General features: G+C 43.7%; 1 long non-coding RNA gene across 1 annotated transcript; it reads right to left on the bottom strand.

Moving 5' to 3' along the window:
- Positions 1-27,711: 27,711 nt before the first annotated feature.
- Positions 27,712-40,889, bottom strand: LOC307179567. The gene is made up of 4 exons (XR_013825430.1): positions 40,508-40,889; positions 37,399-37,528; positions 36,661-36,729; positions 27,712-28,266 (listed from the first exon to the last, which is right to left on the bottom strand). It is a non-coding gene; the product is annotated as an uncharacterized lncRNA (long non-coding RNA).
- Positions 40,890-59,264: the final 18,375 nt, after the last annotated feature.

Consider the following 59,264-nt stretch of genomic DNA (forward strand, 5'->3'; position numbering starts at 1 on the left):
AAACAATCTAACCTTACAGCTAAAGCAACTAGAAAAAGAATAACAAAGGAAACCCAACGTTAGTAGAAGGATAGAAATCATAAAGATTAGAGCAAAAATAAATGAAATGGAAACAGAAAACAATAGCAAAGATCAATAAAACTAAAAGCTGGTTCTTTGAAAAGATAAACAAAATAGATAAAACTTTAGCCAGACTCATCAAGAAAAAAAGGGAGAGAGCTCCAAGAAATAAAATTAGCAATAAAAAAGGAGATTACAACTGATACCACAAAAATACAAAAGATCATAAGAGACTACTACAAGCAACTCTATGCCAATCAAATGGACAACCTGGAAGAAATGGACAAGTTCTTGGAAAAGTACAACCTTCTAAGATTGAACCAGGAAGAATTAGAAAATATAAACAGACCCTTCACAGGTAATGAAATGGAAGATTTTAAACTACAGTTTCAAAGAAGCAAAAGTCCAGGATCAGATGGCTTCTCAGGCGAAATCTATAAAACATTTAGAGAAGAGTTAACACGTATCCTTCTCAAAATCTTCCAAAAACTTGCAGAGGAAGGAACACTCCCAAACTCGTTCTACGAGGCCACCATCACCCTGATGCCAAAACCAGACAAAGATATCAGAAAAAAAGAAAATTATAGACCAATGTCACTGATGAACATAGATGCAAAAATCCTCAACAAAATACTAGCAAGGAGAATCCAACAACATATTAAAAGGATCATGCACCATGATCAAGTGGGATTTATCCCAGGGATGCAAGGATTCTTCAATATATGTCAAACCATGTGATACACCATATTAACAAATTAAAGAATAAAACCCATATGATCATCTCAATAGATGTAGAAAAAGTTTTTGACAAAATTCAACACCGATTTATGATAAAAATTCTCCAGAAAGTGGACATAGAGGGAACCTACCTCAACATAATAAAGGCCATATATGACAAACCCACAGCCAACATCATCCTCAATGGTGAAAAACTGAAAGCATTTCCACTAAGATCAGGAACAAGACAAGGTTGCCCACTCTCACCACTCTTATTCAACATAGTTTTGGAAGTTTTAGCCACAGCAATCAGAGAAGAAAAGGAAATAAAAGGAATCCAAATCGGAAAAGAAGAAGTAAAGCTGTCACACTTTGCAGATGACATGATACTATACATAGAGAATCCTAAAGATGCCACTAGAAGATTACTAGAACTAATCAATGAACATGGTAAGGTTGTAGGATACAAAATTAATGCACAGAAATCTCTGGCACTCCTATACACTAACAACGAAATATGATAAAGAGAAATTAAGGGAACAATCCCATTTACCATCACAACAAAAAGAATAAAATACTGAAGAATAAATCTACCTAAGGAGGCAAAAGACCTGTACTCAGAAAACTATAAAACACTGATGAAACTAATCAAAGATAACATAGAAAACTTCCCAAACCAGGGACTTCCGGGAAGATGGCGGAAGAGTAAGACGCGGAGATCACCTTCCTCCCCACAGATACACCAGAAATACATCTACGTGTGGAACAACTCCTATGGAGCACCTACTGAACACTGGCAGAAGACCTCAGACCTCCCAAAAGGCAAGGAACCCCCCCCATGTACCTGGTTAGGGCAAAAGAAAAAACTAAACAGACACAAAAGGATAGGGATGGGTCCTGCACCAGCGGGAGAGAGCTGTGAAGGAGGGAAAGTGTCCACACACTAGGAAGCCCCTTCGCGGGTGGAGACTTTGGGTGGCGGAGTGGGGGAGCTTCGGAGGCGGAGACTGCGGGTGGCGGAGTGGGGGAGCTTGGGAGCCGCGGAGGAGAGCACAGCAACAGGGGTGCGGAGGGCAAAGCGGAGAGATTCCAGCGCAGAGGATCGGGCCGACCAGCACTCACCAGCCGAGAGGCTTGTCTGATTGCGCACCGGGGCAGGCGGGGCTGGGAGCTGAGGCTCCGGCTTCTGTCGGAGCGTCGGGAGAGGACTGAGGTTGGCGGCGTGAACACAGCCTGCAGGGCGTTAGTGCACCGCAGCTAGCCGGGAGGGAGTCCGGGGAAAAGTCTGGACCTGCCCAAGAGGCAAGAGACTTTTTCTTCCCTCTTTGTTTCCTGGTGCACGAGGAGAGGGGATTAAGAACGCTGCTTAAGAGAGCTCCAGAGACGGGCGCGAGCCGCGGCTAAAAGTGCGGAGCCCAGAGACAGACATGAGACACTAAGGCCACTGCTGCCGCCACCAAGAAGCCTGTGTGCAAACACAGGTCACTATCCACACCCCCTTCCAGGGAGCCTGTGCAGCCTGCCACTGCCAGGGTCCTGGGATCCAGGGACAACTCCCCCGGGAGAACACATGGCGTGCCTCAGGCTAGCAACGTCACGCCAGCTGGCCTCTGCTGCCGCAGATCCGCCCCACACTCCACGACCCTCCCTAACCCCCGGCCTGAGTGAGCCAGAGCCTCCGAATCAGCGGCTCCTTTAACCCCGTCCTGTCTGAGCAAAGAACAGACGCCCTCCGGTGACCTACACGCACAGGCAGGGCCAAATCCAAAGCTGAGACCCTGGAGCTGTGAGAACAAAGAAGAGAAAGGGAAATCTCTCCCAGCAGCCTCAGAAGCAGCAGATTAAAGCTCCGCAATCAACTTGATGTACCCTGCATCTGTGGAATACATGAATAGACAACGAATCATCCCAAATTAAGGAGCCCTGTGGATGAAAGGCTCTTGGTGCTGCAGCCAGGAGCTAGTGCTGTGCCTCTGAGGTGGGAGAGCCAACTTCAGGACACTGGTCCACAAGAGACCTCCCAGCTTCACGTAATATCAAATGGTGAAAATCTCCCAGAGATCTCCATCTCAACACCAACACCCAGCTTCACTCAACGACCAGCAAGCTACAGTGCTGGACATCCTATGCCAAACAACTAGTAAGACAGGAACACAACCCCACCCATTAGCAGAGAGGCTGCCCAAAATCATAATAAGTCTACAGACACCCCAAAACACACCACCAGACGTGGACCTGCCCACCAGAAAGACAAGATCCAGCCTCATCCACCAGAACACAGGCACTAGTATCTTCCACCAGGAAGCCTACACAACCCACTGAACCAACCTTAGCCACTGGGGACAGACACAAAAAACAACAGGAACTACGAACCTTCAGCCTGCAAAAAGGAGACCCCAAACACAGTAAGATAAGCAAAATGAAAAGACAGAAAAACACACAGCAGATGAAGGAGCAAGATAAAAACCCACCAGACCTAACAAATGAAGAGGAAATAGGCAGTCTGCCTGAAAAAGAATTCAGAATAATGATAGTAAAGATGATCCAAAATCTTGGAAATAGAATAGGCAAAATGCGAGAATCAGTTAACAAGGACCTAGAAGAACTAAAGATGAAACAAACAACGATGAACAACACAATAAATGAAATGAAAAATACTCTAGATGGGATCAATAGCAGAATAACTGAGGCAGAAGAACGGATAAGTGACCTGGAAGATAAAATAGTGGAAATAACTACTGCAGGGCAGAATAAAGAAAAAACAATGAAAAGAACTGAGGACAGTCTCAGAGACCTCTGGGACAACATTAAACGCACGAACATTCGAATTATAGGGGTTCCAGAAGAAGAAGAGAAAAAGAAAGGGATTGAGAAAATATTTGAAGAGATTATAGTTGAAAACTTCCCTAATATGGGAAAGGAAATAGTTAATCAAGTCCAGGAAGCACAGAGAGTCCCATACAGGATAAATCCAAGGAGAAATACGCCAAGACACATATTAATCAAACTGTCAAAAATTAAATACAAAGAAAACATATTAAAAGCAGCAAGGGAAAAACAAATAACACACAAGGGAATCCCCATAAGGTTAACAGCTGATCTTTCAGCAGAAACTCTGCAAGCCAGAAGGGAGTGGCAGGACATATTGAAAGCGTTGAAGGAGAAAAACCTGCAACCAAGATTACTCTACCCAGCAAGGATCTCATTCAGATTTGATGGAGAAATTAAAACCTTTACAGACAAGCAAAAGCTGAGAGAGTTCAGCACCACCAAACCAGCTCTACAACAACTGCTAAAGGAACTTCTCTAGGCAAGAAACACAAAAGAAGGCAAAGACCTACAATAATGAACCCAAAACAATTAAGAAAATGGGAATGGGAACACACATATCGATAATTACCCTAAATGTAAATGGACTAAATGCTCCCACCAAAAGACACAGATTGGCTGAATGGATACAAAAACAAGACGCATATATTTGCTGTCTACAAGAGACCCACTTCAGACCTAGAGACACATACAGACTGAAAGTAAGGGGATGGAAAAAGGTATTTCATGCAAATGGAAACCAAAAGAAAGCTGGAGTAGCAATTCTCATATCAGACAAAATAGACTTTAAAACAAAGACTATTAGAAGAGACAAAGAAGGACACTACATAATGATCAAGGGATCGATCCAAGAAAAAGATATAACAATTGTAAATATTTATGCACCCAACATGGGAGCACCTCAATACATAAGGCAAATACTGACAGCCATAAAAGGGGAAATCGACAGTAACACATTCATAGTAGGGGACTTTAACACCCCACTTTCACCAATGGACAGATCATCTAAAATGAAAATAAATAAGAAAACACAAGCTTTAAATGATACATTAAACGAGACGGAGTTAATTGATATTTATAGGACATTCCATCCAAAAACAAGAGAATACACATTTTTCTCAAGTGCTCATGGAACATTCTCCAGGATAGATCATATCTTGGGTCACAAATCAAGCCTTGGTAAATTTAAGAAAATTGAAATTGTATCAAGTATCTTTTCCAACCACAACGCTATGAGACTAGATATCAATTACAGGAAAAGATCTGTAAAAAATACAAACACATGGAGGCTAAACAATACACTACTTAATAATGAAGTGATCACTGAAGAAATCAAAGAGGAAATCAAAAAATACCTAGAAACAAATGACAATGGAGACACGATGACTCAAAATCTATGGGATGCAGCAAAAGCAGTTCTAAGAGGGAAGCTTATAGCAATACAATCCTACCTTAAGAAACAGGAAACATCTCGAATAAACAACCTAACCTTGCACCTAAAGCAATTAGAGAAAGAAGAACAAAAAAACGCCAAAGTTAGCAGAAGGAAAGAAATCATAAAAATCAGATCAGAAATAAATGAAAAAGAAATGAAGGAAACGATAGCAAAGATCAATAAAACTAAAAGCTGGTTCTTTGAAAGGATAAACAAAATTGATAAACCATTAGCCAGACTTATCAAGAAAAAAAAGGGAGAAGACTCAATAGAATTAGAAATGAAAAAGGAGAAGTAACAACTGACACTGCAGAAATAGAAAAGATCGTGAGAGATTACTACAAGCAACTCTATGCCAATAAAATGGACAACCTGGAAGAAATGGACAAATTCTTAGAAAGGCACAACCTGCCAAGACTGAATCAGGAAGAAATAGAAAATATGAACAGACCAATCACAAGCACAGAAATTGAAACTGTGATTAAAAATCTTCCAACAAGCAAAACCCCAGGACCAGATGGCTTCACAGGCGAATTCTATCAAACATTTAGAGAAGAGCTATCACCTATCCTTCTCAAACTCTTCCAAAATATAGCAGAGGGAGGAACACTCCTCAACTCATTCTACGAGGCCACCATCACCCTGATACCAAAACCAGACAAGGATGTCACAAAGAAAGAAAACTACAGGCCAATATCACTGATGAACATAGATGCAAAAATCCTCAACAAAATACTAGCAAACAGAATCCGACAGCACATTAAACGGATCATACACCATGATCAAGTGGGGTTTATTCCAGGAATGCAAGGATTCTTCAATATACGCAAATCAATCAACATGATACACCATATTAACAAATTGAAGGAGAAAAACCATATGATCATCTCAATAGATGCAGAGAAAGCTTTTGACAAGATTGAACACCCATTTATGATAAAAACCCTGCAGAAAGTAGGCATAGAGGGAACTTTCCTCAACATAATAAAGGCCATATATGACAAACCCACAGCCAACATCATCCTCAATGGTGAAAAACTGAAAGCATTTCCACTAAGATCAGGAACAAGACAAGGTTGCCCACTCTCACTACTCTTATTCAACATAGTTTTGGAAGTTTTAGCCACAGCAATCAGAGAAGAAAAGGAAATAAAAGGAATCCAAATCGGAAAAGAAGAAGTAAAGCTGTCACTCTTTGCAGATGACATGATACTATACATAGAGAATCCTAAAGATGCTACCAGAAAACTACTAGAGCTAATCAATGAATTTGGTAAAGTAGCAGGATACAAAATTAATGCACAGAAATCTCTGGCATTCCTATACACTAAGGATGAAAAATCTGAAAGTGAAATCAAGAAAACACTCCCATTTACCACTGCAACAAAAAGAATAAAATATCTAGGAATAAACCTACCTAAGGAGACAAAAGACCTGTATGCAGAAAATTATAAGACACTGATGAAAGAAATTAAAGATGATACAAATAGATGGAGAGATATACCATGTTCTTGGATTGGAAGAATCAACATTGTGAAAATGACTCTACTACCCAAAGCAATCTACAGATTCAATGCAATCCCTATCAAGCTACCACTGGCATTTTTCACAGAACTAGAACAAAAAATTTCACAATTTGTATGGAAACACAAAAGACCCCGAATAGCCAAAGCAATCTTGAGAACGAAAAACGGAGCTGGAGGAATCAGGCTTCCTGACTACAGACTATACTACAAAGCTACAGTAATCAAGACAGTATGGTACTGGCACAAAAACAGAAATATAGATCAATGGAACAGGATCGAAAGCCCAGAGATAATCGCACGCACATATGGTCACCTTATCTTTGACAAAGGAGGCAGGAATGTACAGTGGAGAAAGGACAGCCTCTTCAATAAGTGGTGCTGGGAAAACTGGACAGCTACATGTAAAAGTATGAGATTAGATCACTCCCTAACACCATACACAAAAGTAAGCTCAAAATGGCTTAAAGACCTAAATGTAAGGCCAGAAACTATCAAACTCTTAGAGGAAAACATAGGCAGGACACTCTATGACATAAATCACAGCAAGGTCCTTTTTGACCCACCTCCTAGAGAAATGGAAATAAAAACAAAAGTAAACAAATGGGACCTAATGAAACTTAAAAGCTTTTGCACAGCAAAGGAAACCATAGAGAAGACCAAAAGACAACCCTCAGAATGGGAGAAAGTATTTGCAAATGAAGCAACTGACAAAGGATTAATCTCCAAAATTTATAAGCAGCTCATGCAGCTTAATAACAAAAAAACAAACAACCCAATCCCAAAATGGGCAGAAGACCTAAATAGACATTTCTCCAAAGAAGATATACAGAGTGCCAACAAACACATGAAAGAATGCTCAACATCACTAATCATTAGAGAAATGCAAATCAAAACTACAATGAGATATCATCTCACACCAGTCAGAATGGCCATCATCAAAAAATCTAGAAACAATAAATGCTGGAGAGGGTGTGGAGAAAAGGGAACCCTCTTACACTGTTGGTGGGAATGTAAATTGATACAGCCACTGTGGAGAACAGTATGGAGGTTCCTTAAAAAACTACAAATAGAACTACCATATGACCCAGCAATCCCACTACTGGGCATATACCCTGAGAAAACCATAATTCAAAAAGAGTCATGTACCAAAATGTTCATTGCAGCTGTATTTACAATAGCCCAGAGATGGAAACAACCTAAGTGTCCATCATCGGATGAATGGATAAAGATGTGGCACATATATACAATGGAATATTACTCAGCCATAAAAAGAGACGAAATTGAGCTCTTTGTAATGAGGTGGATAGACCTAGAGTCTGTCATACAGAGTGAAGTAAGTCAGAAAGAGAGAGACAAATACCATATGCTAACACATATATATGGAATTTAAGGGAAAAAATGTCATGAAAAACCTAGTGATGAAACAGGAATAAAGACACAGACTTACTAGAGAATGGACTTGAGGCTATGGGGAGGGGGAAGGGTAAACAGTGACAAAGCAAGAGAGAGGCATGGACATATATACACTACCAAACGTAAGGTAGATAGCTAGTGGGAGGCAGCCGCATAGCACAGGGAGATCAGCTCGGTGATTTGTGACCGCCTGGAGGGGTGGGATAGGGAGGGTGGGAGGGAGGGAGACGCAAGCGGGAAGAGATATGGGAACATATGTATATATATAACTGATTCATTTTGTTGTGAAGCTGAAACGAACATACCATTGTAAAGCAATTATACTCCAATAAAGATGTTAAAATGAAAAAAAAAAAAGATAACATAAACAGATGGAGAGATATACCGTGCTCCTGGATTGGAAGAATCAATATTTTGAAAGTGACTGTACTGCTGAAAGCAATCTACAGGTTCAATGCAATACCTATCAAATTACCAATGGCATTTTTCACAGAACTAGAACAAAAAATTTCACAGTTTGTATGGAACCATGGAAGACCCCAAATAGCCAAAGCAATCTTGAGAAAGAAAAACGAAGCTGGAGGAATCAGGCTTCTGGACTTCAGACTATACTACAAACCTATAGTAATCAACACAGTATGGTACTGGCACAAAAACAGAAATATAGATCAATGGAACGGTATAGAAAGCCCAGAGTTAAACCCATGTACATATGGTCAACTTATCTTTGACAAATGAGGCAAGAATATATAATAGAGAAAAGACAACCTGTTCAATAATTGGTGCTGGGAAAACTGGACAGCTACATGTAAAAGAATGAAATTAGAACACTTCCTAACACCATACACAAAAATAAACTCAAAATGGATTAAAGACCTAAATGTAAGGCCAGACACTATAAAACTCTTAGAGGAAAACAGAAGAAGAACACTCTTTAACATAAATCATAGCAATATCCTTTTTCACCCACCTCCTAGAGTAAGGGAAATAAAAACAAACAAATGGGACCTAATGAAACTTAAAAGGTTTTGCACAACAAAGGAAACCATAGACGATGAAAAGACAATGCTCAGAATGGGAGAAAATATTTGCAAATGAAGGAACTGACAAAGGATTCATCTCTAAAATATACAAGCAGCTCATTCAGCTCAATATCTCAAAAACAATCCAATCCAAAAATGGGCGGAAGACCTAAAAAGACATTTCTCCAAAGAGGACATACAGATGGCCAACAAATACATGAAAAGATGCTCAACATCACTAATCATTAGAAAAATGCAAATCAAAACCACAATGAGATATCACCTCACACTGGTCAGAATCGCCATCATCAAAAACTCTACAAACAATAAATGCTGGAGAGGGTGTGGAGGAAAGGGAACCATCCTGTACAGTTGGTGGGAATGTAATTGATACAGCCACTGTGGAAAACAGTGTGGAGATTCCTTAAAAAACTAAAAATAGAATTACCATATGACCCAGCAATCCCAATACTGGGCATATACCCTGAGAAAACCATAATTCAAAAAGAGTCATGCACTCCAATGTTCATTGCAGCACTACTTACAATAGCCAGGACATGGAAGCAATCTAAATGTCCATCAACAAATGAATGGATAAAGAAAATGTGGCAATACAATGGAATATTACTCGTCCATAAAAAGGAATGAAATTGAATTATTTGTAGTGAGGTAGATGGACCTAGAATCTCCTTCCTTGCTGATGGAACACATTGAAGCCCCCTCGAGACATCCTTTGGAAATATATTCCAAAGCCAATCAAATCCAACACTGAAGACCATCTTTCAAGCTTCCAAGGAGTCATGGAATTGTTTTCAGAAACTGTATCTAGACAAAAGCAAGGATCCTTTTTTGCATGGAAGCTCTGTTCATACTGTTGACACCTTAAAACAATCAGGAGGTCATAAGGACATGAGGTCATAAGCAAAGAGGGAGGGGGTACATTCAGGTAATGGGGAAACAGAAATGGAACCTGCAAAAAATATATAATATTCAGACACCCCCACAGGTCTAAAAAATTTTTCACAAGAAAAATCTAATTTGAAGGCTCACACTTCCCAGTTGCATATGTACTTACACAGCCACAACGAGGGAAACACTGTGATACTGGCTTGAAGATATACAATGAGATGACTGGAATTGAATGGAGATCTCAGAAATAAACTCATCAGTCTGTGAGGAAGAGTCAAGAGAGCTTATGAAGAGACACACACATATGAGGTTTGTTAGTGTGAGACAAAGCTGCCAGGACCCTACATCAGTGCAAGCACAATCAGATGAATCAGTGACCTGGAAAACTGATCAGGACCCCCTAAAAGGATGCAGGACTCCTCCTGCACCACACAAATGACTAAGTAAAATATTCTTCCCCAAGATTTTCCTCTGATGGGTCTTCTCAAAACGGACCCCCCCATCCTCAGCCCTCAGCCCTCAGCCCCCAGCAGGAAGCATCCCCACACATCTTCCTCACCTGTCTCTCCGAGGGTGGAACCTCCCAAGAAGTCTTGAGGAAAACTGCTCCTCTAGTGTGGATGCAGCTCCACATATTCACGAAGCCAGATCTGGCTGGTCCTGTGTAGACCTAATGCCTGTCAACTGTGCACAGGGCCAAGCCTGTGGGCAGAAGAGACAGGGTCTGCACTGGCATGAGAGTCAGGTTGATCGCCCTCTGCTGGCCACCTGGGAAAATACAGGTTGAACCCACTCACACTTCAGTGGAGGCTGAGTTCCATGGGGGCAGTCCTGCTGAATTCACAACACTGTGGAAACTCAAACTCATGGAGGTAAATATCCCAAGACTTCTGGAACGCTAGTTGTTTCAGGACAATGAGGAAACACATGCCCCAAAATGAGTGTGGCCACAGACTTTACAACTCACACCAAAAGTCACTCCAAGTTCTCCACAGGCAAATTTAATATATAAAATATTATAAAACCACTTAAACTATAAGAATTATTAAAACCAGTTACATTGAGAGGTAATAGGCCCTTATACTTTTAAATTTTTTTGTGTGTTTTAGACAGATGTAGAAAACAAAATAATGAATAATTTTTAAAAACCTGGGAAAGGAGATGAATTTTTTTGTTGGGTAGGTGATTATATAACTGGAAAATTTAGGCAATTTGTTTAAAAACAGATTTGGTACATTGCACTGATAAATCTACAATGAGTTTCTGGGGGAAAATTATTCACAGTAATGATCAAGAACTAGAAAATACTCAGTAGTAAATTTAACAAGAAAAGCATATGACCTTAATGAGAAAACTGCACAATTTCACTGATGGGCATAGAATAAGACCTGCAGAAATAGAAAATATAGATAAGCATGTTCTCTAGGCGGGAAGGCATAATACCATAAAGAGAAAATCATTTCTCTCCTAATAATATATAATTCAATTTTATATCATACCTCATATGCTGTTTTACATTTAAAAGCTCAAAGCTTATATAAAAGGAAAAATGCCCAAGAGAAGTTAGAAAAAGAGGTGTCACAATGTATGACAAAAGCACTATTAAAAAATTAATATGCAGATTTCCCTGGTGGCACAGTGGTTAAGAATCCACCTGCCAATGCAGGGGACATGGGTTCGAGCCCTGGTCTGGGAAGATCCCACATGCCGCGGAGCAACTAAGCCCGTGTGCCACAACTACTGAGCCTGCACACTAGAGCCTGCGAGCGACAACTACTGAGCCCACATGCCACAACTATGGAAGCCTGTATGCCTAGAGCCCACATATTGCAACGAAGAGTAGCACCTGCTTGCTGCAACTAGAGAAAGCCTGCACGCAGCAATGAAGACCCAACGCAACCAAAAATTAAAAAATCATACATTCCTCTATGGAAAAAAATTCGATATGGAATCTGGGGAAGAAGATTGATTAAAATGAGGCATTTTCAAAGAAACAGACTGATGCAGGGGGAGACAGAAGAGACCACATGTAAAAGTGACACCGACAACACCCAAAGGATGTAAAGAACATAGCAAATACTGAAGTGAGCCAGTCGTCATTGTTGTCACCACTCTACCTGCTGTTCATTCAGGCTCTGGGCTTTAGAATAAACTGCTGCTGTCGTTGGTGTGTTTGAAGTACTAATTGACATAACAACAGTCCTTCAGTTGTTTCTTAAATCACTAGAGACTTGGCTATAAATAGGACAGTCACAGGACTCCTGGGGAGAAATTATTCTCTAAACACAGCGTGAGTCATGATTTCCTCAAGTTGCCAAGTTACCCACAAAGCCCAGGGCAAGACTCTGTTCATGGACTGGAGACTCTATCATTTCTGAGACAGGCAGTGCCTGTCAGCCAATTCAGGGGATATGGGTTCAAGCCCTGGTCCGGGAAGATCCCACATGCCACAGAGCAACTAAGCCTGTGTACCACAACTACTGAGCCTGTGATCTAGATCCCACGAGCCACAACTACTGAGCCCATGTGTTTCAACTACTGAAACCCACACACCTAGGTCCCATGCTTCACAACAAGGGAAACCACCTTAATGAGGGGCCTGCGCACCACCATGAAGAGTAGCTCCCACTTGCCACAACTAAGAAGAAAGCCCATGCGCAGCAACGAAGACCCAACACAGCCAAAAATAAATAAATAAATTTATTTTGAAAAATAGTAAAATAAAAATGCTCCTTAAAATCCACTACATACATATTATCATCCACAGTTTGAATAACACCAAGGTTTTAACCTTGTGTGCTTCATAAGATTTAAATACACAAGAGTAAACTTTTATCTAGTGACAACTGAGATATATTTATATACACTGCTGCATAAACTATGAAAACTTTTTTAAATTCTCAAATTTTGGTTTAAATATGTATCACTTATTTGAAAATGATATTAAACTTTGGAATTTTGGGAGGTATATATTGAGGCAGACTGTTTTCTAATTCTTTTTATTATCTTTGTTATTGGCATGGCCAATACACTTCTCTACAGACATTTATTTTTATCTTTTAAAAGAAAAAAATATACAAGGAATTTGATAAATATATACAAATGACAAACATGTGAAAAGATATTCAACCTTATTAGTAATCAGAGAATACAAATTTAAACCACAATGATACTGGCAGATCAGTCTGATGTATTCCTGGTAGTAATATGGAAAAAAAGAATTATGTGTTTTTTTAGGAATATGTATTCAAACAAGCACTGGGTAAACATTTTGGCATTTTCTAGGAAACCTGAATATTTATATAATCTAGTAAGCAGCAATTCTGCTTCCAGATTTATATTGTAGAAAAGAATTTTATATAAAAATAGACTTTGAAACGTAAATAATACTTATGATAGCAACATTCATAATAGCATAGACAGGGAAAAGTCCAAATGTTCATTGACAGTAGAACAGATAAATAAACTATGGTTCATTCATACAAAGTTATTTTACACAATGGTGAGAAAGAATGAATTCCATCCACATGTAACAACATGGATGAATCCTGAAAACAATATTGTGAGTTGAAAACAAGCAACAGAAGAATTTATACTGTAAGATACTATTGGGGACTTCCCTGGTGGCTCAGTGGTTAAGAATCCACCTGCCAATACACGGGACACGGGTTCAAGCCTTCACCCGGGAAGATCCCACATCCTGTGGGACAACTAAGACCATGAGCCACAACTACTGAGCCTGTGCCCTAGAGCCTGCGAGCCAAAACTAGTGAAGCCTGTGCACCTAGAGTCCATACTACACAAGAAGCCACAGCAATGAGAAGTCCATGCACCACAGCGAAGAGTAGCCCCCGTTCACCGCAACTAAAGAAAGCTTGTGCACAGAAACAAAGACCCAACACAGCCAAAAATAAATAAATACACTTAAAACAAATATACTATTGATTTCATGTTCAAAAATATACAGTCTAGAAATTATATTAGGTAGGGATTCATACATATGAAACCATATAGAAAAGTCAGGAAAGACTGAACTAGAAACTCATGTTAGTACATGAGTTTCCCCTCTTGGGGGGAAAGTGGAAGTAGTGTTTGCAGTGGGATACACAAGGTACAGACATTTGTTTCATTTTTCTTCTTTTTTTTTTTTTTTTTGCATTTTCCATTCAATTAGGACCTTTAATAATATCACAAAGGGCTTCCCTGGTGGCACAGTGGTTGAGAGTCCACCTGCTGATGCAGGGGACACAGGTTCGTGCCCTGGTCCGGGAAGATCCCACATGCTGTGGAGAAGCTGGACCCGTGAGCAATGGCCACTGGGCCTGTGCATCCGGAGCCTGTGCTCCACAACGGGAGAGGCTGAAACAGTGAGAGGCCCGTGTACTGCAAAAATAATAATAATAATAATATCACACAGATAAAGCTTAATATGAAAAGATTTTAACATCTTTATTGGAGTATATTTGCTTTACAATGGTGTGTTAGTTTCTGCTGTATAATAAAGTGAATCAGCTATATGGATACATATATCCCCACCATCTGGTGTCTCCCTCCCACCCTCCCTATCCTACCCCTCTAGGTGGTCAGAAAGCACCGAACTGATCTCCCTGTGTGATGCAGCTGCTTTCCACTAGCTATCTATTTTACATTTGGTAGTGTATATATCTCAATGCTACTCTCTTCGTCCTAGCTTACCCTTCCCCCTCCCCGTGTCCTCAAGTCCATTCTCTACGTCTGCATCTTTATTCCTGTCCTGCCCCTAGGTTCATCAAAACCATTTGGTTTTTTTTAGATTCAATATATATGTGTTAGCATACGGTATTTGTTTTCCTCTTTCTGATACTTCACTCTGTATGACAGACTCTAGGTCCATCCACCTCACTACAAATAACTCAATTTCATTTACTTTTATGGCTGAGTAATATTCCATTGTATATATGTGCCACATCTTCTTTATCCATTCATCTGTCAATGAACACCTAGGTTGCTTCCATGTGTTGGCTATTGTAAATAGAGCTGCAATGAACAAAGGGATCCATGTATCTTTTTGATACATGCAACGAAGCAACGAAGACCCAACACAGCCAAAAATAAATAAGTTTTAAAAAAATTACTGTATGACCTGACAAATCTACTCCTAGGTCTATACCCAAAAGAACTGTAAACAGGGATTTCAACAGATACTTGTACATGAATGTTCACAGCAGCGTTATTCACAACAGCCAAAAGGTAGAAACAGCCCAACTGTTCATCGGCAGATGAATGGATACATGATCGTGTTAGACAGTTGACCCTCAAACATCACGGGTTTGAACAGCAGGGGTCCACTTATACTCAGATTTTTTCCAATAAATATATATTACTACACTATCCATGGTTGTTGCATCCACGGATGTGAAACTGAGGATACAGAGAGCTGACTGTAAAGTGTACACAGATTTCTGACTGCATGGACGGTCAGCACTTCTCACCCCTGTATTGTTCAAAGGTCAACAGTACATACAGTGGAATGTCTTTCAGCCATAAAATGTAATGAAGTTATGATACATGCTACAACATGCATAAACCTTAGAAACATTATGCTCATTGAAAGAAGTTGGATGTAAAAGGACAAATATCTAGAAAAGACTAATTCTGAGAGACAGAAAGGATTGTGGTTACAAGGAACTAGGAGGAGGGAAGAAATGGAATGATTGGGTACAGAGTTTTGTTTGGGGTGATGAAAAAATTTTGGAAATGGGGTGATGGTTGCAAACATTCTGAATGTAATTAATGCCACAGAATTATACACTTAAAATTATACACTTTAAAAAGTGTAAAATTATACACTTAAATTACCAATTCTCAAAGAAATAAAAAGAAACAGTAATGGCAGTTTTTAATTTCAGCAAAAGAATTGAAAGCAAAAAAGCATAAAGATTGGGACTTCCCTCACAGACCAATGGTTAAAACTTCGCCTTCCAATGCAGGGGGTGAGGGTTCGATCCCTGGTCAGGGAGCTAAGAACCCACATGCCTCACGGCCAAAAAACAAAACATAAAAAGGAAACAACACTGTAACAAATTTAATAAAAACTTTAAAAATGGTCCACATCAAAAAAATCTTTTAAAAAAAGTATTAAGATTTAAATTTTATAAAGGTAATTGTTCTCAGAGATGTAATTTGATAGTTTCATCTCCACCTGCCTATCCTACATCTTCACTTTAATGTCTAAGAACTGCCTCAACCTCACCCACATCCAAAGCTATGACTTTCCATCCCCACTCTGTTCCTCCGGGTGCCTCCCCCATATCTGACACCTCTTCTTGTTTCTCAGGCCCAACCAACCGGGTCATTCTTGGCTCCTTCCTCTTCCACAAACTCCAGATCTGAATTGAAAAATAAAGCTGATTCTGATTTTGAAATACATCTATATCTACCCATATATGAGCACTTGCTTTATTACGATATGAGTACTGGTGAGCAGTGAAGCAGATTCTCAGTAAATGGTGCTTCATCAACTGACCATCTAGATAGAATAAAATTCATCAAGAGTCAATTCCAGGGGCTTCCCTGGTGGCACAGTGGTTGAGAGTCCGCCTGCCGATGGGCTCAAACACGGGTTCGTGCCCCGGTCCGGGAAGATCGCACATGCCGCGGAGCGGCTGGGCCCGTGAGCCATGACCGCTGAGCCTGCGCGTCCGGAGCCTGTACTCCGCAGCGGGAGAGGCCACAACAGTGAGAGGCCTGCGTACCGCAAAAAAAAAAAAAAAAAAAAAAGAGTCAATTCCAAGTGAATAGTGGATCTAAATGGGAAAGGTAAGAAAAACCAGAAGATGACGTAGGAGAATGTCTTCATGATCTCATGTAGGCAAAAATCTGAGGGCAGGAATTTGTGTCTGCGATGTCTAATGCTGCATCTCCAATGTAAACGCCCAGTATTTACAGAATGAACGTAAAGGAAACTTCCACACTCTCTGGAGGGATATACACACATACAAGTACTTGGGTCATTGTGAAGACACATAATGTTCTTAGTGGTCAGGCTGAATGTCATATAAATGTCACTTATTAGTTTATCATCTAATATAATCCTAATTGAAAACCATTCAGATTTATTTTCAGAATAATCTGATTCTAAATTTCATACAGAAAAATGAGCAAGAATACCTAGGAAAACGCTGAGGGGGAAAAAAGTGGGCCCAAGTAGTGAGGTGTGATAAGGCCTACCAGGAGGTAAAACATATTTTACAGCCACAATTATTACCGTCTTGTTGAATCGAGTACACTGTATTAAAAGGTGCATCACTGGTTCGTGTGCCACTAAGAAAAACACTGGCTATTAGGCTATGACTTGCTAGATGCCTCCTGATTCAAAGACCTCACAAGTGTGAAAAGATATCTGCCTTGGAATGGCATTGATGCATGGATTCTCAGATGAACAAAACAATAAAAATGCCAGACATAGACCCAAAATCATACGTGACTTTAGTAGAAGATAAATATTGCAGATAGTTGGGAAAAGAGGGGCCTTTCATTGACTGGTATTGAGAAAATTAGGTAGTCATTTAGGAAAAAAGCCTCCTATTTCACACCTGATAGACACACACACATACACACACACTCCAGCTGGATCAAAGATGTGAAACCAGAAACCAAAAAACAGAAGGACAGTAGTGGAAGAACTCGAGTGATAATAATTTTTATATTATCAGAATAGGGAAGGTCTTTCCAAATATGTCATAAGTGGAGAAGCCACGTAGAAAGTCCGATTATCTGACTGCTTCAAAACAAACAAAACCCAGTGGTGAGGCCAACGCTGCCCCAACATCGAAGTGAAAACCCGAAAGGCAAGCTGGGAGGTAGCCTGGCCACTCACCCTACCCCATCCAGGGTGTTTCCAGGGTCCTCATTCTCCTCAGACCCCCACCCACATGGCTGCTGCCAGTGCCAGTCTATATGGGACCTCAGTCACCTCCTAAAACAAGAGGGTTATTTTACACAAAGATAATGGGTTGAATGGTGACCCCAAAAGATGTGTCCCTCAGAACGTGTGAAGGGACCCTGTCTGGGAAAAAGGTCTTTGCAGGATTAGTGAAGGATCTGAGATGAGGACATCATAGATGAGGGTGGCTCTAAATCCAATAACAGTGTCTTTATATGAGACGGAAGAGGAAAGGCACAGAGAAGCCACGTGAACACAGAGGCAGAGATGGGAGAGAGGTGGCCACAAACCCAGGGACGCCTGGAGCCCCCAGAATCCAGTAGAAGCAGGAAGAACACTCCCCTGGAGCCTCCAGAGGTAACATGGCCCGGCCCACACTTTGATTCATACATCTGGTCTCCAGGACTGGGGGAGGATGAATTACTGTTGTTTTAAACCACCCCACACAGCTTGTGGTCATTTGTTACAGAAGCCACAGAACAGTCACACAGACCCTGCTCTGTAGGATCCTGGAAGTGCGGGTCTCACTAAAGACAGATAGAGGTTGGATTACAGAACCCTTAGAGTCAGCATTGGGCCCCAGAAATCCTAAAGCAGTGGCTGGACACCGGAACGTTGAGGAGTCAACTTGGAAGCCCATCCCTAAGGGTGCCGGCTGCATACGGCCTCCCCAGGTTTTTACGCATGTACATGCTGGGGATAAGTATTTCCATCCTGATTCAGGACCTCTGATGTCACCGTTCACGTTGTTAATTAAGAACCCACCAGTTGGGGCTCCCCTGTTGGCACAGTGGTTGAGAGTCCGCCTGCCGATGCAGGCCACACGGGTTCGTGCCCCGGTCCGGGAAGATCCCACATGCCGCGGAGCGGCTGGGCCAGTGAGCCATGGCCGCTGAGCCTGCGCGTCCGGAGCCTGTGCTCCGCAACGGGAGAGGCCACAACAGCGAGAGGCCCGCGTACCAAAAAAAAAAAAAAAAAAAAAAAAAAGAACCCACCAGTTATACAGATGAAAACCCTGTCAGAACACTTGCTCCAGTGGTAAACAATTCTGAAGTTGGTCAAGGTGGGGAATCGTCTCCCATGCAGCCAGCAGCCCCCCCACAAGGAGTGTCCTCATTGCAAAGCTGGGGGACCGTGCGGAGGCGTCTGTGAGTAAACGTGAGCTGAGCCCCAGGCCAGCTGCTGCTGAACTGCTCCCACCCTTCCCAGGTAAAACACCCGAATGTGTACAAGGAATTGAAAGCCTACAGGAAGGGCCGTTGAGCCACACCAGCGACAGCACGCAGGCCGACTTGGTGCCTGCAGGCCAGCCAGGATGGTCCTGGCCGCGGGCGCTCTTCTGGAAGCTTTCCATTTCCCTGCCTGAGATACCCCTCCTGTCCCGGCCCCCAGTGCTTTTTTCCTTCCTCACCTCTGCCCAGGGAGAAATTCCAGCGGCAGGTATGGGTGACACATCCTCTTCGTTAGCAGGTGGCAGCCCAGCAACTCCTGCAGAAAGTCCAGCAGAGCCCCACTAACACCAGGACACCCACAGAGCCGTGGGCCCTACTCCCTCCCACCAGCCCAACCCGAGACTGCTGACGGGGCAGAGAATATGGCGTCAGGCACAGCTGCAGGTACTCTTGCCTGGAAGGGATATCTATATTGACCTCAACCCAGGCACACCTGGGGAGGGCTGGCCGGCTGGGTCAGGCTGCCCAGGTCAGCCATTCCTCGCCCATCAGGGGCTCAGAGTTGCACAAATTGGGCCTTGCTGCACGGGCCAGGTCCAAGGAACTGGTGTGGGGTCCTGAGGGTCAGGATAGACAAGGGGCTGCAGCCCTGGCTTGTTTTCTAATCATTTTATCTGGTCCATGAGTGGGAGACAACTTCAAGAAGACCCTCTCCTAATGAGAGGAACCCAGGAGTCAGGGAGAGGAGGGGTGGTGGGTGGAGACAGAGGCCTGGTGCCCCGGCTGCAGTGTAAGTCTCTGGAAGACCCGGTGGAGGGAGACGAGATAAGCCCCATGGGCTGCCCAGGTGAGTCCCATGTTCTGGAAGGTGCCTGCCCACCTTAGCCCCGTGGGCTGCTGGGTGCCTGCTCAGGTGAGCTCCATATCCTGGGAAGGGCCTGTGTAAAAGAGCCCTTGCAGTGGGAGGGGCTGTGGAACAAGCATCCTCTTTGCCACCAGCACAAAGTTGCTTCCTCACCCTTGGACAATGCTGGGGTGAGATGAGAAGCAGCAGACACTGTGGGCTCCTGAAACCCTGCGCGGGTTCACGTAGAGCAAGGAGGTCAGCAGGTGGGCGCTGGCTGCTGTGCTGCAGACTCGCTTTGAATGTAGCTATTTCTTTTATAGCACTTCATATTATGTGAATATAAATTATTTATCACATATGTATTTTGCAAATATTTTTCTCCCAGTTTCTGGCTTGTCTCTTGGCTTTCAGAATAAGGTATTTAACCAAGTACAATTTTCAGTTTTATTAAGTTTTTCCCTTTTGTGTGAGGGCTTTTCACGTGGTGTTAGAAATCAAAGCTCGTGATCTATGTGACCAAACCCATGGCCATGTCAATTTTCTTCTATATGATCTTCTATAATTTTTAAAGTTTTATATTTTAAATTTGCCTGTGGACAATTTGGAGTAACTTTTGGTGCGAGTTGTAAAGTCTGTGCCTACATTCGTTTCATGGCATGTGTTTCCTAATTCTCCTGTAATTAGCTTCCAGAAGTCCTGGGATGTTGGCCTCTGTCCCTTGGAACCTGCAGAGTGTAGTGCATTGAGCGGGGCTGCCCACAGGGAACTCAGCCTCCCCTGAAGTGGGAGTGGGTGCTGCTTGCATTTTCCCAGGTGGCCAGCGGAGGTCGACAAGCCGGCATCTCTCACTAATGCGGGACCTGCCTCTTCTGCCCACAGGCTTGGCCCTGTGCACAGCTGACTGGGGTTAGGTCTCCGCAGGACCCGCCAGGGCTTTGGCTTTGGAAAATGCAGACCTGCATCCACATGAAGGGTAGCTCGGTTTCCCCAAGAACTGCCGGGAGGTTCCACCCTGGGAGGGAAAGGTGAAGAAAATGTGGTGGGATGCTTCCTGCTCGGGGGGTGGGACAACCGGAGTTGCAGAGCTGCCTGCAGACGCTGCTACAGAAACCCCTGATTTTTTCTCTTTTTTATTTTGTGGTACGCGGGCCTCTCACTGTTGTGGCCTCTCCCGTTGCGGAGCACAGGCTCCGGAAGCGCAGGCTCAGCGACCATGGCTCACGGGCCTAGCCGCTCCGCGGCATGTGGGATATTCACAGACCGGGGCACGAACCTGTGTACCCTGCATCGGCAGGCGGACTCTCAACCACTGCGCCACCAGGGAAGCCCCCAGAAACCCGATTCTTTCCTGAGAATATTGGTGGAGGGGGGCATTCAGGCAACAGGGCAAACAGCTTTCTCTGGAGGCTCTTGTGGGGAAGTGGGGGTATAGCAACAGGGGCTCAGCCCGCAAAACCCCAGAACAGCTCCCAGATCAGCTCTAGAACTGATCCCAGAATGGCAAGAAGTGGGTCTTCCACCTACTAGACGTGAAGGAAAGGGGTGGGGTCTGCAGGGCCTCCCTCACCTTCGGGGACTTGCTGGGAGGTCACGGGGCTCAGTACATTGTGTGCTCAAGGCTAAGATGGGTCAGGATGTGCAGTAGGGATGAAAAGGGGGATCCCTGCGCCAGCATCTTCGTGACCCTTCCTCTCCTCAAGGGTCTCGAGAACGTCTCTTACCCCAGTGACGAAGGATGAAACCATGACATTTCCCCCAGGGAAGCTCATTATAGACTTGGCACTCAGCTGGGGCTGGTCACGTGATTTCCACCCTCACCCTCCCAAATGCCTGGGCCCAGAAGGGGAGCCTTGTTCAGCGCGAACCACATGGTTTGTGCAAACAGTGTAGGCGCAGGGGGCTGTCCCTAAGGGGAGGGAAGTTTAGATAAGGGCGGGGTGATTTTCCAACTCTCCCCCACCCCCTCGGCCCCCAGGGCATTTTACAAAAGCCAGAGACTCAGCCGAGGAGGAGAGGCAGCGGGCCCCTTCCTGATCCACGGGCCTAGGATGCCCCATATGCCGAGGGCACTAGACTCAGGTGTCTTCTACACCGTGCCTGGTAGAGGGGCCCTGCATGTTCTAGGGCTCTGAGACCACCCCACTTCTGACCCCAACTGCAAGACTGGGAGCCCCTAGACCACCCCAGGTTTTTTCTTAGAGGTTCCCAGGACTCACTGAAGATTTATACTCAGGCTCAGGATTTGTTATGCTAAAAGAAATCAGATAACATCAGCTGAGAGCAGAGGTCAGGAGGAGAGTTGGGGGGTCCATCAGGTATGACCACCTAGGGAAGCGACCTGAGCCCTGGGGTGCAGGGTGTCACTGAGGTCCACCACGTTGACGTGGGGAACCCTGTGTGGCTGGAGTTTCACTCCAGCGCCTGTGAGGGGCTCAGGAAACCCCACCATGCGTCACGCCGTCAGCACAGACCAGCCCAGTGTGAAGACCACGGAGCACGGACACACCCATCTGATGCAAGGTGACAACCCGGAGCCAGGAACAGAGGCCTGGCCTCTCTGTGGGCAGGTTTGCGGGTCTTTCACTTCTTGGGTTACATTTATTCCTAGGAGTTATGTCCTTCTGATGCTATTATAAATGGGATGGTTTTCTTCTTTTCTCTCCCTGATGTTTCATTATTAGTGTATAGGAACACAGCTGACTTTTGTGTATTTGTGATTTTGTATCATGCAACTTCCCTGAATTCATGCACTACTGTTAACCGTGTTTTGGTGTTTGGATGTGGAAAGCTGCAATTAGAAATACCACTGTTTCTAAAACATCCAGGTCATCCAGAACACCAAGACATGGTGGCTACTGACATAATCTTCCCGCCGTGCCCCTCAAATCTCTGCCATCCTACAGCGGTGAACTGAACCATCACTTTGGGGAGCAGGAGCTGGGTAGGGCTTGGCCTCCATAACAAACTATGACATCTTCTCTGCTTTCCTGTCCCTTCACTGACATGCTTGTTTTGAAAAGTAATTGACTCTGCAGTCATTTCCAAAGTCTAGAAAATTGTCCCTAGCAGTAGAAAAGACTCACATTTGCCATTTCACACAGAATTCTATATTGTGTTTTATGCAAAGCAGAAATCCTCTTCCAGGGAAGCAGCATGTGACCTCCAAGTGAGGACATTTTTATGGTTTCCACATTATAATCCAATCCACAGGCCCACGTCCACTTTCACCAGGTGCCCCAACGCTAGGGAAATGTCTTTTTCCATTCTGATCCAGGTTTCTTTTTCTGAAACACTAACAGATCCTTTCCCTCCTTTTCACAACCTTGATGGATTGAGAGCACACAACACAAGTATGATCTGGGTGGCCTTTTCTGTGTGGTTACACAGATCAGTACTTCATTCATTGTTTGTTGTGACTAAATGGGCATCACATTTAGCATCTGAACCATTTAAAGTACACAGTCCTATGGCATTAACCACAGGCACGTTGTTGTACAAATAACCTCACCGTCCACGTCCAGATCTTTTCCAATTTCACCAGTGAAACACTGTACTTTGATTGAACACTAATTCCCTTCAGTCCCTGGCACCCACATTCTACTTTCTGCCTTTGAATTGTACTTCTCTGGATACCTCCTATATGTAGTAACTCATCATGTGTGTCCTTTTAAAGTGACAGGGCTATTTCACTGATCATAATGCCTTTGAGGTTCATAAATGCTGTAGGAATTGTCAGAATTTCCTTTGTTGTTAAGGCTGAATGACATTCCTTTGTGTGGATATCACATGTAGTTTACCCATTCATCCGTCGATGGACACTTGGGTGGCATCTGCCTCTTGGTATTGTGATTCACGCTGCTTGGAATGTGGGTGTACCCATTTCTGTCCCAGGTCCTGCTTTTAATCTTTTGGGTATAATCCTCTCTGATGAGGTGTTTTAAAACTTTTGAAAACTTTGAACAAACTTTCCAAATATCAGATTCTTTGAACTCCAGCTAACTTTGGGGTGCTTCAAAGGGCCCCTGGAGCATCCTAAACTAGTTGGGTTCACTTGGTGTGTTAAATTACATGGAAAACATTGTCCAAGCTCGCTGTTGCCTGTGGCAGATGGAATCATTAGGCTCTCCCCAGTTTTTTCATAGCCACAAAACAGACAGGGGAAAGGATTTGGGGTTCTTCTGCTCTCTAGTCTCTCACCTCACCCAACTTACAAAAATCTAAAGAATTTCTGTTTCCCGGCCTCGGGTCTTGAACCCCTTGCCCAGCTCCACTTTCTCCAAGGATTCCTCTTTGAATCTATCGGACCCCCTTCACTCCAGGCCTTGGCAGCCCATGCACTGCTATGGACAGCCTATCGGGCTGGCCGCTGCCCAGAAGCCCATATTATAAACTCTGTAGATGTTCAAGCATGAGGAATACACCCCAGTGTAGGGAAACTTGTTATAGGACATAGGCTTTATACACAACAGATGCCCCTCAGGGAGAGTCCTGGCAACACACTGGCACTGGTTCAAACGTCCCCACCCCCAACCCCTGGGGACCCTCATGAAAGGGACTGAGCTGGCCACAGGCATCTGGTTGGGCGATGGGAGAGCAGAAGACACTGAAAACCCCATTAGGTTCAAAAGGAATTCGGAGGATGCTCTGACCCCTTCAAGTTAAAGCCTCCTGGCAAATGTTTCCGGGAAGCCGGATTCCATTTCTAGGAATGCTTGGTTGTAGGTTGCTCAACATGGGAGGATCCCCTTCTAAACCAGAAGAAACACCTCTGGAGTGTATCCTTAAGAACTGGAAATTTTTAGGGACTTCTCTGGTGGCACAGTGGTAAAGAATCCGCCTGCCAATGCACGGGACACGGGTTCGAGCCCTGGTCTGGGAAGATCCCACATGCCGCGGAGCAACTAAGCCCGTGCACCACAACTACTGAGCCTGCACTCTAGACCCCACAGGCCACAACTACTGAAGCCCGTGCGCTACAACTACTGAAGCCTGCACGCCTACAGCCCATGCTCTGCAACAAGAGAAGCCACGGCAATGAGAAGCCTGTGCACCGCAACGAAGAGTAGCCCCCACTCACCACAACTAGAGAAAGCCCACGCGCAGCAACGAAGACCCAAAGCAGCCAAGAATAAATAAATAAATAAAATAAAATATTTTTTAAAAGTCCACAAATAACAAATGCTGGAGAGGGTGCAGATAAAAGGGAGCCCTCCTACACTGCTGGTGGGAATGTAAATTGGTGTAGCCACCATGGAAAACCGTATGGAGGTTCCTCAAAAAACCTAAAAATTGAGCTACCATATGATCTAGCAATCCCACTCCTGGGCATATATCTGGAGAACAACATAATTCGAAAAGACACATATACCCCAGTGTTCATAGCAGCACTATTTACAATAGCCAGGACATGGAAGTAACTTAAGTGTCCATTAGCAGATGAATGGATAAAGGAGATGTGATGCACACACACACATATCCACAACACATACTCACTATAGAATATTACTCAGCCATAAAAAAATGAAATAATGCCATTTGCAGCAAAATGGATGGACCTAGAGAATATCATACTAAATGAAATCAGAGAAAGACAAATATTATGTATCACTTACATGTGGAATCTAACAAATAATAAAAATGAATCAGAGACTCACAGACTTAGAAAAAATAACTTATGGTTGACAAATGGGAAGTGGGGGAAGGGTGAACTAGAAGTATGGGATTAACAGATACACAACACTATATATAAAATAGATAAGCAACAGGACCTACTGTAGAGCACAGGGAACTATATTCAATATCTTGTAATAACCTACAATGGAAAATAATCTGAGAAAAACAAACAAAAAATATATATATAAATAAATCACTTTGCTGTACACCTAAAACTAACACAATATTGTAAATCAACTACACTTCGATAAAATTAACATTACATTTAAAATTTAAAAAAGAGGGACTTCCCTGTGGCACAGTGGTTAAGAATCTGCCTGCCAATGCAGGGGACATGGGTTCGAGCCCTGGCCCGGGAAGATCCCATATGCCATGGAGCAACTAAGCCCGTGTGCCACAGCTACTGAGCCTGTGCTCTAGAGCATGCAAGCAACAACTACTGAAGCCTGCGCGCCTAGAGCCTGTGCTCTGCAAGAAGAGAAGCCACCGCAATGAGAAGCCCACACACAGCAACAAAGAGTAGCCCCCGCTCGCCACAACTAGAGGAGGCCTGCGCACAGCAACGAAGACCCAACGCAACCAAATAAATAAATTAATAAAATAAAATAAAATAAAATAAAAAGAGAATTTCAGAGGCGGGTCTTCAAGAACAGACCACGGTCCACATGAGTAGTGACCATGTCAGCGATGACAATTCCTGGCACAGGCAGGCATGAGGAAATGTCAGCTAGAGGAAAAAATTAGAACCTGGTGTACACAGGTGCCTTGCATCTGGACAGTTACCTGGCCAGGGCAAGGCCAAACAAAGGGGGGTCCACTAAGGTGACTGAAAAACCTCTGCCTCTGACACCTTCCACGTGACACCACAGGAAGCAGGTGTTGGGGTTGCTCAAGGAGAGCAGAAGGCAGTGCTCACACATCATCTCAACCAACCACAGCACCAACCGAGGGAAATGGAAAAGGAAGCAGTATCTGTGGTCCTGATGAGAGGACAGAGCTGTCACTGGGGAAAGAGGAAGGACACAGGGGTGGATCTGAGGTTCTTACCCAGGGAGGCTGTAAGTGCCAAGTTCTCCAGCTTCACATCACAATACAGGCATCTCCAAGACTCATCAAGGAGACCCCATTCCTCCCCGGAAAATGTCACAGCCACATCTTCAAAGGTCACGCCATCCTGCTATGATGGGGACAGATGAAACCACAAACAGCCCCACTCTCAAGGAGCCACAATCCATTCTCCACCAACCCACCCACCCCCACATCTACCACATGCCCATCCTCCTCCCAACCTCCCCAACTCAGAGAAGAAACCAGGCCCTGGTGCCATTGGTGCCTCTGTCTCCTCAGGGGTCCATTGATCACTGGGCAAAGCCATCAGTGGCAGGAGGCACATGGGCAATCAACAGCTAAGCTCTGGGACAAGCACAGAAGGATGTACCACCTCCACAGGCTATTACCCGGGTGTGGCCACAGTCATGTGGTTTCCAGTGCAGTGCCCTAGACCATCAGATGTGCCCCCTGTCTGAATGCACATCTCTCAGAGCCCCATACCCACGGCCACCAGCATCAGTGCCCCTTACTGTAGGCGTCTTGTTACTCGTGTTTCAGTCACCTCCTCATAACCCCCCTGGTGAGGGTATAATTCCCACCTTAAGGGTGTGGCCAAACACACGACCCCTGACACTGGCCAGACGCAATCAACAGCCATTTATTAACCACATGTTAACATGTGGGAGACAACACACAAGGCCATGGGAAGGCCACACACTGGCGGAGTGAACAACAAAGGGCTGTGGGATGCAGTCTCTGTGGGATCGAGAGGGTACGGTGCCCTGCTTCCCACAAGAGGACATGACTGGCTTGTTTAAATGACTCTGCAGGCTGGTAGGGAACTGAAACTAACTACAAAGGGATAAGCAGGAACTGTGCCTGCTCCGTTTGATAAAAAGGGTTGTAAGGTTAGGAGACATTACCTGTGAGAAGCATGTGAAGGGAAACTTGCACCATGGCCATTTGAGGGCATACTTGTTTCACCAGATGTCAAGGCAGCATACCTATTGGCCTTAATTTTAGAACTTACAACACAACTTGGCAGACAGCATCCAGAATATCCTTGACAAATTCAGAGAGGATCCAGTATGACTACAGACTTCCCATGGTTCCTGTTAGCAACCACAGCCCCAAATCACTCCATGCAGGTCTCATTCAACTCCTTGGCTCAGACGCAGTCACAGAGAACCATGTGTGGATCTCAGCTACCCATGGTCCTATCTGCTTTTCCTGCACTTGCTGTGCCCTCAGAAATCACACCCTTCCTCTGTCCATCCAACCATCATTCAAAGCCCAGCCCCACTGATAACCCACCCCAGATCTTGTGACTCACAGATGACTGAATTTGCCCCTGATCATATGCACCTGGCTGAATGAAACATCCCAGACTCCACCAAAGTCCTCACAAAATCTTGGTTAGTCTATAAAATGGTAAAAAAGCACAAGTTTCAGCCTGAGTATATCTTTAATTATGCACAATTTATGGCAAGACAATCAGTCAATCCTCATTTTTCATGGATTCTGTGTTCAACCAAGTGCAAACTCTCTCTCAACATGGGTCCACACATCTCACAGAGGTGGGCCTTCTGGGGAGACAGACCTGCTTTAAGAGTCCTATCCTGTGGCATTACTTTGCAGAAATGCTGTGCTCAGAAGATGCCTCCTTATTCTCCACTCCACACCAACAACCTGAAAGAAAGAAATGCTGGTGAAGTGCATGTTGATTCCGGTGAGAAGGGTAACCTGTAGAAAAGTGTGTGTGGGACAAACCCAGGAACAATCAGTGGGATTGTTCTGGGGACCAAAGAGTTGGGTACAGGTTGAGAATGGGTTGATTAGCAGAACTGGGCCTCTAAAGACCACAGAACAGGGGAGGACTCACGAGGTTAAATACAGCACCACTGGGTGCAGCACAGGGAGGAAAGGGTCTACAACTCCCTCCTTTGGAAACAACTCTCTCTGGAGATCTGGTCTTCTGCTGACATTGGTGTGTTACGTAGAAGAGTGTGTTCAGGCCCAAGAAAATGCAACTACAACAGAGTAGCTGGTGTTCAATGACTGTTTAAGAATATGTGTGTGGGACTTCCCTGGCGGTCCAGTGGTTGGGACTCTGCATTCCAGTGCGGGGGATGTGGGGTCGATCCTTGATCGAGGAGCTGGGATCCCACATGCCTTGGGGCCACAGGGCCAGAACATAAAACAGAAGCAATACTGTAGCAAATTCAATAAAGACTCTGAAAATGGTCCACATCAAAAAAGTCTTAAAAAAAAATAAAGAAAGAAAGAATATGTGTGCATGTTACAATGCACATGTAGAGGAGAGGCCAATGTCAGAGAGTACTACAGGTGGAGCAATGAGAACAGCGAGTGAGATGTGTAGCCCACAGATGTGGTGAACAGCCCTGAGCTGGAAGAGCAGAAGTGACAAATAGCAGACCTGACAAGTTGGCAGTGTCAAGAATGGGAAAGGAAAGGCATTAGGCTGCCTTTGTCAACAGCACCAAAATACTACACAAACAGAATAGGTTTCTGTATGATCTGAGCACAGATCAGACATCGTGCCTCCCCCAGGCCTAGGCTCCCATGGAATCCATACTGCTGTAGCTGGATTTATGTTGCAAACTCAAATGTTTATGTTCCTGCAAACACCATATGTTGAAATCTTAACCCTCAATGTGATGGTAGTAAGAGGTGGGGGACTCTGGCAGGTGATTAGATCATGAGGGTGAAGCCCTCACCAATGGGATTAGTGCCCTTGTACAAGTGACCCCAGAAAGCCTTCTCATTCCCCTTCTGCCATGTGAGGACACAGCAACAAGGAGACCATTTATGAACAAGGAAGTGGGCCTCACCAGACACTGAAACTGCCAGTGCCTTGATCGAGGACTGCCCAGCCTCCAGACCTGTGACATAAATGTTTGTTGTGTAAGTACCAGCCTATGGTAGTTTGTTATAGAAACCTGACTGGACTAAAACAGAAATTGGTTTGAGAAGTGGGATGCTGCTTGCAAGAAAAACCTGAAAAATTAGAAGTGGCTTTGGATCTGGGTAATGGTCAGAGGCTACCAAGAGTTTTGAGGTGCATATTTGCAAAAGCCAATATTGTCAAGAATGCTAAGTAATTCTGGTAAGAGCTTAGGAACAAAAGAGGGGAGTTATAGAGAAAGCTTCCATCTTCTTAGATGATAATGAATCATGAACAAAATGTGCATAGAAATATGGACGGTAAATGCTATTCTATTCTGATGAAGTCTGAGAAAGAAATGAGGAACATGTTATTAGACAAGGAACACTGAAGATCCTTTTTATAAAGTGGAAAAGAACTTGGCTGAATTTTGTTCATGTTCTAGTGTTTTATAGAAGGTAAAATGTGTGAGCAATGAAATTTGATATTTAGCTGAGAAAATTCTAAACCATGCTGCAGAGCAGCTTGGTTCCTCCTAACTGCTTAGAGTAAGATACAATTAGAGAGATGACTTGAGGACGGGATTGTTAAGCAAAAAGGAACCAGAACTTAAAAGATCTGAAAAATTCTCAGCCTATCCATTTCGAAAAGAATGAGAAGGTGTTTTCAGAAGGGAACACTAAGACTTTGATAAGATTAGCATGCATATGACCCAGAAACCTCATCTGCCATCTCAAAAATGATCCCCCTTAAGGTGATCAGGGGCCCTCATGGCTGCCACCTCCACCACAGGCCCAGAGAGCAAGGGCCAAGGGAGAGCAACATGACTCCAATGGGTGGGGCCACCTATCTGGGTCAGGCACACCACGATGTTCCCACTCCATGCCTCACGGCGGGGCCCCGGCAGAGAGCTGTGTCGTGCTCGGCAGACACATGGGGCCAGGGATTCCCAGAGCCATAGCACCTGGACACAACACCAACAGAGCCACCAGCTAACACTGCCAGTCTGAGAGCCACCGTCATGAGATCCCAATCCAGGAGAGCAGCAGAGACAAGACTGCTCCCCAGTGGGCCTGGAGGGCAGAGCACTGAACCACAGAGGATTATACTTGAGGCTTAAGGTCCAAAGACATTTGCCCCAGTAAGCTTTGGACTTACTCGGTACCTATCACTCCTTTCTCCCTTCCCTTAAGAATGGGAATTGTTTCATTCTGGGATGGGAATGTCTACCTCATGCCTGTTCCACCACTATATTTTGGAAACACATAACTTGTTTGGTTATATAGGTTCTCAGCTGGAGAGAGATCTGTTGCAGGGTAAACTGTATTTCAAGTCTCACCAATATCTGATATAAATGATATTTAGATGAGACTTTGGAATTTAGAGTTAATGCTAGAACTAGTTAAGATTTGGGGGGCACATTTGCTGGCCCTGCAAGGTGGAAATGGTGGTGTAGTAGGTTTTTGGGGGTTTTTTTTGTTTTTTCCTTTCCACCTACAGGGTTTGGGTTTCTGGCTGAGAGTCAGGTTTCTGGAAATCTATGTGGAAAATTAACGGTATATGTGGTATCTGTCTTCAATAGGGCTAAAAGGAGCCCAAGCCCATTAACCAGCTGAACAGTCTATGATGCAATAGACCCTTGCTGAGATTTACACTGGAGAGGTTGTGGAAGTGGGGCTGGGCCAGGATACAAAGAGAAATATGGGGGAAGAGAGAAGTTACTGAGAAGAATCAAGAGATCCTAGCATTCTTATTTGCTGTGTGATCCTAGTCAAGCAACTTATTCTCTTTAGGAATTCTTTTATAAAATTTGACCAACAGGACCAACCTCACAGAATTACTGAGAAGAAAAAAATGAGATTTCTAAAAACCTGAAGAGTAAGCTTTTAGAAAAATCATCAGAAGGAAGGAAATTGGAGAAATAAAACTGGAAACATTCAGAATCTTGATGGTGTGCCAAACCAAATGTCAACTGGAGCTCGACCAAAAACTAAAATGAGCAAATCAAAGCCCAGGAAAGCCATGTGGCAGACAGGGTCTTGGTGCTCTGGCCTGAGCCTCTGAGGTGGGAGAGCTGAGTTCAGGACATTGGACCACCAGAGACTTCCTGGTCCCACGTAATATCAATTGGCGAGAGCTCTCCCAGAGATCTCTGTCTCAACACTAAGACCCAGCTCCACCCAGTGGCCAGCAAACTCCAGTGCTAGATGCCCCATGCCAAACAACTAGCAAGACAGGAACACAACCCCACCCATTAGCAGAGAGGCTGCCTAAAATCATACTAAGTTCACAGACACCCCAAAAAACACCACCAGACGTGGTTCTGCCCATCAGAAAGACAAGATCCAGCCTCACTCACCAGATCACAGACACCAGCCTCCTCCACCAGGAAGCCTACACAAACCACTGAACCAATCTCACCCACTGGGGGCAGACACCAAAAACAATGGAAACTACAAACCTGCAGCCTGCAAAAAGGAGACCCCAAACATAGTAAGTTAAATAAAATGAGAAATCAGAGAAACATGCAGCAGATGAGGAGCAAGGTAAAAATCCACCAGCCCAAACAAATGAAGAGGAAATAAGCAGTCTACCTGAAAAAGAGTAATCAGAGTAATGATAGTAAAGATGATCCAAAATCTTGGAAATAGAATGGAGAAAATACAAGAAACGTTTAATAAGGACCTAGAAGAACTAAAGAGTAAGCAAATGATGAACAACACGATAATTGAAATTAAAAATTCTCTAGAAGGAATCATTAGCAGAATAACTGAGGCAGAAGAACGGATAGGTGACCTGGAAGATAAAACAGTGGAAATAACTACTGCACAGCAGAATAAAGAAAAAAGAATGAAAAGAATTGAGAACAGTCTCAAAGACCTCTGGGACAACATTAAATGCACCAACATTCAAATTATAGGGGTCTCAGAAGAAGAGAAAAAGAAAGGGTCTGGGGCTTCCCTGGTGGCTCAGTGGTTGAGAGTCCACCTGCCGATGCAGGGGACACGGGTTCATGCCCCAGTCCGGGAAGTTCCAACATGCCACGGAGCAGCTAGGCCCGTGAGCCATGGCCGCTGAGCCTATGCGTCCAGAGCCTGTGCTCCACAATGGGAGAGACCACAACAGTGAGAGGCCCACATACCACAAAAAAAAGAGAAAAGAAAGAAAGGGTCTGAGAAAATATTTGAGGAGACTATAGTTGAAAACTTCCCTAACATGGGAAAGGAAATAGTCAATCAAGTCTAGGAAGCGCAGAGATTCCCATACAGGAGAAACACTCCGAGACATATATTAATCAAACGATCAAAAATTAAATACAAAGAAAAAATATTAAAAGCATCAAGGGAAAAGCAACAAATAACTTACAAGGGAATCCCCATAAGGTTAACAGCTGATCTTTCAGCTGAAATTCTGCAAGCCAGAAGGGAGTGGCAGGACATATTTAAAGTGATGAAAGGGAAAAATCTACAACTCAGACCACTCTACCCAGCAAGGATCTCATTCAGATTTGATGGAGAAATTAAAACCTTTACAGACAAGCAAAAGTTAAGAGAATTCAGCACCACCAAACCAGCTTTACAACAAATGCTAAAGGAATGTCTCTAGGCAGGAAACACAAGAGAAGGAAAAGACCTACAAAAACAAACCCAAAACAATTAAGAAAATAGTAATAGGAACATACATATTGATAATTACATTAAATGTAAATGGATTAAATGCTCCAACCAAAAGACATAGACTGGCTGAATGGATACAAAAACAAGACCTGTATATATGCTGTCTACAAGAGACCCACTTCAGACCTAGGGAAACATACAGACTGAAAGTGAGGGTATGGAAAAAGATATTCCATGCAAATGGAAATCAAAAGAAAGCTGGAGTAGCAATTCTCATATTAGACAAAATAGACTTTAAAATAAAGACTATTACAAGAGACAAAAGAAGGACACTACATAATGATCAAGGGATCAATCCAAGAAGAAGATATAACAATTGTAAATATTTATGCACCCAACACAGGAGAACCTCAATACATAAGGCAACTGCTAAGGGCCATAAAAGGGGAAATTGAAAGTTAACACAATAATAGTAGGGGACTTTAACACCCCACTTTCACCAATGGACAGATCATCCAAAATGAAAATAAATAAGGTAACACAAGCTTTAAATGACACATTAAACAAGATGGATTTAATTGATATTTATAGGACATTCCATATTTATAGGACATTCCATCAAAAAAGAATAAAATACCAAGAAATAAACCTACCTAAGAAGACAAAAGAACTGTATGCAGAAAACTATTAAGACACTGATGAAAGAAATTAAAGATGATACAAACAGATGGAGAGATACACCATGTTCTTGGATTAGAAGAATCAACATTGTGAAAATGACTATACTATCCAAAGCAATATACAGATTCAGTGCAATCCCTATGAAACTACCAATGGCATTTTTCACAGAACTAGGACAAAAAATTTCACAATTTGTATGGAAACACAAAAGACCCTGAATAGCCAAAGCAATCTTGAGGAAGAAAAACGGAGCTGGAGGAAACAGGTTCCCTGACTTCAGACTATACTACAAAGCTACAGTAATCAAGACAGTATGGTACTGGCACAAAAACAGAAATATAGATCAGTGGAACAGGATAGAAAGCCCAGAGATAAACCCACACACATATGGACACCTTATCTTTGATAAAGGAGGCAAGAATATACAATAGAGAAAAGACAACCTCTTCAATAAGTGGTACTAGGAAAACTGGACAGTTACATGTAAAAGAATAAAATCAGAACACTTCCTAACACCATACACAAAAATAAACTCAAAATGGATTAAAGACCTAAATGTAAGGCCAGACACTATAAAACTCTTAGAGAAAAACATAGGCAGAACACTCTATGACATAAATCACAGCAAGATCCTTTTGGACCCACCTCCTAGAGAAATGGAAATAAAAACAAAAATAAAAAAATGGGACCTAATGAAACTTAAAAGCTTTTGCACAGCAAAGGAAACCATATACAAGGTGAAAAGACAACCCTCAGAATAGGAGAAAATATTTGCAAATGAAGCAATTGACAAAGGATTAATCTCCAAAATATACAAGCAGCTCATGCAGCTCATAGCAAAAAAACAAACAACCCAACCCAAAAATGGGCAGAAGAGCTAAATAGACATTTCTCCAAAGGAGATATACAGATTGCCAACAAATACATGAAAGGATGCTCAACATCACTAATCATTAGAGAAATGCAAATCAAAACTACAATGAGGTATCACTGCACACTGGTCAGAATGGCCATCATCAAAAAATCTACAAACAATAAATGCTGGAGAGGGTGTGGAGAAAAGGGAACCCTCCTGAACTGTTGGTGGGAATGTAAACTGATACAGCCATTATGGGGAATAGTATGGAGGTTCCTTAAAAAACTAAAAATAGAACTACCATATGACCCAGCAATCCCACTACTGGGCATATACCCTGAGAAAACCATAATTCAAAAAGAGTCATGTACCACAATGTTCATTGCAGCTCTATTTACAATAGCCAGGACATAGATGCAACCTAAGTGTCCATCAACAGATGAATGGATAAAGAAGATGTGGCACATATATACAATGGAATATTACTCAGTCATAAAAAGAAACGAAATTGAGTTATTTGTAGTGAGGTGGATGGACCTAGAGTCTGTCACACAGAGGGAAATAAGTTAGAAAGAGAGAAACAAATACCATATGCTAACACATATATATGAAATCTAAAAAAAAAAAAACAAAAAAGTTTCTGAAGAACCTAGGGGCAGGACAGGAATAAAGATACAAACGTAGAGAATGGACTTGAGGACACATGGATGGGGTAGGGTAAGCTGGGACAATGTGAGAGAGTGGTTTTGACATATATACACTACCAAACGTAAAACAGATAGCTAGTGGGATGCAGCCGTATAGCACAGGGAGATCAACTTGGTGCTTTGTGACCACCTAGAGGGGTGGGATATGGAGGGTGGGAGGGAGATGCAAGAAGGAGGGCATATGGGGATATATGTATACATATAGCCGATTCACTTTGGTGTACAGTAGAAACTAACACAACATTGTAAAGCAATTATACTTCAATAAAGATGTTTAAAAAAAAGATTTTGGGGGCTGTTGGAATGGATAAATTTATTTTGTATGTGAGAGAACATGAATTTTGGGAGCCAAGGGTAGAATGCTATAGATTGAATGCTTGTGTCCCCGCAAAATTCATATGTTGAAATCCTAATCCTCAATGTGATGGTATTAGGAAGTGGGGGTCTTTGGCAGGTGATTAGGTCATGAAGGTGGGGCCATAATAAATGGGATTAGTGCCCTTATAAATGAGACCCCAGAATGCTCTCTAGCCCCTTCCAACATATAAGGACATAAAGAGAAGGTGGCAGCTATGAACAAGTAATAGGGCCCTCACCAGAACCTCATGCTGGTGCCTTGATCTTGGACTTTCCAGCCCACAGAACTGTGAGAAATCAATTTCTGTTGTTTATAAGCTACCCAGTCTGTGGTATTTTGTTACAGCAGCCTGAATGTACTAAGACAGACAGGGATAAACATGTGGGTAAAAGGGTTTGGTAAGCTACTGAGCAACACACTAATGTAATGTATTATGCAATCATAATTTCTGCCCTTTAGCTCCCTTTCTACCTTTTAAACTGTCTCCTAAACTGCAGGTTTAAAAATTTACAGTGTCAGGATATAGTTCCTAGAATGTGAAAATCACTGTGCTCTACAGATCTAAAGGAGAATGAGGTTTGTTACTCATTTAAGCACTCCAAGTTGCAAGTGCTAAGGCAGGATTTGGAACCCTGAAGTCCCTAATGGGATTTGTGGGTGTTGAGGCCATAGTTCCTTGGACAAGCTGCTTCTCCTCAGTGAGACCCAGTTTCCTGGTTATTAACAATTTTTCCCATAATCTATGCTTGGCTTCTTTGCTGAGAGAGGCCATGTTTAGAAGTAGGATTGGGTGGAGGATGGAGGCTGTGAATGGAACCACACTGTAAAGCAAGACACAACTGTTCACCAGAGGCTCCAGGAGAGGACTTTTTTGTTTTATGTCCTCATGGAATGTTGTCCAAATCCTGACAAGTTGTCAAAGAGAGGCAAACCATCCTAGGGCAGTAGACAGTACATACCTATTCTTTTCGTAGAAAAAGAGAAGGCTCTTTCCACAAGGCCAGTGCCTTGATCTTCAACTTCCCAGACTGCAGAAGAGTGAGAAATAAATGTTTGTTTAAACACAACCATGTTAGTTTGTTATAGCAGCACGAACTGACTACGACAATTTATTTCCATTCTGTGAACCACCCAGGGCTCTCCACCCCACCCCCAAGATGAGCAACTACATGGGACCTGGGTGATGGAAGTGTTAAGGGAAAGATAGGACAGAAGGCATTCAGGATTGGCCCAGAATACTGATAGCCCACAGGAAAGAAAACTATTACAAAGAGAACTTTGGGGGAGGCTCTTACAAGAACAGAACATGATCCACATAAGTAGTGACTATGTCAGTGATGGTAATTGCTGGCACAGGCAGGCAGGAGGAAATGTCAACTAGAGGAAGTAAGTTAGACCTGGGTCACACACGTTCCTTGGATCTGGACAGTCACTTGGCCCGGGAGAAGGCAAGTAAGGTAGGACTCAGGATGAGTACAAGACTCTGGACCCTGCATCCTTCCCTGGGAGTCTGCAGGAAAGCAGGTGTAGGACCTGCTCAAAGAGAGGAGAGGGCAGTCCTACCAACCACAGCACCTACTCAGGAAACTGAGGAAGCAGTGCCCACAGTCCTGATTTGAGAATGACATAGCTGGTCCTGGGGAAAGAGAAAGGGCAGAGGCTATCTCTGGGCACAGGGGTAGGTTTGAGGGTCTTACCCAGGGAGGGTACAAGTGCCAAATTCTCCAGTATCACATCTTGGTACAGGCATCTGTGAGGCTCGTCAAGGAGATTCCGTTCCTCCAAAGAGAAGTACATGGCCACATCCTCAAAGGTCACATTGCCCTGCTAAGATGATGACAGAAGAACCAAAAGCAGTCCACTTCTGAGTCACAATCCCTTCCCCCAACATCTATTCCATGCCCACCCTCCTCCCAAGCTCCTTAACTCAGCATTTTGAGAAACTAGGCCTTGGCACCACTGATGCCATTGTGTCTTCATGTGCCCATTAATCCCTGGGTCCAGGAGGCAGGTGGAGAAACATACAGTTGACCCTTGAACAACACAGGTTTGAACCACAAGAGTCCACTCATACTTGGATTTTTTTCAATAAATAAATACTACAGTACTCATGATCTGTGTATAGGTAGGATGAATCAGCAGTTGTGGAACTACAGATACAGAGGGCCTACCTGTAAACTTTTATGCAGATTTTCGAGTGTGCAGAGGGTTGGTGCTCCTAACCACTTGTTGTTGAAGGGTCAACAATATCTAAGCCATGGGCCTGGCATAGAGGATCCAGAGGCTCATATTACCCTGGTATTACCAAAGTCTCAATACCAGATCCTGGAACCTTCAGGTATACTCCCTAAGTTCACACCACTCTTTAGAATGCACATCCCTCACATCCCTAGATTCCACAGCCACATGCCCATGGCCACCACCACCTTAGGGCCCACACCATAGGCATGTCTTTGGTCTCCCTACATTACTCGTGTCTTAATCAACACCTCTTCAACCCACTGTTGAGGGTGGAATTCCCAGTGTATAGTTATGGAGACAGCCAAACATGTGACATTTGACACTGAACATATGAGACAGCAGTTTATAAATCACATATACTCACAGCCTGAGAGAGGAGGACACACCACACTACACAGGGCCACATGGAGGTTGTACTCCAGAAGAGAGGCTGTACACTGGGGGCTGTGGGACATAAGCTTTGTAGTATCAAGAGGGAGAAGTGTTCCTTGGTTCCCATGGGAGGGTGTGATTGGCTTTGTGCAAAATTCCATGGATTGGTAGGAACTGAAACCTGCTACAAAGGGATGAACAGGAACTGCTCTGGTCTCCTTGCTAAAAAGGGGGTATCTGGTAGGAGCAGAGTGGGGAGGGCAACTTGCACTGAGGACATTTGAGCCATCCCATTTTCTACCACCCATGTTAAGGCTACCCATAACGGGCTTATGCTGCAATTTGACAGATTACATAAAGATTATGCTTGACATAGTTAAACACAATCCAGTATGATGCCAGACATCCCATGGCTTCCACTAGCAGTCACAGCCCCAAAACTTTCTATGAAGATCTCCCTGCCTGGCTCAGTTCCTTGCCTCTGACTTAGTCACACAGAATCACACGTGTATCTCAGACACACATGGCTCTCCTCTACTTGTGTGCTTCACTTGCTGCCCCCTACCACTACAACCTTCCTCTGTCCACCTACCCCTCGTTCAAAGAACAGCCCACAGGTGGCCTACCCCAAGCCTAGTGACTCTCACAGATGACTACATTTGCTCTTGACCTTATCCTCTAGGCTGAATGATAAACAAGCTACATGGGCTTCCCTGGTGGCACAGTGGTTAAGAATCTGCCTGCCAAAGCAGGGGACACGGGTTCGATCCCTGGTCCAGAAAGATCCCACATGCCGCGGAGCAACTAAGCCCGTGTGCCACAAGTACTGAGCCCGCATGCTGCAACTACTGAAACCCGCGCGCCTAGAGCCCATGCTCCGCAACAAGAGAAGCCACCGTAATCAGAAGCCCGCGCACTGCAACGAACAGTAGCCCCCGCTCAGCGCCTGCTTGCCCCAACTAGAGAAAGCCTGCGCGCAGCAACAAAGACCCTACTCAGCCAATAAACACATAAATAAATTAATTTTTTTAAAAAAGAGAGAAACAAGCTCCACCAAAGTCCTCACAAAATCCTGGTGTGTACAGAGTGGTAAATAAGCACCAGTTCTGGCTTGACTGTCATCTCACTTCAATTGCTACTATGACTGTGCATCCATCTCATGTCGTCTTTTCTTGGGAGCCTTGGCCACCTGCCAGACAACACTGTCTCTGAGAGCCTCCCCAATTCCTTTTCCACCACCCCAGGTGGGACTCAAGGACTGGGGAAATAGCACTTAAGAGTCCCAAGACACCACAATCCAGACATGTGATTCAGTGTCAGGCCCAGCGAGGGAACGGGACATCTTCCACTTGACTGTGTTGGTTCCATAAGCAGCCATGGAAATGTGGAACAAGTGATGAGTCTATGGAGGGGTTTGATGGGCTCAGGCTTCCATGTACCCCTGCCTGGCCCTGAAGTCTGGGATAGCTACTTAATCTCTGAGCCTCAGTGATCAGTTCCCCTTTTACAAGGTGTCCCTGTGCCTGTCACCCTCCCCCACTTGCCACCACACTGTCAGAAACAGGGCCCCACCAGAAACCTAGCAGGACCCTGAGGGGCTCCTGGGTACGGAAGCCTTTCTGTGTCTTGCTTTTCTTGTTTGTAGGTCAAGGGATATTCATAACAATATCCTTGAGCTCTACTGAACTAAAACCCCCAACAAATAGAAGATGCTAACTACTTGATGAAGCACTCTTCAGAGATCAGGACACCACCTGAGGCCAGATTAAAGGAATGCAAACCCTGCTCACACCCTGATCCTAATCAACAACCGCGTTCTTCAACTGTTGCTGTAAAACTCCTCGCCAAATTCCCCCGGTGTTGGGACAACAGGTTTTCGGGGCACGAGCCTACTGTGTCCCCCCTCGCCTGGCAAAGCAATAAAACTATTATTTTCTTCTTCACCGAAAACTGTCTCTGAGATTCGATTCGGCACCTGTGCACAGAGGCCAAGCTTTTGGCATCACACCCACGGCCGCCTCACCATCCTGGACAGAGGGTCCTGGGCTGGGAGCACGAGAGCAGAAGCCCCACACTGGGAGCTTTATTGTCTGCTGGGGTGAGGGCTGCGAGCACAAGAGCAGGCGCCCCGCACTGGGGGCTTTAGTGTCTGCTGGAGTGAGCGCGGTGAGGGTCCGGAGGACAGGCATCTACCTGAGGCGGGTCCCTCAGCACCACCGCTGCCATTGGGGTCTGTGGGCAGAGCGGGACCCAGATCGGTAGTCCCTCTCCCAGGCCTGGCGCGGGGCATCGGGGCGGCGTCGCCGAGCCTCAGACCCGCTTTTGTCCTGGGGGAACAAGGCCTCTTCTCGGACCTTGTTGGCCGTCACGTCGGTCCAGACCCAGCAGTCCGGAGCCAGAACAGACCCAGAGTAGTTAAAATGGCCGCCACGAGAAGGAAACCAGAAGTCTCTCCCTTATGAATTGCACCTGATACGGAAACGCCCCTTTTATGAGACTTTGATTGGCTGAGTGGCGCTGCCGCCTGTCGTGGAGCATTCTGGGTAATGTAGTTCCCGCAGAACCACAGGCCGCGTGTGAGGATACTCCCCGCCGACCTCTAGTAAAGAAGGCAGAAAAAAAAAAAAAAGGCAGAGCTCCGCTGCCAGGGGCGCTGGGAAATTGTGCGTCTGGGTTCTCGGGCAGAGGAGGGACTTCGCTCCTTCTTGAAAAGGCCATACTCAGATTTCTGGGGAGCCCTTTCTGCAACTGATGGCGCAGGTGTTTGGAGACGTATTAGTTTGGACTCCCGGGAAGCTCAGCGTGCTCTGAGAGGCTAAACAAATTCTTTCAGACACCCCTAAAGGCTACAGATATAAATGAACCTGTCATTCCATAGAGTCACAAAAGTTGTGTCCCCGGGTATAGGAAACTCATAAAAATTATCATAAGCAATTCAAGCGTCAAAATTATAAAAATTAAACCATGTTTAGGAACTCAATAAATTATCTTTAACAATCATACGGCAATGATCATAGACAAAAATAAATTAACTATGTACGTTTGAAGTAATTGCTCTGAAACAAATTGAGATGTAAATATACAGTAAAAAACAAACAGAGGGACTTCCCCGGTGCCACAGTGGTTAAGAATCCATCTGCCAATGCAGGGGAGATGGGTACGAGCCCTGGTCCGCGAAGATCCCACATGCCACGGAGCAACTAAGCCTGTGCGCCACAACTACTGAGCCTGTGCTCTAGAGCCCGTGAGCCACAACTACTGAGCCTGCGTGCCACAACTACTGAAGCCCACACACCTAGAGCCCATGCTCCGCAACAAGAGAAGCCACCGCAATGAGAAGCCTGCGCACCTCAACCAAGAGTAGCACCACCCCCCCCCCGGGCTTCCCTGGTGGCGCAGTGGTTGAGAGTCCGCCTGCCGATGCAGGGGACACGGGTTGGTGCCTCGGTCCGGGAGGATCCCACATGCCACGGAACGGCTGGGCCCGTGAGCCATGGCCGTTGGGCCTGCGCGTCCGGAGCCTGTGCTTAGCTGCGGGAGAGGCCACGGCACTGAGAGGCCCACATACAGCAAAAAAGAAAAAAAAAGAGTAGCCCCCACTCACCGCAACTAGAGAAAGTTTGTGCAGCAATGAAGACCCAACGCAGCCAAAAATAAATAAATTAATTAATTTAAATAAATAAATAAATATGGTCTGGGGACTTCCCTGGCAGTCCAGTGGTTAAGACTCCATGCTTCCAATGCAGGGAGTGCGGGTTCGATCCCTGGTTAGGGAACTAAGATTCCACATGCGGAGTGGCGTGACCAAATAAATAAATAAATAAATAAGGTCTGCAGCACTGAAGTACACAAATGGTAAAATATGAATTTAGACCTCCTCTTCAAACTATACACAAATATTAGTTGCCAGCAAGGGCACTGGTAGATTCCAAACCTTGTGGCAGCTGCAGGGAGATTGCAGTCCTACAGTGCCGGGCAACAAAAAGACTAAGGCAGAGGAATGCAGTAGAATGTTTAAAGCCCTGAGAAAAATCGGAGCAAGGGTGGGGAGTGAGACTATTAGGGAAATCAAGACATTTAAATGCAGCATAGGGACTTCCCTGGTGGCACAGGGGTTGGGAGTCCACCTGCCAATGCAGGGGACACAGGTCCGGGAGGATCCCACATGCCTTAGAGCAGCTGGGCCCAAGTGTCACAGCTACTGAGCCTGTGCTCTGGAGCCCGTGAGCCACAACTGCTGGGCCCATGTGCCTGGAACCCATGCTCCGCAGCAGGGAGAGGCCACCGCAGTGTAAGGCCCAGGCTAGCCTCAACTGGAGAGGGCCCGCACGCAGCAGCGAAGACCCAATGCAGCCAAAAATTAAAAAAAAAAAAGACTACAAGGCTTTTAATCCTACTTTAAAAAAATAAAAATAAATGCAGCATACTGTATATGATAGAACTGGTGAAACACACACACACACACACACACACACACACACACACACCACACACACACACCAGGGAAGATGCATGTCTGGAAAAAACTGAGAAAGCCTGAAGCCTTCACACTGGGTTGATTAGTAAATGTCTTTCCCTGCATGGAGCCAGTCCCTGAAGACTTGGACAGGTGGCTTAATGTAACAATTAAGAGAGCGACAATCCCATCACCTTTTCATAATCACAAGAGTGACATCCGTCATATTCAAAGACCCACACTCAAGAGAAGGGAACTACACAGCTGTGTACACCAGAAGGCAGGAGTCTTGGGGCCATCTTAGAACTCTGCCTGCCTCAGTGATTCTTGCTAAGACACATCTGCCTGAGAAGATTCATGCTCTTCTCACGTGCTTGATACTTGATAAAAGCAGTCCAGGGATTTCCCTGGCGGTCCAGTGGTTAGGATTCAGCGCTTTTGCTGCGGTAGCCCCGGTTCAATCCCTGGTCGGCAAACTAAGATCCTGCAAGGTGCGGCCAAAAAAGAAAAAGAAAGAGAGAAAAAGAGTGTATATATATATGTATAACTGAGTCACTTTGCTGTACAGCAGGAATTAAAACAATGTTGTACATCAAGTATAACACTTGTCTCTTGAGTATTGGTCTTTTGAGTGGTGAGCAGCTGAACTTGGGTTCGGTACCAGCCTCCTCAAGTTACACTAATCTTTTTTTTCAACATTTTCATTGCCCCCAAGAGAATCCTCCTACCCACCAACCATCTTTCCCTTTTCTCCCCTCCTCCGGCATCCAGAACCACTTATCTGCTTTGACCCTCTATGGATTTGCCTATTGTAGGTATTTTGTATAAATGGAATCATACGATGTGTGGACCTTTTGTTTCTAACCGCTTTTACTTAGCATAATGTTTTCAAGGATCATCTATGTTGTACCATGTGTCAGTACTTCTATCTTTCTCCTTGCTTAATAACATCCCACTCTATGGAGAGACCACATCTTGTTAATTTGTTTATCGGCTGATGGACATATGCGGTGTTTCCACCTTTTTCCTCTTATGAATAATGCTGCTAGGAACGTTTGTGTGAGGGTTTCTCTTGTGTGCAGGTACATATATTTTCAATTCTTTTGGATATATACCCAGGAGTGGAATTGCTGGGTCAGGTAGTGACTCTATGTTTACCTTTTCGAGGAACCATCAGACTGTTTTCCACACCAATAGCACCGCTCAGATTAAATCCTGCCCCTTTTGTGTTTCCACAGCTCTCGGTGACTCCCAGTTTACAGCACTCAGTACATCTGGCAATGCTTTATAGCTCTTTGCCTGCAGACCTATTTCCTGCACCAGGTCCCAGATCCCTAAAAACAAAGGTTACTGTCTGCTGTCATATTCATTTTGACATTCTCAGTCTTGTTATACGTAAAATGGAAGCGAGCTACTGGAATTAACAGATAATGTCACTGGGGAAGCTTTGTTTCATGAAAGTGGTTTCCTCACCTGGTCTGAGAGACTTACCCGAAGAAACTACTGGTTAGGAGTGAGAAAAGAAAATCCTGACAATTTCTCTTTCACACTTACGAAGTTGGATTTTTTCCTTTTCCAATTACGTTGTATTTATTCATAAACTCTAAGAACTAGGAAGCAAGATTGCTATATCATATGAATTTATTTCCTGTTTTTACGTCTGGTGTTCTTCCTTTAGAGTGCTCTTGCACAAGGTTCTCCAGGAGCAAGTCATGCTCACACTCTGTCATCTGTCACTGTTTCCCCACACTGGCTAGCATGTCCTGCCTCTCTTTCATTTCTTTTCACAGACACCCCGGATTTGCGGTATGTATAGCATCCTTTATTTCCACTTCCTTTACCAACTTTTGCTCTGTGTTCAATCTCTTCTTTTCCATATGTTTTCTTCTTTTTGATCTAATGACTAAAATGTAGACATAACATTATTTAGATACTAATAAATCAGGAATTAGAGACAAAAGAAGTGAGGAAATATATGGAAAAATAAAGGAACAAACAATGGAATTTTCAGGCTTTCATGAATGTTATTTGTCTGATAAGGATGGTGAAAATTGCATTTCGAAATGATTTTCCCACTTTCTGTATTCAAGCTTTATAAATATCGAGTTTTTAAAATGTATAATATTGTAAATAAACTATACTTCAATTTTTAAACATTTAGAAAAGTTATAACTCAATGCAATGAAAAGACATTAAAAAATATTTTCTAAGAGTACAAGGGCGGTCTGCCTCAGTAAGCATCAATTATCTCTTCTACTCTTGGCCTCTCAGCCTCTCTCTGATTATCTCTGGGGTGGTTAGAGAGGAGATCCATGCAGTGCATGCTTAATAGTATTGAATCAGACACTGCAATCTACGTCGTTTTGCTCTAGAAATTTTAAGCAAGTACTGAAGAATCTCAGAACGTCTACAAAATCAGGTTTCTATGAGCGTATATGTTGTTCTATCCTCACAAGGATTTGCAGGGGTAGTGGGCAATTCTCACTGGGGCGTCTCTGACCTGGGGGTAGTAACCTCTTTTTGTGGGCCTGCATCCCATTTCCACATCAAACTGAGGCAGACAGCGCAGGAGGGCATCTGCCTGTCTGTGGTCAAAACTCGGCAACAACACGACATTGATAAGTATGTTTAAGGGAAATGTTGAGTCCAGGAAAAGTCTTGTTTCCTGAACTCTCTTTTCAGTCCTTGGAATTGCCTTGCAAAAGGAATCAAACAACAACACAGCTGTTTGCCCCTCTGTGTAATTTGATACGAATGGCTCATTCCTGCATATGTGGCTGTAAATATTCATTAGCTTTGCCGTGGAAAACCCAACCATCATTGTCAGCTCAGCTTCCCTTGGATTTTGGATCTGACAAGAAAAGCTGGTTGACCCTCTACCTGAATGAATGAACTTTTACGGTTCCTTCTCACTCTCTGGAAGGAGGTGCGTGGACTCATCCTGGCCCTCATCCTCAGAGCCCTCCTCTTCATCTCCTAATAATGGTATCTTGACATTTTTATAGAGTGACGCAAGTTGTTGTTTTTCCTCAGCCTGTACCAGTCGACTGGAGGACAAAATAGGTACATTTAAAAGCACAATTTTCCCACTAAATCATCCTGTCTTAATCTTGTGACTTTCTGACAGCAAAGGGGTCACTAGTACATGGGGGAGGAAGCAGAAATAGACTTGAACCCAAATAATTATAGAACTATAATTAATTATAGAAATATAATTAGAATTATAGAATTCTATAGTTCTATAGAGTTATAGAACTCAGATTGGGGCTGACACGCAGAAAAGGGGCGAGTGATTTGGAGCCAGGTGACAGGAATGGGGCACTCGGGCTGGGCACAAACCTCCATGATCAAGTTCAATAACATCTTAATGCAATATTTTACAAAAGAAAAATTAATGCCAACAAATCCATGAGGAACACAATGTCAACATTTTAAATAAAGGTAGCATAGGTACCGCTGATTTTTCCTTTTGCTTAGTCTCCAATATGCTTTGGCCCGACATCATCACTGATCATGTATTTAAAATGTTGATATTTTGTTCATCATGGATTTTTGAGGGCATTAATTTAGACTTAAAAATATTGCAATAAATTATTATTTTTCTTGACTACTGAGTTTCTTGACTATTGCACCCCCTTAAATTTTGCACCTGAGGTGAGTGCCTCGCTCACCCACCCTAGGCCCAAACTTGGAAGTGGATCATTGAACAGATATTTCTGTGTGAAGTGAAAATGGGTAATAGAGTATTCTACTTTCTCCTAACATACTTACCTTCCTAATTGTGTTTGACTCATGTAATAACAAACCATTTTAGGGTTAACTTATTTGTGTTCTAAGGGACTGTGATGGAGGAAGGGGTGTAGGGGGAACATTCCAGAATCATGCTCTGTAGCAGGAAGAAATGGCCTGATTGTAAACACTGTTACAGATAATCAGGAAGCTGGAATAGGACCAGATTTTGGGTGAGGAGAGTGAGGTGCTCGCTTTAGGTGCACAGTTTAAGGGGGTGCCAAAAAACTCAGTAATGGGGATAAATATTTTGACTTAATATTGTAAAAAATTGAAATGAGGGGATTCCCTGGCGGTCCAGTGGTTAGGACTCAGTGCTTCCACTGCCTAGGGCCCAGGTTCAATCCCTGGTCGGGGAATTAAGATCCTGCAAACCTTATGGTATGGCCAAAAAAAAAGAGAAAAAGAAATGAATGGGAAAAATCCATAATAAACAAAATATCAAAATTTTAAAGACAGGATCCATTAGTGCTGTGATGAATGATATGGGAGACTGAGTCAAAAGGGAAAATGTGAGTCCCTATATACATGTTTTTATGTATTATTTTACGGTTCTTCTTTTCCAAAACATTAAAGTAGTTGAAATATATTTTAAAAATTGAAAAGTGCTGTATCATAACTCACAGCATTATTTTAAGTTTAAATACTTTATTTTTACCAGAAACAAAATTTATTATAACTTTACTTTCCTGGTTTAAGTGAAATCAAACTCACCAATATATTTTCAAAAATGTACTTCTGGAAAAAATTAACCACTAAAATTTATGTAAAAACATGAACTTTGGGGCACATATTTTTCCTTTTGCCTCAGGTTCTAAAATGCCACTGGGGGTAACACAAATGTAAAAGCTGTAAATGTTGACATTAGCTCAGTAATTTAATTGGACACTGAAATTCCAGGAGGATACGTTGTAGTGAGTTACTTTAGCAATCTTCATATGTTAACATCTTTGTCTAGACTAATGAAATAAACTGAAATTCTAGTTACATAAATTGAGTCATAGATAACCCAGAACCAAACATACTGGGGACACTCTCTCCTTAGCAAAATTTCTTCAATTTTACCTTTAATTTTGCCTTCATTTGACATATTCCAAGTGGTCCTAAAATGGCTACCTTAAAAAATATCCCATACATGGCAATACATTTCCCATGTACACACTTAATTCTGATAGAGTAAATAATTTAGTACTTCCTCAAGCTGTTTCTGATGGGATATAATGGAGTCCTGGAACTAAATCCTAGAATAGGAATCAATGTGTTTTTCCTGATCAGAGTAGCATGATGTCACGGTGCGGCTCGCTTTCGTCTGACACTAATTTCAAAATGATCACATAACCTGAGCTTGACCACAAGCTTTATTTGTGCGAACAAGATGAAGTGTCTTCCCTAAATGCTACTATTACCCCTACTATTGCATTAATAATAAGTTTCTAGTGAAAGAGAGAGTGGTCACTCTTTTCTGCTTTGCACTATTAAGATTCCCTCCAAAGTATCAAGTTCACTCTAGAAAGCCACATTTTGGGAGGATGACAGCATCTCTGACTGTGGCTTTCAAACATTTTTGATCATGATCCACAGTAAGAGATAAGATTTACCTCACAATCTTGAGTCTGAAAAGGTTGAAAATCAGCATTTACTTTTTGTTGTTGTTGTTGTTGACTACTTTGGCTCTTCGTTGCTGCGTGGGCTTTCTCTAGTTGGGGTGGGGGGGCTACTCTTTGTTGCGGTGCGTGGGCTTTCTCATTGTGGTGGCTTCTCTTGTTGCAGAGCACGGGCTCTAGGTGCACAGGCTTCAGTAGTTGTGGTGCGTGGGCTCAGTAGTTGTGGTGCACGGGTTTAGTTGCTCTGTGGCATGTGGGATCTTCCCGGGTCGGGGCTGGAACCCGTGTCCCCTGCACTGGCAGGTGGATTCTTAACCAGTGAGCCACCAGGGAAGCCCAACATTTGCTTTAATACTTTCTATTCTACTAAATTGTATTCTGTCCTGTTTCTTTTTTGTTTGTTTCCTTGCTTTTTTAAAAATTAATTTCTATTTTTACCTTAAAAATTCTTTTTATCCAGTTTAAATTTTTTCATTTATATCATGACCCAACATGAATATAGCCCATATTCTGAAAAACAGTGTCTGAAAATGTATAATGACCATAATAATTTAAGGATTATAAGAATTATCACCATCATCATCATTACTATCACAAAATAATAACCTAGTTAACTTGTTATGTCTTACTTAAGGATGGTAAAAGTTATTTACCATAGACTTACTATATCATGTAGGAAATAGTGATCCCACATAACAGGGCAATACTGAAGGCTATACACGCAATTGTAATTACTTGAACAATAGCAGGTCTATGAGGAATCAGTGCTAAAAATGGAAAAAAAGTTCTCATAAAATCTCATTTTAGGTGTGACTATCAGTTAATATATTTGTTAATCATATTGTTTTGGCAGACAAAATCAGAAATAACCTTAAAAATAGTATTCTTAACTAAAAAAAAAAACCACAGAGGTTAGATTGTACAGCCTGTGTGAACAAATATAATTTGAATTCTCACCCAATCTCTGATTCCTTTTTCCATCTGCTTCCTGTCTTTGGTCAAAGCCCTCTCTTATGAGACTGGATCCCTGACTCAGTACAGCAGAACCAGCCGTTGATGTAGCTGAAAGGAGAGTGGCCTTAGTTTTGCAACTCAAGTGTTGCCCAGATGGTCTTAGGTTGTGTAGTGCTGTTACAAAAGGAATATTGTAGGGCAATTCAGAATCTAATTATTCCGCAAACCTGTATTGGGGTTGGTATTTAGGCCCACTGAATGTGCTACAAAACCTTGGATGCTTTTTGTAGACCAGGTGTACCACTTCTCCCATTATCTGAAATAAAAATAAATAAACAGAGCTATTGTTGGTACAAACTGAACAAAAGAAATTGACTAAGTACATTACTCAACCACTTGTAGGGACTTCCCTGGTGGTCCAGTAGGTAAGACTCCACGCTTGCAATGCAGGGGGCCCAGGTTCAATCCCTGGTCAGGGAAATAGATCCCAAATGCTGCAGCTAAAGAGTTTGCATGCCGCAACTAAGATCCCACGTTCCGCAACTAAGACACAGCACAGACAAAATAAATAAATATTTTTAAAAAAACAAAAAAAAAATACCACTTGTAAAAATCTGACAAATTGAAGTGCTACTCCTTGTTGCAAACGTGGCCTTCCCTCACTTTCTGTCCCTTCACTGGTTCAACGACTGAGCTGAGAAGTATTTTGAGATTCATACCTCAATGTGAAGTCAGCCTGACATGACAAAAAGAACCTGGACTGTAAAAATGCTTGCAGATTAAACGCTTAATTGTAGACCTTAGGTGTGGCTTACATAGATGTTCATTCTATGATTCTCTCAACTTTTCTGTGTTTTCAGATTTTCTTAATGAAATATTAGGGGTGGGGGGGTATGGGTTACAGTCTGTTTCAATACAATGACTCCTGAAAATTGGTTGCTGGACTTGGCAATGGGAAGGTCATTGGAGACCTAGTCAAAGGAGATGTTATCGATGTGCATGAGTGAAACAGGTCTGAGAGAGAACAGGGGGAAAGGAATTGGAGAGAGCAAGTTTTGGAAACTTCCTGAAGAGTTTTGCTGTCATGGAGGGAAGAGAAATGGGGGCAGCTCCCAGAGGAGGCTGAGGGATCAAGAGATGAGTTTTGTTTTTTAATATGGGAAAACCGACAGCATGTTCATATAAGAACGGGGATGATACTTTTAAATACTGTGATGTTCCTGGAAAGGGAGAGAGAATTGCCTGGGGTGTCCCCAGTTGGCCTGAGAGGATGTTAGCTGGTGCATAAGTGAGGGGTCAGCCTTGGCCTAGACAGGAGGAAAAATGAGAAAGTACAACTGTGCTGGATCAGGGGATGCAGACACTCTGTCAAGTGCTTGTGTTTTGTCAGTGATGGAGGAAACAAGGTCATCCCCTAAGAGTGAGCTTGGGGTAGATATGTTGGGAGTATTTGTGGGATGAGAAAAATAGACGAGAAAGTCACCAAGAAAAAGGGGAGGGTAAATGAACTAAGGAAATGGAGTAGCTTACTTTCTTTTTTTTTTTTTTTTGCCACACCACGTGGCTTGTGGGATCTTAATTCCTTGACGAGGGATTGAACCCAGGCCCTGGCAGTGAATAAGTCCTAACCACTGGACTGCCAGGGAATTCCCTGGAATAGCATATTTTAAATAAAATTCCCAGAAATGGAATTGCGGGGTATATTGACTCTATTTTCTTATTTTCTATATCCTTGATGGTCTACCATTTGGGGCCTTCATCCTGGGAAGGCTCCACCTCTCAGGGCTGGCTACTTCCCAGAGACAGCAAGCGACTCCCCTGTGGTGTCTTTGATATTCAAACCAACCATCAAACCCTCACACACCAGGCCAATACTCCCTCTGCCCTGAATCACCCCAGGGCCAGGTACTGGACACCTGAGAACCACTCGTATAGCCCAGAGCCCACCAAAATTATTCAAACTATGCAACACTAAGCTTACTCCATGTACCTACCCCACCTCACCCATTTCTTCCCTCAAAACCCCCAATAGAAGCTCTGGGTCATTCTCTCCCCTCTCCTCCTCCTGCCTCCTAACCCACTCTGGTCCTTTCCCACATGGCCTGGCATGCTGTGCCATGCCTTCTGTTTCTAGGATTCCGTGTGTATAAAGGTCTTCCTTCATGACAACCATTTCTGTGTCTGCGTGTATTACCATTCCTGATTAAAACAAATCCCAGGTATATTTCAACACTCTGGGTCAAAAAGTGAATGCATTCTTTTCATAAGAATTGCCAATTGTGCTCTGTAGAAGTTGTACTCATTCCTAGCCTACAAACAAGATATGAGATTATCTTTCTCTACTCTTTTGCCAGGAGAGTTTGTCGTGAAGTATCTTGCCTATTTTCAACATGATAGCTGAAAACTGGAATTCTAGTTTATTTTCAATGTGTATTTTCCCTATTATGAGGTAGACATCTTTCCATATAACCAAGAGCTGAAGGTTACAGGAGAAAATGGGAGTCTTCCAGTGACCTGACTAGACAATTCTGTCTCTCTCTGTATCAGAAGCTACACTTGGGACCCAAAGCTCAGGCGTGGCAGAGGTCTCAGTGAACCTCTATTGCCATCTCACAAGACAAGTTAGTGTCAAAGTAAGGACTAGAATGTGGGCCTTCTGATACCTTGGCCTGAACTTCTTTTCTGGGCTTTGGTGCTGGCGAGGGGGTGGGGGGTGGTGAACTGGGAAGTGAAATATTATAGCTGGGCTTTAGGGAGGGTAATAGCGTCTTTGGGATGGATGGAGGGATGGATTAATTGTGGATTTTTTTTTCCTGTATTTCCTGATGCTTTGACCTCTGTGCTATTTTCTAATCTGCCCCAAGCAACATCATTACTAATCCAACCATGGGGCGGGGGACGGCTTTTTCTAATTTGCACAAAGGGGCTGTACAGGTTAGTGACAAGCAGCGCAGGGTGCCCTCTGGAGCCACACAGCACAGCAGCTGTGTGAACGTCCATGGATCCCACCCACCCTCCCAGATGCCTTGACTTACCAGCACGCCCTGGGAATGGCATGGGTGTAGTACGTGCTGGAGCTATACGGACGTTGAAGGGGATCAGAAAGAAGAGACAGGTTTAAGATGCACTTAGGAAAATTAAGACGTAACTTGGTATTAGATGAGGGGGCCTAAACCGTAGTTTCCAAATAGCTAAGATGGTAAATGTTCTCAATAAATTTATTCCAATACCTAGTGTTGATAGAAATGCGTGGCTTAATTTGCAAAAGCATGCTGCTCTGCTTGCATCCAGTGTTTCCTTTGATGAATCTGGACCATTAAGAACATATTGCATGTGGGTCCTGATCTGCTTTTGCAGTCACGCAAGCTGGGAAACCTCCTCCCAAGCTGAGGACCTGGAGAAACTTAGCACAGAGCTGAAGAGGGCTGTGCTCTCATCAGGTCGGAGAGCCGGGGCCAGGGAGGGCCCAATAGTCACAGCCCTTCTGTCACCCAGCTTACGGAGAGTGAAGAGTATAGGATATAATTTCCAAGCAATGCTTATCTAGTTTTATTATTTTATGGACCATGCTACTAACAAATATACAAGAAGAGACACATTGGGCTTCCCTGATGGTGCAGTGGTTAAGAATCTGCCTGCCAATGCAGGGAACACAGGTTCAAGCCCTGGTCCTGGAAGATCTCACATACCGTGGAGCAACTAAGCCCGTGCGCTATAGCTACTGAGCCCGCACTCTAGAGCCCGCAAACCACAACTACTGAGCCTGCACTCTAGAGCCCATGAGCCACAACTACTGAGCCCACGTGCTGCAACTACTGAAGCCCGTGTGCCTAGAGCCCGTGCTCTGCAGCAAGAGAAGCCACTGCAATGAGAAGCCCACGCACTGCAAAGAAGACCCATGTAACCAAAACTAAATTTAAAAATTTTTTAATCTTAAAAAAAAAAAGAAGAGACACATTGATATAGCACATAAGAGGACCCCAGAATACATTCTCATTTCACTGAACGAATACTAACAATGACTCACCTCTGTGTTTTGAGAAAGCTCCTTGAACGTGAGATAATTGAAATTCCTTAGCGTACAGTGTGGGCTTTTGGGTGACATTTGTGGGTCTTTGTGACTGCATATAACCTGGAAAAGAAAAGTTGTAGCAGTGAAATATAATTACTCCTTTTTACTTCCTCTAAAACAAGTGAAATCATGCTTGAAGCTACCCATTAAGCGTGTTGTTTGTCCAGCTGGTTTGAACTCATCTGCATAAGGCAAGCACAAATGAAGTGGGAATTCCATTACAAACAAAAATAAAATGGCGAAAGAACTTTGAACCTGTCCATCGTTCCAAAACTGCTAGTTTGTTATCGTATGGGTGAAAGGAAGTATTTAGTTGTAGGCTAGCATCTGTCCTATATTTCTCTGAGGAACTAAGGAGCTCTTCTCACTACAGAATGTTTGCGTTCTGACTGGGAACCACCAGTGTGAAGTCAGCTCACGTTGCCACATGGAATTCTTTCACGGAATCAGGTCAGCCAGTGGTGAGCCTAACAGAATGAGTGAGTGCGCTGGGAGGGATGCTAAGCTCTTGGGTACAGATGTGAATAAGAACAGGTCCCTGCCCTCAGAGAACGTCCAGATTAGTGAGGAGGCAGATAGAAATCAATTATAATCCCATGTGAGGCCTTCCCTGGCAGTCCAGTGGCTAAGACTCCGTGCTTCCAGTGCAGGGGGCCCGGGTTCGATCCCTGGTGGTGGAGCTAGATCCCACATGCACGCCACAACTAAGACCCGACACAGCTAAATAAATAAATAAATATTTAAAAAATAATAATAATTCAATGTGGAATTATTATTATAAAAATGTGGAAATGGGATAGAAAACTAGATGGCATGGAAGAAGGTTGTCCCCTGGACGTGCCCCTTGCCCATCTGGTAGTTCCCACAATACAGAAAACAGGTTTTCATTCCTCCTACCAATTAGAATAAGTGAACAGACCAGAGACCGTTCGAGGCTTGTAAAGTCCCCTGGGGTTAGGAGCTGGTTCCTCGTGTGCTGTGCCCCAAAGGGCAGCTGTCCTTCCTGAATGTCAGGAGATGACAAGGCAGGCCTCCAGATATACGCCCTCTGTGGACCATGAAGTTTCTTGCTCTGCTCTTACAACAACCCAATCTGCCTTCCTCCCTTCCTGCCATGCCCGGGGATGAGCCAGGTAAGAACAAGCACCCCACGCTCTCTCTCTAAATCCTGCAGTCTCAGAGTCACCCCCAATCAAGCCTGTCTGGATGAGTTCATCTGCTGTGTCTCTTTGAACTTAGTTTGGGGCTCCCTCTCGGTACGGTGACCTTTAGACTGGATTTAGGTCTCTCAAGCTCCCCATGGACACCGCTGTCTTTGGGGCTGGTCTGGGATATCAACTTCCCAATGGTCACTACTGCCTTGCCCAATCCTCTCTGATAGGTCTGTGAACACCTGGCTCTTCCTAGACTTGGTTCTTACAGTCTGTGCACCCAGCCCAGCTGGATGAATCCTACAAGCATCAGAATACCACTGTGAGTTAATAATGCTGACAGATGTGTAGCGAATACAAGGTCAAGCTATGAGGATTAGGCCAAGAGATAAGATCTTTCATAATGTCACCAAAACCTTTCAACAGATTCCCTTAAATCCAGAGGTGCCTGACCTGTTCTCTTGGCTTTCTTCCAAAGTAGTGTGTCCGGTTGCAAAACTGTGTTCCCAACCTTCGTCATATGCCTTATAGGACAATTCCTCATTGTCACCTTTACCAAAATTTGCCGTCAGTGGCCATGTCCAGCCGTCCCAGTCAGTTTAGCATCTCCACAACCCAGGTGGCAAGTGTTATTCACCCCAAATAATATTGTTAATGATGTTGGAGCACTACAGTGTGGATTGTATTGTAGTTTTTTTTATTGAAGTGTAACTTCAATTGTGTAACTGACATTAACATTATATTAGTTTCAGGTGTGCAACATAATGATTCGATATTTGTATGTATTGTGAAATGATCATAAGTCTAGTTAACATCTGTCACATATACATATTACAACATATATAATTACAAAATTTTTCTTGTGATTAGGACTTTTAAGATCTACTCTCTTGGGACTTCCCTGGTGGTCCAGTGGTTAAGAATGTCTTGTAATGTATGGGACGCCGGTTCGACCCCTGGTTGGGGAACTAAATCCCACACGCCGAGGGGCAACTAAGCTCTTGCATCACAACTAGAGAGCCCGCACGCCACAATGAAGAGCCCACACACTGCAACTAAGACCAGACACAGCCAAAAATAAATAAGTAAATAAATATTTTTTTTAAAAAAAAGATCTACTCTTAACAGACTGGTGGTTGCCAAGGGCGAGGGGGTTGGGGGAGGGATGGAATGGGAGGTTGGGGCTCGCAGATGTAAGCTTTTATACAGAGACTGGATAAACAACAAGGTCCTACTGTATAGCACAGGGAACTCTATTCAATATCCTGTGATAAATCATAATGGAAAAGAATATATAAAAAACGAATGTATATATATGTATAACTGAGTCACCTTGCTGTACAGCAGTAATTAACGCAACATTGTAAATTATCTATATTTCAATAAAAAATAAAGACAAATAAAAACATTTACTTTCTTAATAACTTTCAATATGCAATACAGCATTATTAACTACAGTTGTGATGCTGTACATTACATCCCCATGACTTATTTTATAAATGGATCTTTGTACCTTTTTACCCCTTTCACCTATTTCATCGTATTGTAAAATTTTAAATTTTGTATTTTCCTGCTGCCTCAACATACCCGCAAACAGGCTGTGAGCACCCCTCCCAGGTGACCAGGCTTATCAAGTGATAAGGCTGGCCCCTGCTACAAGGGGCTTCCTCTTTGCTCTCCCCTGAACATGACCTAGTAACATTCAAAAGCACCAATGACATACCTCATGCCTATCCCTGTGTATTCTACCCACACCCTTAATAAAAGCACTTGCCTGTGGGCTAGTCTTCACTCTCTGCTCCCCACCTGCTTGGTTGAGCCCGCTCCCTGGCTTACAGCATGTGTGGACCTTCGTGGCATGCCGTACCTCCGTCTTTCTTGGACCTGTGAGTATAATAAACTTTGTTTCTTCCTGCTACTCTCCTGTGTCTCCTCTTATGGCTGCACCTGACTGACCATCACCTAAAAGAACATAAAACAGTGTTCATAACATTATTTATAATAACCAAAAAGTTATTATAAACCCAAATGTCCATCAACTGATGAATGGATAAACAAAAAGGGTATATCCACATGATGGAATATTATTCATCCAAGAAAAGGGGAAAAGTACTGATTTATGCTACAACACTGATTAACTATGAAAACATTACGCTAAGTGAAAGGATCCAGAAACAAAAGGCCACATTATATCATTCCATCTATATGAAAGGTCCAAAATAGGAAAATCCATACAGACAGAATGTAGATTACTGGTTGCCAAGGGCTGGGGGGAGGAATGAATAGGGAGTAGAGTAATTGCTAATGGGGTTTCCTTTTGGAGTGATGAAATGTTCTGGATTTAGATAATTGTGAGGAATGAACAATATTGTGAATATACTAAAAACCACTTTAAAAAGGTTAATGTTATGGTATGTGAATACCTCAAGAAAGCTATTGCTTTTTCAAAAGACTTCCTTTTTTAGAGTAGCTTTATGTTCACAACAGAGTTCCCACGTACCCCCTGCCCCCTCATACACACACACACACACACACACACACACACACACACACACACACAGCCTTCTCCATGATTGACATCCCACACCAGAGAGGTACATTTGTTACAGCTGATGAACCTACATTGTCACATCATAATCGAAGTCCCTAGTTTATGTTGAGGTTGACTCCCGGCATTACACATTCTGTGGGTTCTGACAAAGGTAGCATGACATGTATCCAATCTTATAAAATGTCATACAGCACAGTTGCCCTGCTGTAAAAATCCACTATGCTCCACCTATTCATCCCTCTCTCCTCCCCCAACCCTCTGGCAACCACTGATATTTTCACTATCCCCATAGTTTTCCCTTTTCCAGAATGTCATATGTTGGACTCATACAGTATGTAGCCTTGAATACATACTCAAATTGGCTCCTTTCACTTATTAATACTTATTTAATATATTCTTTAGTAGTATGTTTCTCCATGTCTTTTCATGGCTTGGCAACTCATTTCTTTTCAAAGCTTCAAAGCTCTTTTTAAAATAAGGTGTAGTTGATTCATAATATTAGTTTCAGGTGTACAACACAGTGATTCAAAATTTTTATAGATTATACTCCATTTAAAGTTACTATAAAATATTGGCATATCCCTTGTTATGTACAACACATACTTGTAACTCATTTATTTTATACATGGTAGTTTGTACCTCTTAATCACCTACCCCTGTCTTGTCCCTCCCTGTCAAAGCTATTATTTTTAAAAAATGAGAAAAGCCTTTGAGTTTGGGTGATCTTTGTTTTTTTTGTTTGTTTGTTTTTTGCGGTACGCGGGCCTCCCACGGCTGTGACCTCTCCCGTTGTGGAGCACAGGCTCCGGACGCGCAGGCTCAGCGGCCATGGCTCACGGGCCCAGCCGCTCCGCGGCATGTGGGATCCTCCCGGACCGGGGCACTAACCCGTGTGCCCTACATCAGCAGGCGGACTCTCAACCACTGCGCCACCAGGGAAGCCCGACTTTGGGTGATCTTAAGTGCAGCCCATGAACTACAACTCCCAGAAGCCTGCACAGGCCGCTGTCTCTCAGCGGCCTGAGTGCTCTCATTAGTCGGAGGCACGCCACGGTGCCCTCTGGGAGTTGTAGTCTGAGCCTCACAGGCCCGAGGAGGCCAGGACCCGGCCTATGGACCACAATTCCCAGAAGGCTGTGCAGCCCAGCCGCGTCTCCCAGGTAACTGAGGATGGGCTCCACCACAGTCTCTTCCTGCTACGGTTGTTCTCCAGTTGCCTTAAGCTTTTTGCTCAAGGTTAGGAGTTTTTAATTATTACCGGAAAGAAGGTAAATCCGATCCAAGCTTCTCCACCATGACCATGACCTTTTCTCTTGGGCTTCAGTACTTTTTAATAATGTGGTTTCTTTGTGTTTATCTTGCTCTGAAGTTCACTGAGCGGTTTGAATCTGTACGGTGAAGCGTTTCATCACTTCTCTGCGCACTGCAGCACCACGTTGGTCCAAGTTTCCATCTCTTGCCGGAACGAACACAGTAGCCTCCGCGCTTGCCTTCCTTGGTAACGGTTGCCTCCATCAGGTCATTATCCACACAGCAGCCACTAGGACCTCTTTAAAAACAAAAGCATTTTCTGTCCTTCCTGGTTAAAGTTGCTCAGTGGTTCCCATACAGAAACCCGGCCTTCGTGCGTGTCTGGGCAGCTCACCAAGGCCTTGTGGGAGGTCATCCTTCCTGCTGTGGGTTCTGACCAGACCCAGAAGCAGGGCCTGGAGCCAACTTCTGCCAAACAGAAAACAAAATCAAGCTTAGGCAAGGAGAGACTACGTTCAGAAAGACGATTCCAGTAAGGAGAGGGGGACTGTTGCAGTAGGGAGAACACTCTTGACAGTAAGATCTGCAGGCATCTCCAAGGCTGCACAGAAAGGAACTTTCTTTCATAGGGAGGAGTGAACAAGGCTAGAAAGAACCGGGTGCGGGGAGTGGAAGATCGGACTGCAGCAGGAGATGTCTTGCTGTCAGCTGGTTCTAGAGAGGGGCCACTTTCCTGCATTCGAATACTTATTTAACCTTAGGAGTAAGTCAGAGTTCAAGGGTCTTTGGGGAGTGAAGAAGCTGAACTAAAGTTTGGTGAAGTCAACTCAACAGACTTTTGTTCTGATTGATCAGTCTAGCTAATCATTTATGAGAGTGAATGGAAATTTGGAGAGTCTGGCTCTAGCCTTGTCCTATGTGAAAGAGGGGTCAAGAGTCCCATCTGTCCTTCACAGTAAGCCGTTTCCTGGAACACAAAAGGTTGGAGGGATCCAACTGTCTGTTTTCCAGGAGCCTGGAGGAAAGGTTCAACATTGTCACCCCTCACCTCCAGGTTTCACCCCTCCTTTATCCCAGAACCCTTTGAAGAGGATCTTGGGGTTGCCCCTCTAGGCCACATGA

This window comes from Stenella coeruleoalba (genome assembly GCF_951394435.1).
Source record: "Stenella coeruleoalba genome assembly, chromosome: 20".
Classification (NCBI taxonomy): Eukaryota; Metazoa; Chordata; class Mammalia; order Artiodactyla; family Delphinidae; genus Stenella; species Stenella coeruleoalba.